The sequence below is a fragment of the Neomonachus schauinslandi genome, chromosome 1 (genome assembly GCF_002201575.2).
Source record: "Neomonachus schauinslandi chromosome 1, ASM220157v2, whole genome shotgun sequence".
Lineage (NCBI taxonomy): Eukaryota > Metazoa > Chordata > Mammalia > Carnivora > Phocidae > Neomonachus > Neomonachus schauinslandi.
The window spans coordinates 203,119,905-203,191,002 of NC_058403.1; the positions used below are offsets into that span (position 1 = coordinate 203,119,905).

Here is a 71,098-nt window from a genome sequence, read left to right on the forward strand (position 1 = left end):
CCTCCACATCACTTCTTTTCATTCCATGGCAAGCACTACCTGGGATAATGGAAGCATCCTCCTAACTGGCCTTACTGCCTCTAGTCTATTCCCATTCTAGTCCTTCCTGAAAATGACTAAGTGGATTTTCCTAATGTGTTTCTTTGTTGATTACTCTTCAGCAGCTCTCCACTCCTGACCAAATTAAGTTCAGGCTCTCATCAGTGTGGACACAGCTTACCTTCCAGCTTTCCTACTTCCTTCCTTTATATATGCAGTGCCTTGTGCTTTCCTGACTCAAGCAACAGAGACCATTTTCCCTGTTCCTGTCTCATCTATTAAAATCCTAGTTATTCTTCACAGCCTGGCTCAGGCAGGACTGGGTATAACAAAGGACAGGAGCTTTTGAATTAGAGGCAGAATGCTCTCACCTGAATATAGAGATCATAATCCTCACAGGAAGTCATGGTATAAAGCAAGTAACATTTGTTAATGATCTTGGCACAGTTATCTTTCCCTCCCATCCAATCAGTGTTCACTGAACCAGAGTACCTTCAAACACATTCTGAAGTTCACACAAATTATAGTTTATGTAAAAATTTATTTGACGAAAATGTAGAAAAAGTGATACTATTACATATGATACAGTTGCAAGAATCTAAATGAAAAGTGTGGGTTTTATTCAATTGCACAGTTTGCTAGTGTACCTTCTGGGTAGTGTGATGCTTAATAAATAGGAGTGAGGGGCAGAGGATTTGGATAAGCTAGAAGCAGGGTGATTTTGTCAGAATTGTAAACTTGAGTTGGCCCCCACACTGCTGGGGAATGTGGAATGTTTAGCTCTGAGATGTTAACCAAGAAAGCAGAAATATAACAAAGCCAAAATGTGCAGCCCTGCCTACAAAATACTCCATATCCAGTTTAATCAGGAGCTTCTTGGTCTTTTATTAACTTGGTCCTAAAGAGGAATTAAAGTCCTACACAAGTAAATCTTCAGTTTGCCATTCCCTGAAGTATAAAGGAGATGAAGCTAGGCTGATTACTTTATCTCTACTTTGCTGGCAGAGAGGCCCCTTCTGCCCAATATTTCTTAACAACTGCTCAGTTATTGATGGCTAGTGGTCTTCGTGATAGGACTTCTCTGAATAAGACTGAATTCTACCACATTCATTCCTGGTCATTATTGGAATAAGCTATCTGCTCCTCAGAGAACAATTTTAGAATGAAAGGAACATGTAGAAGAGCGTAACATCAAGGATCTATCCAGAAAATATCGGGGTGATTATTATGATTATTTCCCAAGCATTCTCAAGCCGACTGCTCAGAGGATGTTTGTTCTGCATGGTGGAGCGTGGGAAAGAGCCAAGATGATTAGGTTATTCTGTCTATGGTTTACGACTTCCCACAAAGCCAGCCCCCTCCCCCTGGCTTTTTTTTTTTTTTTTTTTTGCTCTCAATGGAAAATCCCTACCCATATTTTAATGTGATGGTCCCTGGCTACCTGTCGTGTGACCAACAGTGGCCAGAAGGTATATATTCTTCGGCCTTTTAAGTTGACCCATGACTAGATACTGGAGTTGTTTTTGAAAAGTGTAGGGTTGTCTATTCTCCCAGGAACCAAATGCCCTCAGTCTTAAGAGAGTATGCTCACTGTGAAATACCCTGCCTACCTTATGAATAAATGCAACTTAAGGATAAAAACAGAGCTGAAAAAGCTGGTGCCATTTGAAAAAAGGAAGGAATTAGATTTAACTGGTGCTCAAAGCTTCTCTGATACAAAATATTTGGTCATATATTCATAATTTGCTTGACATTTCCAGCAAAGCGAAGATTCAATAGCAAAAGAAACTTCTTACAAGAGAAGAGAAAGACACGGAGCTCTGGAGTTTCTGTTGGAACAAGACTCTTCTGTTTTGATTATATACAGTTAAGTTCGTTTAGTGTCTGATCCAGTGTCTGATGTAAGCCCACATTCTCTTCTTTGGCCTGGGCAAGTTTTTCTGGTGAGGATTAAGAGTGGGGGAAAAATAAATTAATAAGCATCTTTGTTAAGGAGAAAAAAGTTTCTAAACTCTATAGTCAGGGTGAAAGTCATAGCAGAGAAGGTACTTTACATTTTAATTATAGCAGAATACCATGGAATAATAGAGATCAAGTATCAAATCTGGGAGTCAGGGCTGCAAGATAAAATACAGAGTCTTCAATTAAATTTGAATTTCAAGTAAACAACAAATACTTTTTTAGGACAGGTATATCCCAAATGTTGCATGAGATATACTTATGCCAAAAAATTACTCACTGCCTATCTGAAATTCAAGTTTAACTGGGTGTCCTGTTTTCATTTGTTAAATCTGGCAATCTAGAGTTAGAACACCTGGACTTAAACCCCAGTTGTGCCACTGAAATACGCCATTTAACCTTGTTAAATCTCAGTTTCCCCACCTGTCAAGGATAACAACAGCAATATGGGGCATGGGGATTACCATAAGGAACAAACAAGAGGCGCTTCAGAACTTAGGAAGTGCTGCAAACATAAGACTTTAGTCCTAGATATGGGAAACAGCACATTTCCCCCTAGTGCTAGTTAATTAGTCTTTGCTAGGAAATCATAATCCTGAAACCCGTTCTTCCTTTGGGGGTTTTGGGAACGGCCACTGAAATTCCAGGCATAACTGTGTTGTTGTGTCTGTGTGTCCACAGCCATGTAGTCAAACCCTAGATAAATGCAGCATGACTGAAAATCTAAGTCAGACTACAGGTGAGTTATTAAGTGATAAAATAAATTTTCAAAACCTGGAAAAGTAAGATGCCATTTAGAGCTAGGCACAACAGCGACCAAGATGGAACTGGTTTGCAGTGAGTGATGGCCGATAAGAGACTAGGCCAAGAATCATTAAAATACTGCAGGAAAGCAAATGCCTCATAAACTGTGATAGGATCAGCTTGGAAATTTTCAGAAAGAAAAAAAAAAATGACTGCAAAGACGGCAGTCTTTCAACTAGAACTGCTGACCCTTTCATCTGAGGAGGCACTTAAAAACATCAAGTTGCTATGATCGGGGCGGATTCTGTCAGAGAAAAGAACAGTGAGTGACCTGGGCCTGACTAATGTGGATGGACAGTGCCCACCCCGTGTAAGCCAGTTTCTCCATGGTCTCACCTAATCCTCACTGACGGAGCCACCACTTTTGTTTTGCAGAAAAGCTAAGCAGCTTGTGCAAGGTCCCACAGGGCTAAGATTCAAACCCAGGTTTCCCCACTACAAATCCTGACCATACTCCACCTTGCCACTTAGATTCCCTGGCATCTACTTTGTATTAGAGCTGAGATTAAAAAAAAAAAAATCTTTCCCTTAATGTATCAATTGCCCTCAAGAAGTGTGACAGGCCCATAGACCATCACGGGTGGTAGTAGATCCTGATAGCCCAAATCTCTCCGTAAATGAAATTCCACTTAGGTGCTTAGTTAGGTAGAATGACTGGATAAGCAGGGCTGCAGTTATTTCAAAGGGTGGAGGCCACATACATCTGGAAAAATCCCAGGAACAAATATATAGAGTGAGCAAACAAGAAACACCCACCCCTTCATAGTCTAACCTTTCCAGAGTCATAAGTATGGCAGTGTGTGAGGGGAGTGGTTTATGCAAAAGTTCAGGGTGGATGATAGGAAACCCAGGGAGAGGCTGAGGGTGAAAGGGTGTGAATAGTTTTGTTTTTTTTTTAAAGATTTTATTTATTTGAGAGAGAGAGTGAGAGAGAGAGAGAGCACAAGAGAGGGGAGCGGGAGAGGGAGGAGCAGACTCCCCGCTGAGCAGGGAGCCCGATGCGGGACTCGATCCCAGGACTCCAGGATCATGACCTGAGCCGAAGGCAGTTGCTTAACCAACTGAGCCACCCAGGCGCCCAGGGTGTGAATAGTTTAAGGGAGATGGATTTTAGAGGGATGAACATAAAGAACTGGGACAGAAGTTCCCACCTGAATAAAATCATAGGATGAGGAATAATAAGCTATGGTGACACAAAAATTGTTAATCTAATTGGCGATCTTCATGCTGCTCCCAGGTTCAAGAGGCAGTCTAAAAGACATGCGTGGACATCAAAATGGCAGTGTTTCTGGAATGATTTATGGTGGTGGGGGGGGCGGTGCAGGGGAAAATGGATAAAATATTTAAAATTTGGATTCTTGTGGAAAAATCTATGAGCTTTCGGTCACTACAGGCATGATCTCTTAATACCCACAGGCTAGGGCGCCTGGGTGGCTCAGTTGGTTAAGCGACTGCCTTCGGCTCAGGTCATGATCCTGGAGTCCCGGGATCGAGTCCCACATCGGGCTCCCTGCTCAGCAGGGGGTCTGCTTCCCCCTCTGCCCTCTTCCCTCTCGTGCTCTCTGTCTCTCATTCTCTCTCTCAAATAAATAAATAAAATCTTAAAAAAAAAAAAAATACCCACAGGCTAACTTTAAGAGTTCTCACCAAACCAAAGCAAGGTTCCTGATTCGAGTTAAGTATGAGGAGACAGACGTTAGCATCTCAGGCAACTTTGGAACTCGGGAATGAACTCTCTCTGTCTGGCTTTCCAGCAGCTTCCACCCCCTTTCCCTGCTAATGGGATGTGCTTTCATCCCTTGTGTAGTTGTTTTCTAAAGGCAGGGGCTAGAGGTGAGGCTCACTGGTGAACTTCCTCCCAGGACCAAGGGCTGGGTAGATGTTCCATGAACAGTGAAGACACAGGGAACCCCGGACACCATTCTCAGGATGTAACACAGAGAAAACAAATGCGAAAAGAAAGAATAAGGAGACCAGAATGCCATTGCCGCTTTGTGAATCCGTAGGTCAAACCCCATTCAAGAGGAGCCTCTTTTTAGACACAAGCCTGCCGGTTTTTGCAAGTTCTGCTGACTCTATCAAGCTGCTTAAGAGGCTGGATAAGTCTCCATTCAAAAACAATTTCTATTTAAGGAAAAACTGCTATTGGCATGCAGATATAGTTAGCTAGCACATATTTGAGAGCTCCTGCCAAATTGGCTTTTGTTTCCATATAGGCAGAAACAATCACGTGGGCATCATTTTCCTTTTGAAATGAGCTCTTCATGTGAACCACCCACTCTCTGTTGTAGCCATGGTCAAGGGAACCAACAGCTACGGCTCAAAAGCGGCAAGGGAAGAAAATGAAAATGAGGGCCTGGGCACGAGGAGCGCCTGTCTTTATTTCAGTCACACAGTCACAGACACAGCAGAGGAAGGCTTGAAAGACCAAACCAGGAGGCAGGAAACGAGCTTCTAGAAGCCCATGGGAAGTGCAGGCACCACAGTGAGGAGGCCAACTTCGGTATTGCTAGGACAGAGGGCAGCACCCCAGCTCCCTCTCACAGAGAGGTCATGTCGTTGAGAGCATGGTCCAGTTCCTCGCTGATAGCTTTGTACTTGAGCTTCTGAGCGTATAGCTCGTCTAGAGGGCGGAGATCCCCAGGGAGAGAGTTCGGAAAAAGAGGTACAGGGAACAGAACGTGAGGGTCAGAATGGAGTGCCACAGATGAACAACGAGAGGAAGAAAACAAAAGTGAGAAAACAAAGCATGAACTAGAAGAAAGTTGTGTCCTATGTAAAAATGAGGAAGCAAAAGATCAATGGAGTGGTTTCTAAGTGGCTTGAGGCTCTGCAGGGGATTAGCCATGATGAATCTTTAAAAGAAAGGGGGACTAGACATGGACACAGCTTCTACCCCCAACCTCCCACCCCAAGTTATTTCTGACTTGCAGTGATGTCACCCAATCCAAAGGTTATACTTTGGAATGCGATATTTTCCCTTATATGGAAACCTCACCTCCCAAACCAAACACTGGGACACATGGTCTGAGGAACAAGTTTGGCACCCTTTCTGGGTGAGACAGATAATTTTAGAGGAGATTTTGTTTGAATCCCAAGATGCTAGAATTTCCCAGTTTATTTTATGACGAACACAGGACAGAATTCTTTTTCTTTTTTTTTTTTTTTAAGTGGGAACTCTTCAAGAGATTCTGGGATATGTGGGCACCAGACTTTCAGACTGGAGTCTTTATTCAGTCTCTACATTCTCTGTATTTTCATTTTTCTCATACTGTGATAAGCTCTGAGTTCTCTGGGAGAGAGCTTCTGTAAAAATGTAAGGCATTTTAAAAATGCAAGGCGTCTCTCAGGAATGAGCAAATTGAAGGACATTCTAAAGACTTTTAAAACAAAATCAACCATATTTGGGTCTCTGTATTCACACGTGGAGCCAATTAAGCAGAGAGCTTTTACTTCTGGAAAAATGGCAACCCAGGTCTACATTTGACTTGCACTGTCCTGTTCCAGTGCCCCAGACCTCCAGATGTGCCGTCACTCTGTACTTAACTTTCCTAGGATGAACAAAGCCCAACTCAGCCCCTCCAGAGACTCCTCCCAACTGTCAGCAGATTGTCACGAAGGGGGAGGCAGAGCAAACGTAATTAGATGGTAGTTTCGTACCTTCCAGGTCATCAATTGTCTTTTCCAGTTTTGCAACCGTTCTCTCTGCAAATTCTGCACGGGTCTCAGCCTAGAAGAAAAGAAAGGAGTCACTATGATTGCTTCAAGACCCAGCCGAGAGAGAAACCTGAACTAGCTGGGTGTGATCGCGCTCACCTCTTTCAGTTTGTCGGACAAAAGTTTGATTTCTTCTTCATATTTATCCTCCTTTTCAGAATACTGTGGGAGAAACCAAAACAGCACTTTAAAAAAAAGGGGGGCGGGGCAAAAAAAAAAAAGCATAGAAGAATGTAGGTTCTCTGCTCCTTGGAGAAAAGCATGTGCATGAAGCACTATGAACATTTCTAAGAAGCAAAGTGGAGGGAGCACCTTTCCAGATAGAAGCAATGTGCACACAACTCAAGAGAATCCGCAGAGGAGCCCTCTGGGGTGGGACTGAGCTGAAGGCCTGGGCTGGATTAACTTGAGATGGATCTGTGATCAAGACGGAGCAGATGGTTGAACGGAAATGATGCCACGTGGAGCCCTCCACAGTTGGCCTGATTGATGTTTCCCACCCCACTTCCCACCATCGTTCTCAAACGCGTTCTGTGCACTCTCCAATCTCCCAGCCTTAGCGCCCCCGCCCCCCCCCGCCCCCAGCAGCATGGGATGTTCCTTTCCCCATTGACTACCTGCCAGAAAGGATTTTTGTCTTGCAAGGTTCGACTCAGATTAGTATAAGCTAGCCTTTACAGCTGCTTGCTAGGTGCCAGATATCCTCAATCCCATTTTACAGATGAGTAGAAGCGTCAGAGAGATTAAGTAGTTTGTTTAGGGTCACATGGCTATGAAGTGACCACACCATGACTGACCAGAACCTCACTGTGGAGTTTGAGCTCCTGGCCTCCATCGTGCTTTACAGCCCTTTTAAACATCACGTCCTCATGACACATTCCCCAACTTTCCAAGGTCCCTCTGTTGAAGTCTCAAAGCACTTTATTACTGGGTCAGTCTCTTCTACTCAACTACACTCTGAGCCCTTGCAGAGCAGAAGCCATATTATCACTGTAACATCTACCCCTTGGCCTAGGACAGCATTTACCATGCCCACAGGAGCTAATTTGGCATGCACAGGTGATAAGCCACGTTCGCTCATCAAATATCCTCGATTCCCTGTTAATACTAATGACATAGCTCTAAACAAGACAGATACAGTCCCTGTCCTTAAAACTTACCATCGAGCAAGGAAGGCATGTAATTAATTATGACAAATGTGATCATGATAGGAAAAGAAGTAGGCGGGGCTATACAGCTGAGAAGCCCCTAACCTAGATGTTCAATGCAACTGGAGGGCAGTAGGAGGTGGGGAGAGTGAGGAATCGAGGAGGATGGCGAATTCACAGGGCAGGCTATGGAAGAGTGTGTGCATTGTTCCTAACATGGTTCTCTCTGGTAATGACTGCTTTGGGAAGTATTTCAACCTAAAAAGCCCAATTCCGCCTCTTCTATCTGCTGCTCGATCTTTTAGAGTGTATTTTATGGAGGATCCAGGGGATTCATCTGAGAGTGAGGCTCTGTATACAGTTAGGCTCAGATCTCCTTAAGAGGAGCCTGACCAGGTACAAATCTCATTCCCTCTCCGCCCTCCTCGAAGGCAGAGATAAAAGATGGTGTGAAGACCCCACTGAAGAAGGAACTCTAGCCGCTGGACCTCTTTTTTGGTGGGGGGAAAAACCTTGCTGCTGGGCACCAAAGCCACTGTTAACAAATATAGGTCAGATCCCCGACACCCTGGGCATATACTCCCATGCACCATGGGGAAGAAAAGTAAGTCCAGCAAATCACCAGCGCAAACCAACCACCAACCTTTTCAGATGCAGCCTCGAGTGACTTCAGATTGTTAGTGACATTCTTGAGCTCTTCTTCCAGGTCACCACATTTTCTGTGCAGAGACAAAGGAAATTTATGTCCTGTCCCCCCTTAGAGCAGGCAATTCCCCTGAAAGCTTTCAAAAAGAGGAATCCACGCTGCCTAGGGCCCCCGGAAGGAATGCGGGGGAAAAATGTTAACGGCTTCTTTCTGAGCTGTAGTGCTGTGCACTTATCCAAACCCTATCATGTCTGGCAAAGGCACAGCAGGCCGAGGAGTATTAGGAAGGTTCGTAAAGCACTCCTGGGCTCTCGCCAAGGGTGAGGCAACAGGGCCTTGTGAAATCTATGATTGATGAGGCTGCCTCCGGAAGGTGTAAGAATGAAACGGGGCGCAGGAGGTTGGGAGACAATCAGTTTGCACCCGACACTCCAGGAGGCAAACTCTGAACGGATTTGCGAAACTGGATCCTCTCTCTCAGCACCACGGGATGCTCCTCAGAGCTGGATTCCTCACCCGAGGCCAAGGGGGAGAGGCTTTTTGTGTGTTCGGAGCTTGCGGGACTGTGGTCAAGCTTCTCACCTCCCACCCCCCACAAACACCCAAGAATGAGTCACAGGCAAACAATGACATGAAGAACAAGGCAGAAACGCTGACAGAGAAGCCTGCCTTCCGCAGGTAAGTGTTCTCTTAAGAAGGCACAGCCTCCTGAGATATCCTCTCTGGGAGAACGGGACTTCCGGGCTTCTCTGCTATGGTCTGTCTCACGTCTACTTCCCAACACCTCTGTGGGAAGAGCGAACATGTAGGCAGCGCTTCCCAGGGCAGAAAGAACAAAGACTCTCAGCCATGGAGGCAAGGAGGAAGGGCTGAGCTATGAGTCCCAGATGCCCATTCCACTTGAGCAGAGGCCTTAAAGAGTCAGGGTCAATTCCCTACACGACCAACTCCCCCCAGCTTGGCCCCAGGAGCCGAGCTGGGCCCCCTCTCGGTCCCGCTCTGCCACTCACAGTTCAGACACCTCGGCACGCTCCTCGGCCCTCTCCAGCTCGCCTTCCAGGATGACCAATTTACGAGCCACCTGCAGACGGAAAGGATCTACTGAGACCCCAACAACCATGTCTAGTAGGATGCCTCCCCCCCCGACCCTTGTAGATGGCAAGGCCTTGCCCAGACCATCCGCGAGGACGTGGGCCCCAGGAATGAGGCAGACGGGAGGGGAAGCCGACCACTGAGGCCAGCAGAAGAGCAACTGACCTTTCATGGTCTGAAGACCCATGATTCCCAATTTTAGCCAAAACACCCAGCTACGGGACATAAAAGTGATCTGATCATTTGGTCTCCTAAGTTAGACAAGTGCCACAGAATTCCCCAGGCCTTCCTGGCATCATGGAAGATATGGTTTCCTAGCCAAGTGGCCGTCTCTGGAAGAACAGATGGGGACGCAGAAGGACAGCTGAACTAACCAAAAGCTTCCTTTAGGCAGCCCCAGGGCCCTCCCTATCACAGATCCATTTCCTCCCCACTTCCTGCTGCTGCCCTCCGCCAGCCCCACTGACCTCCTCATATTTGCGGTCGGCCTCCTCGGCGATGTGCTTGGCCTCTTTGAGCTGCATCTCCTGAATCTCCATCTTCTCCTCATCTTTCATGGCCCGGTTTTCTATCACCTTCATTCCTCTGCAAGGAGCAGCCTCGTCATTACCTCCACACACCAATTACGGCTCATCATACACCTCCACACGTCTGCTCATCCAAACTCCTCTCCAAGAACCATGCTCCAAAGAGGAAATTGTAGAGCGGTTCTCATTCACTTCCCCTTTGCCTCAAACTTCACAACTGCCCTATGAGGTACACCATCCCCACTTTACAGACGAAGAAATGGAAGCACAGAGAGGCCAAGTAACTTGCTCAAGGTTGTGTAGCTCGTAAGTGGCAGAGCTGGGGTTCAAACCCTGGTGATCTGGCTCCAGGGCCCATGCTCCCATCCTATACGGCCTCTCACTGACCAGTAACAAGTACTTGTATGCCAACAGTTACCACAGTGTGATGGAGGTCGGGGCCAGCCTGGCTGTGGGAATGATGACTTCTACTGCACTGGGGGCAGAGCTGTGTATGTGTCCTGGGAGGCTTTCCAGAAGAGAACACAGGGAACCACAGGAGGGTTTCAGAAACAGGAGGGAACAGAAACCAGAAAGACGAAGGGACTGCCGTGGGAAGACCAGGTAAGAGACAGGTACGCACAAGGTGAGGGGTGAGGAGGAGCTGAACTGGATAGGTCTAGTTTGGAAAGGACAAGTGTCCGGGGGGGGAGGGGGGGAAATGACTGGATATCTACAGCACAGCTGGCTCACCCTGGCCTGCACTGCTTGGAACGCCCTAGGTAAGACCAGATACCTCCCAAGAGGCCAACCCAGGATAACGTATTGATGTGTGTCATGTCTGCCCAGAGTGGAGGACCATACATGTCTTGTTGCTTAATAAATATGTCACTAGTGTTCGTAGCTCACTGTCAAGACACCTTCACATCTGTACAAAGCCTTAACCTCAGCACCCAAGCAAGCTTGGGAAATCTTCGCAGCACTGGAGAGATCCAAGTGACTTGCCCAACGTGAAGTAAGCGGCTGTGGAAGGACTTGAATCTAGATTCTCCAGTTCCCAAGTAGAGAATTCTTTCTACCAAAACTAGCAGTCTCCCAATAAGGGCGTCGCCAAAGGCCTCCGGTGATATGACACAAAGAAGTGAGGGGCCTTCCCAGGCTCTCTGGGTTTGGCGAGGTCCTGGAGGTGAGATGGGACGTCTGGCCAGCCCGGTCTGCCCGTGAACATGGGCAGCAGCTAATCCAGGCACAGCCATGAGCAACTTGTGACTGGGTCCCTCACACTTCCTGGTGGCTGAAGCAGAGCCTCTGCTGGGCTGTGGCCCCCCCATGGCACAGGCTGTTCTACACTGCACCAGAAGAAATTTCCCGAAGGGGCAACAGGCGAAGTCCATCTCCAGGGTTGGTTTTTAATCTCACAACAGCACAATCAGAAATTAATCCTTTGGAGGACTTCATACCAGGAAACCATGGCAGACGGGTGAAACAAGCGTCCTGGTGTGATCGTGGGGTAGATACACAATGACCACTGGCCTGGCCCACACGATCACCGCACAAGGAGCCCATTTACCACCACACAGAGACGGCTGCTTCTGTGAATGACACAATCTGACCTCAGTCCTCCAGAGCCTGCGCCAAAGCATGAATTATCCTGCGCCGGAGGACGGAGCATCCTGCTGGAGGCCCAAATGCGGAGTGCATGCCACCGAGGTGAGGAGCACTGTGTTTCAAGTCTGTTAATGGTGCTGGTTTGCACGTGTCCCTGACATACAGTTGTCACTGACCAGCAGGCTTAACAATCGTCTGTGCAAATGGTCCATTCCAAGTTTTCATCTCCCATCCTCCTCTCCCATCCCCCAGGAACTTGGTATCGTGAGAACACCAGTGAGATGCAGAGTGGCTCTCAGAGAACCTGCAAAGCAGCCTTCTGCAAACTGGTGGCCAGTGACAAGTCATACTCACAGGCTTACATCTACCCATTTTTACATTTTTCTCTGCCAGTTGGGAGTTCTCCTTCAGTCGCACCCCGGCTCTGGGAGGTCAGCTGCACAGCACCACCCCCACTTCTGAGAAGCACACGCTGATGCCGCCAGGTCATCCTTACCTCTCGCTCTCATCGGCAGCCTTTTCTGCTTCCTCCAGCTTCTGCAGGGCTGTGGCCAGTCGCTCCTGAGCCCTGTCCAGCTCCTCCTCCACAAGCTGGATGCGTCGATTGAGAGCTGCCACATCCCCTTCGGCCTGGGGAGGTCAGAGGTGCAGCCAGCTTAAGAAGTGAAAGGCCAGCCCAGCATCCCCAACTCACATGGCATTCTTCCATTAACACACTTTCCTCTCTCCCCCTGCCCGACAGAGCCCACCCAGAAATGCAGGCAGTAAGGAATTCACACTCTCATCTGGAGAATGTGAATTTTCCATATGTTCTTCCCCCGAAAATGTCCGAGAACATCCACCACTCAATGAGAAAGGTGTGTATCCCAGTACAGGACAGGCAGTCAAGTCAACACGGTCGAGTGCCAAGCACACCGCATGCTGGGAGAAGACAGTGCTGGCCTCTCTGGGATTCCTAGAGGGTAAGGCCACCAGTGCCCTGGCTCACCCTGGCATACAGAAAGCTCTGCTCCCAGTCACCTCAATGATAAGATAAATGTAAGAGTATGGAAGCCTCAGTTAAATGTTGGCCGCACAACGTGGGGAAGCGGGGGCAGCACCTGTCAGAACACAGCCCTGAACTAAGTCTGGCCCAGAGAGGATGGGACAGAAATATCTAAGTGAGGAAAGGAAAGAAAACGTGGTTACAGGCACGGAAGGGATGTCTGAATGGTGACATTCGCTTTTCAAGGTATTTGCACCTACAAGGAAGACAATATGGTGGTGTACATGAAAGCAGGAACTTTGGGCTCAAAAAGCACTCGGTCAGAATCCTTGTTTTGCCAATTTGTAGCCGCGTGGCACCGGGCAGGCTGCTTCACTGCTCTGGGCCTCCCCATCCCAGCCCCAGCACCGTGAAGACTGTAACTGAGGGTGTGGCATTGTACCTGGCATGCGGGAAGCCCCATGATTTCACCTCATTTAATCCTCCGGTATTTTATGACGGGGAAATGGAAAGGTCCAGCTAGGGGCAGTGGTTCTGTCCAGTGTCAACAGAACTGGCCTCAGGAAACCCAGCCCATGGCTCTTCCCTGGCTGAGTCTGTACCCGCTGAGTCTTGTGGAGGCTTTGAGAAATACTGAAGAGTTGGTGAAATTTGACTCAACCGAGGGAAGACGTATAAAGCTACACTGGCTTCTTCCTATCAAGTCAATCTCTGAATTGGGAAGGCCATAAAAATTAGTAGGAAACTGCTTCCTCCCCTCCCCCCAACCCCCTGAATTTATACAGCAAAAAAATGGAGTAGAAGAATGAGGCCAGAGATGCTGAAAAACAGAGACTCAGGAAACTGCTCAGCTCCAGAGTCTTAGCAGCAGATGGAGGGAAAACTCCCACAGGTGTTTCTGATCGCAACTTCCTCTGAAACACCAATTTGGAGACTACATTAAAACCACCGATGAACTATTTTAAGAAACTCACCCACTCCTTCTAATGAGTGGGTGCCTTTTATTCTTTTTAATAACGTGAATTTTAACTCCTTCAGCAACGGGGGAAGGAAGGGCCCCCCCCCCCCCAATAGTTAGTACATTAGCAAAACTGCATAACCAACACCATGACCTAATTCTGGAACATTTTCATCACCCCCCCCCCAAAGTAACCCCATCCCCATTAGCAGTCAAGGTATTGAGTTTTAAGATCATACAAAGGTGCTTTATTCATGAGTTGTCTTTAAAAAACGAAAGTGGACTTTCCTTCTGTGGGGAATTCTGAATCCTGATAACCATGCTTTGGGCACATTTTCAACTGTCTGGAATTGAAAGAACGCTTATATACACGACTATAGACGTGCATACATATATATGTATTTTTGAAAAACTGCTAGTCACTGCTAGTCATTTTGGGCTCCACCCCTTCCTGCAATCAAAGCTTCTACACTCTACAAAGGATTTCCCTTATAAGGTAAAAGAGGCTTGCTAGATACATGTGGCAAAGGAACAGGAAGATGTCGGTTAATCACACAAAAATCTAAACGAAACCAGCTGTCGGGAGGCAGACCCAGAAGTCTGCCACACGCCGGCTCTTGGCTTTCTCCACAAGAGACTTGAGAAAGCCCCCCCCCCCCCGCCCGCCCAGGGCTCAGTTCCTTTCTCCGAGTACTTTCTTCAGACTTCCCCATCCTGACCAAGAGGAGAATGCTTTGAAAAGCAAACTTTTTAAGAAATCCACAACTTTCCAAAAACATCTTTCCTCCCAACTGGATGGTCCTACTCCTAAGTCTTGGCTCGAAGCTGAGGGCCATATTTAAGCAGAAGTAATTGTCCTCCAGCGAGATGACTTGGGATGAGATCAGAGGGAGGGTTCTGCCGGTTCCTTGTGTGAAAGAAGCCAAACCAGCTACTGTTTGAGGCTTGCACCAGGTTTCTGAGGCCTCTTCACACCAGAGCAACCCTAGTGGAAGACTAAATGCTTCCACTCAGGCCAACACTGGGACAGTGTGGGGCTCTTCTCCAGACTTGTCAACACCTTGGGCATCTTTTCCATTTCTGGGGTCCCCACCCTCAGCCTCAACACTCCAGCTTTCCCAGGCCCTGGGCTTCCACCCTCTCCAACTTTCTTGCATACCTAGGGCTCTTCTCCCAGCAAACTCTTATTCTATAATAATGACTGCTCGACTTCCATTTTGAAGCCTACCCCACGGGGGTGGGGGGGTTGCTCCCCTGTCCTGCTCCCACAACAGAACACTGAACCCCTCTGCAATGCTATCCAGCCTTATTTGTACCCCTCACACCCATCAGACTGTGAGCTCTTCTGAGGTGACTGGGAGGGGAGGAAAAACAGCCCAGGAATTGAGCACCTACTATGTGCCCTTACTCCCCGGACCCTCCCAGCTATCCTAGGGGATCTGCATTATGGTCACGGCTGCTTTACAGATGGGGAGACACGCTGCTAGGGCGTTAAGTACCAAGTGGTAGGAGATGGCGTTAGAATCCGGATCTCTCCCCAGCCCCAGGGGTTGCCACCATCTGTCCTGCCTCGAGGGGCAGTCCGAGGACTGAGGGAGGGCGAAGAGGGCCCTCCTCCGTCGGCCCCATTATGTGTCTCAGGCCCCGCAGCATGGAGCGGAGGCACACCGAACCACCTTGGGTCGAGGGCCCTGAGCTAACATTCCTAAGTTCTTTTGGAGAAAGGCGGGGTCCCGCGGCCGTCGCTCGCCGGTCGCTCCCGAAGGGACCAGCTGGGGAGGGAAAGGCCGGCGGCTCCGGGCTGAACTTCCGCCCCCCGCCAGGGGCGGACACGTCGCCGCCGCGCCCCTGGGAACAGCTGGGAAAGTTCAGCTGGAGCCGGGAAGCCGCGTAAGAGGGGAGAAAGTGCGACGCCCCCCGCCCGGCCCCCAGAGTCCGAGTTGGCTAGTCCAACCCCAGACAATGGAAGCTCAATGTTTCCACTCTCACTTCCCGCTCCAAGGTCCAGTCGCCGGCCCCCACCCCACCCCCCGCCCAGCACCCCGGCGCCAGCCCAGAGTCAGATGGCAGTGCGGCGCCCCCCACAACCTCCTCCCCACTCCAGGATCGTGCGTCCTCCTCGGCCCCATCCCCCCATTACCCGCTCGGCCGACCACGCCCGATCCGGATGCGGCGCCCCCTCCCCCGTCCCAGGCTGGGGAAGGAGGATGACCGCGGAGAAAGGGGGGGTCTCAGTAGCCCGCCCGGGGGAGGGGGCTGCGGGTCCGCGATCCGGGAGCCGCCAGGCCAGAGGGCGCGAAGGCGGGCCAACCAGGGGGGGGGGGGGGGGGTGGAGAAGCGGGTAGCGGCCGCCGAGGGCGGGCGGGGAGCGCGGGAAGCGGGCGGCGCGGGGAGAAGGGGAGAAAGGAGCGCGCCCTGGGCCGGGGGATGCCGGGGCGCGGGGCCAGGGCGCGGGCTCTCACTTTCTCGCGCCGCTCGCGCTCGCCGTCCAGCTCCCGCTGCAGGCCCTGCGCGCGGTCCTCCGCCTCGTCCGCCTGCTGCTGCAGGGCCTGGATCTTGCGTTTCACCGCCTCCAGGGAGTTGAGGCCGGCCATGGCGCGGAGGCGCGGAGGCGCACGCAGCGGGCGGCGGGCAGCGGCTGGCACTCGGCTCGGCTCGGCTCCGGCGAAAGCTGCACCAGCCGCGCCCCAGCCCCCGAGCCTTTGCTTGCGCCGGGGCCGCCCCCGCCTCTCCCCGCCCCCGGCCCGGCCGCCGTCGGGGCGATGAGGTCACCGGGCCCGGCCGCCGACGTCAGCACCGCTGGGGGAGGGCCTGACGTCGGCACCGCTGGCCACAGCTGCTGGAAAGTGCCCCTTTTCGGGACTTATTTGGAGAAAGCGCCGGGAGGCACCGCCTTCTCCTCTTCCTCCTCCTCTTCCTCCGGCGCTGCCCGCCCCCCCGCCGGGCCCCGGGGCTCCCGCCTGGCCCAGCCGCGGGCGCCCCCATTACTGCGCACGTACGTCGGAGGCTTTCTTCTCCGTCAGCTCCAGCTTCTCCTGGGCGTCTTTCAGATTCTCGGAGTATTTATCCAGCTCATCCTCCGTCCCCTTCAGCTTCTTCTGGAGGTGTGTCAGCTCCTCTTCCACCTGGGGACAGATGGGGGGACCTGTCAGCCTGGGGACCACGTACCCGTGGCGGAGTGGCGTCTCCCACGTTCACAAGAGTCCTCTGTCTCTCCGGGCCTCAGTTGCCTCATCTGCAAAACAGGGATAACGATACTGTGCACCACTCAAATGCTACCTGTTAATATGATTTGCACCTTCTTCCCATCTCTTGGGACCAGCTGTGTGTGCTTATCTTTTGGGGGGTCCTGGATACTCTTTCAGAATCGATTACAGCTTTTGGGAAACAAGTCCCGACACATTTCCCAGAAACACACGTTCAGTCTTGCATCCCAGTTTCAGGGGTGCGGACTGCTGGTGATCCCGAGTTAAGCAGAAATAGGAGTCTCATACTCTGGGCCCAGATCTCCCCCAAACCCCAGGCTGTCCCTCTCTAGTCCTGCCTCCTGCACTGGCAGCTAGAAAAACTTTCTAAATGTATGTTTGCCCTCCTCCTGCCTAAAACTGCCCTGGCTCCCCATTGCCCAAGAGATTGGGTCTCCGACTTTCCCCACAAAATACTCTGAAAGGTTGGGGCACCTGGGGGGGCTCAGTAGGTTAAGCCTCAGATTCTTGATTTTGGCTCAGGTCATGACCTCAGGATGGTGAGATTGAGCCCCTGGTTCGGCTGGTGCTGGGTATAGAGCCTGCTTAAGATTCTCTCTCTCCCTGTACCTCTGTCCCTTGCCCCCACCCCCACCCCATGCTCTCTCTCTCTCAAAAAATAAAATGAAATACTCTGAAGGCCCACCCCATTCCTGTACTTGGGGGGCTTGGCTAGAAGAGAGATACCCCTCAAAGACCACTTTCTTTGAAGGCTAAGGTTAAATCTTTAAAATTACTGCACATCTGGCTTATGTTCACTTTAATAAAAATGTCCCCCACGTTCCCAAGTTTTCAGTTCTCTTTGTTTATCCTGGGAGCCTTGCCCCTCTCTTGGCCCTCCCAGCTTGAAAAGCTCAGATCTATGGGATACAAACCACAAACCCCTTCACCTGTCCATCTCCATTGCGCTCCACCACACCAGTCAAGAGTCAGTTCAGGAAGCCTTCTCTGTCACCTCCAGGCTGCACCTCCCTCCCCTGTCCTGAACTCTGGTCCTCTGGTCAGTCCAGCTCATGCTTTGATCTGACTTCTGTCTCTGGTAGTTTGACGCTGTGGTCCAGTCCGTGTTCCCAGGGTGGGCAAGCAGCCCTCCCTGGGCCCTGCTTCATCTTCCTGCTTCCTCTTCCCAGTAGGAAGCCCAGAGAGGTGGAGTGACTTTCTCCAGGTCACCCAGCACAGGGTTTGAACCCACTTCTGAACAGGCCCTTATGCCAGGCCTGCTACGTCCCTTTCTGACTTCCTTCTTTTCTTTAACATCCGGAAGAAGGTATGTTATTAGAGCTGATGTGGCTTCTAGGTCAAGCTCTGAGTCTGATCTGGGTTACACACTCACCCCTGAGATGATGTGTAAAATGTGCCAGATGCTTTGTGTGTGTGTGTGTGTGCGCGTGTCTGTGCGAATTTTTTTTTTTTTAAGATCTATTTATTTATTTGAGAGAGAGAGCGCGTGCACAAGCGGGAGGGGTAGAGGGAGAAGGAGAGAGAATTCAAAGCAGATTCCACACTGAGTGCAGAGCCCGACATGGGGCTCGATCTCAGGACCCTGAGAACACAACCTGAGCCAAAACCAAGAGTCTGACGCTTAACCAACTGTACGCCACCCCCCGTCCCCCGTGCAAATTCTTAAAAGGTCTCCTGTCCCATCTTCAAGGCCACTGAGTGTCCTACTGCTGAGCTAGGGAATGGGGAGGGGAGTGGGGCTCAGAGGAGGAGGAGGGTGACAGAAGCTCAGGCCTATGTCAGGCTCCACAGGGCCTGATCTTGACCTTCAGGCAATAAGCCTAGATGCCTGGCTCCAAATCCCAGCTGTATGACCCCTGTCCCCTTTTGTGGCTTCAGTCTTCTCATCTGCAAAATGGAAGCCTTGTCGTGGTGGTCTCTGAGTGCCCCAGCAGCTGCTGTGAAACTTCTGCCTTGACTGAGAAAATGATCCAGTTTCCTTAAAGACAGGTCAGCGTGACCCAGCATTCACCTGACTTCCTTCTGGAAGGATCTGTGGGGTGCAGCATTTACTAGGTGCCAACTATATGCCCAGCACAGCGCTCTCTTAACATGACAGAGTGAGAGCAAGTTCTGCAGCTTTGGGCTCATCCAGGTGTGAAGATGGTTAGGTTTTTCATGACATCTTCCAGCAAGGTTTGGACAACAATTGGTCGGGACGGGGGTCGGGGGCTATGAAGCATTTAGAAAGTGCCAGGCACACGACACGTACTGTCTCACTGAAGCTGCATGTCAGAAGGGTAAACTGAGTCCTAGCAGGAGGAAGGGACTTGCCCTGGGCCATACAGATAGGGGGTTTGAACCCTCGTCAGACTGATTCCAAAGCTGGTTCGGTTGACTTCTAGGTTATGCATGCCCACTGCCCACCCGCTTCCCACTGACCTTCCACACCCAGCACCAGTACCCCTCCCCTTGGGAAACCCACCCTGCTGCCCCGGGCAGAGCCTCACCACCCCCTTGGGCCCTCCCAGTCCCTGTCCCCGCCTCCAGCCCAGCCCTCTCCATGTCTGGCTCTGTCTCTCCAAGCCTGACTCCTCTGGAGTTGGGCCGGGCTGACGTCACCCTGAGCCAAGCCCCAGCATCACTCAGCATGGGGTTAGGCCCAGTCCTCACCAAGGAAGTCCAGGGGAGGTTTGCAGAATGAATCAATGACACACCCAACGCTTCAGTGGTTGGAGCCAGGTAGGAAAAATCAGTAAGACTGACACAAATCGGGTTCCTTTCCCTCTGCCCAATTTCTAAGCACAAAGTGTGTGCTGGTGTGTATGACACCTTGCTGAGGAGGGTAGCCTTGCCCTGGCTCTGTATGGTCTCTGACAAGTCACTTCCTTCTCTGGGCCTCAGTTTCCCTGTGGTAAAACGGCTGGGAAGGTCAGGGAGTGCACACCTTAGTCCCTGTAAATGGGGCCTTAGGACAGGGCTGAGGCAGGATGTGGGGTCAAAGTCCAGTTGTGGCGGATATCACTGCCCTGGGAGGGGAGTGGGCAGGAAGCTGGGAGGGCAGGGCCTCCCGATCCTGTTCCCACACTGGACAAACAGGGCCTAGAACTGAGACTTTGCTGCAGGGTCCCCGAGGGGCAGGCTGGCCCCGGGACCCACACTCTGGCCTCATGAAGTGTAAGGCACTCCAGGTAAGTCAAGTCCCTCATTGCCTCCTGCCTCTGTTCCTAGGTGGGACAGGCCATCGGCCCCTTGAGAATGTGGCCTCTGCTTTGGGCCTCTGGAATCTTGGGTTCCACACCTGGCCATTAGGAGGGGGGCCCGTGCCCCCATGTCACAGATAAGAACACTAAGGGTTCAGAAAGGGGCAGCAATGTGTCCTGAGTCAAAGTTAGAAGAAGATCCAGCCTGGATTCAAGCACAAGTCCACCCAGTGGGTGGCTTCATGGAAAACCAAGAACAGAATGAAAATCCAGCTGGAGGCCAGAAAACCTGTCCCTGCCTTTTTGGCCATACCGATGGCTGAAGGCTTTGAGCAGCCTTCCCTTTTGAATGTGTGTCGCCTTGGGAGAGCATGCTGTATCAGTCACTCACACCTTAGTGAAAATTAGAGCCATAAACTTGCTTTGCTCTGAATCCCTAGCCGAGCCTCTCATGGCAAGGGCTAAATAATGGATGGAAGTGGGCAGCTCAGGGCCAGCACAAGATGGGTGTCTGTGTTTGCCAGGGAGGAAGGAGGAAGGGAATGTGGCAGGGAGTGCTGGGGTGGGGCTGGCCTCTGAGAATGTGTCACAGGTTCTTAGGGAAGCCCCGGGATACTGGGGGATGGGGAGGCCCACAAAGGAAGTAGGGCGTAGGGCAGGGCAGGAAATAATCCTGCATTTATTGAGTGCTTACTCCATGCCAGGCACCAGGACAAGGGCTCCACCTGCAGTCACCTCTAATCCTTCCATGGTGTCACTTTCCTATCTCAAACCTGGGGCCACTGAGGCACAGGCCTTTGTTCCATGGCGCTCAGTGACCCAGCTGTGGACAGAGCCAGTCTGAGCTCAGAGCCTGTCCTTTTTACCTTCCAAGCTGGCCTGGTGTATGGGCTGAGCAGGGCTCGGCATGGAGTGTTGCTGTCCTGGGCGGCTCCCGGGGCTTATCTGAGACCCTGATGCTTCTGAGGGCTGGGTGGTCAACCCCAGCGGTGCAGCTGAGTCCTGTGGGGGGCAGGGTGCTACGGAGAGAGCAGCACCCCCTTCCCTCATCCCACTGGCTGATCTGGCCACCCAGACCCAGACAGCTGACTTCTGCTCTGCTCCAAAGCATGGCCTTGGGACTGCCCAGCCTGGGCCTCTGCCCACCAGCTGCATTAGCCCCCTGGTGTACCCTAGTGCTGGAGCCTTCTGCGAAACTTGTCTCCAGAGCTCTAGGTCCAAGGCCTCTGCCTGCCACTGGCACCCCCACCGCTCCCCTCTGGGCTCCCAGCAGGGACGGCGGGGGAACCTGAGACATGCAGAGATGCACTGAGATCCTCAGGTTCACCCCCAAATCTCCAGCTGCCCCAGGCCTGACTCTCACCCAGCTGCCCCGGCACACACCCACACTCGGCCACCCTTCCTGCACAGTCCCACCTGGGTGTGTCCTGGCATGGGGACAGGGTGACCCTCACACACAGCTCGGCACTGCCACCCACACCACTACACACGCGCGTGTGCACACACACGCACGTGCACACGTAGCCGAACGCCGCCACCTCACCTGGACACTAATACACACACACACACACACACACTCCGACAGGAACAATCACCCCAACGAGCACACACACAGTCCCCTCGACACACACACGCTCAGCCTGACACACAAACATTCCACTGCTGTCATGTCAGCTTTGGCACGAGCACACACGCACACAGCCTTCCCCCCCACACACACAAGCCCACAGTGACACCACCACCGACGCCCCCGCAGACTCACGGACACATGCAGACCCTTTTCATCCCCACTTTCCAACAACTGCATGCTCGTGCCTCGGTCTGCACATACTCATTGTCACAGACACTTTTACCTTCCACACTCTCTGCGGCCCAAACGCGCGCACACACACACACACACACACACACACACACACACACACCACCTGTGCGCACACAGAAATGCCCAAACACACAAATACACTCTCACACACGTTATCCACCAACCACCCCATCTAGTACACACCCCCCACGCTCATCCCCTCATCCCAACACCCCTACACACACTCCAGCTTGCACACACATCCAGTGCACACAAACACCCCTCCCTTGCCCAAGCGCGCATGCTTGCGTGCTCTTGCTCTCTCTCTCTCTCTCTCTCTCTGTCTCGCTTTGCTCACCCTGGCCCTGCTGGGGTATAGTCACCTCTCTCTCCCAGCTCAGGGGCCCTGGAAAGACAATGGTCCCCTCACTCTCAGCCATCACCCCCTGTCCCTTGCCCTGACTCCAGGCACTGAGGTTGCTGAAACTCCCGCCTTGGGTCCCAGAGCCTGGCCTCCCGGCCAGGAGCACCCCACAGAGGGCACTGGGCACCTCACCTGCTTGCACTTCTCCTCAGCGGCTTTCTTATCCGACTCGGCCTGCTCCGCCCGGTCAATGGCGTTCTCCTTGTCCAGCTTCAGCATCTGCATCTTCTTCTTGATGGCCTCCATGACTGAGCGGTGGGGCGCGGGCACAGAGGACTCTGTGGAGGGGGCTGCGCTGCGGGCTCGGGCCGAGTGAGCAGCCAGGCGGGGGCGAGGCCCTTATAGGCTCCCAGGCGCACCGCCCCGCTGCCGGGCGAGACCTGGAGGAGGCCCAAGCCCAGGCCGCCGGGCCAGCCGCCACTCGCTTGCTCAGGAGGACTTGGCCAGCTCACCGGCCGCCCCACAGCCCTCGCCTTATTTGGGCCTAGGATTTTCTCAAAGGAAAAAAAAAAAGGAAAGAAAAAGCCCGACCCGTTTCCATTTTTAACCTGGTGACACAGGTCCCTTGTGGGTGTGCGGGCACAGCGCTGGCTCAGCAGGACCCTGGTGGGCCGTCGGCCAGCCTCAATTTCCCTGTCTGTGCTGGGGAGCACAGAGAGGGCTTGCATGTGGGTGCAGAGTAGGGGCGAGGTGGGGTGGGGAGGCACCTGTCCTCCCTTCTCCTCCCCTCTGGTCCTGCCTCCAGGTATTGGGAGTCAGGACTCCATCCCATCTCCTGCTCTGCCCCAGGGGCTCCCTGGGTTACCCCCCTCTTTCTGGCAAATCTTTGACTCATCATCTTCTCCCTCTGTCTCCTTTCTGATGAGTGTCTCTGTGTCTCTCTCTGTCTGTGTCTCTCTCCATCTCTCTGTGTCTTCCCACCTCTCAGTTGGTGTGTTCATTTCCCTGTCTCCCTGTCTCTTTTGGTCTTGTTCTCTTGGACTCTCTCTCTATTGCTTTGTCTCTCTCTCTCTCTCTATCCCTTCAGGTTCCCCCTGTCCTTCTTTCTATCTGTCTCCTCCTATGTCTGTCTCTCTGTCATCTCCCCTGCCCCCGTGGGCCGGCATCACCAGGGCAAGATTGACCTGGATCATCTCTTGGAAATTCTTGGCAGGCCCAGACCAGGCCCTGATGCCCTCCTGAGATGGCATACCCTCTCTTCCCCACTCAGCATCCGTCTGTGGCTCCCCAGCACCACTGGAATAGGAGGTGGCCTTAGCTCAGCTTGTCATTCAGACTCCTGCCTGTTGCTCACTCCCCAACTCTCCACAGCAGTGTTTCCCAGGCAGGGCTGTGGTCTCCCCACCTCCAGGCCTTTCCAGGTAGGGTACCTCCAGCCTCCCCATTACGCTTCCCCTCTGTCCTCCAGCAATCTGCCTTCAGAAACTCATTCTTTCGTGTGATGAACACGGAGAGCCTTTCACGTGCTGAGCCCCAGCAGCACATGCTCAGAACGTGGTACCTTTTACTATTACTGTTATTTGGTCATCAGTTTTGGACCATGAGCTGCTTTGGGGCAGGCCTGTGCCTCAGTCTTATCTGTGGCCCCTCAGTACCTGGCCTCCAGAAGATCAGAGAACCCTTATTAAAGTGAACCATTACCCCTATACATCCACATGCTCTCTCACACACATTCGCACACCACCCCTCACCACCACCCCCCCCACACACACACACTTCTCCAACTGGGAAACTCTATTCATCCTTTAAAGTCCAGATCAGATGGCTCCTCCTCCAGAAAGCCCTCCTGGATTCCTAGACAGAGCCCTGGCCCCCCAGCCCCAGCACCAAAGCTTCTATGTGGGATGAAGTAGAAGGAGTGAAGCTTCTGTGTTTCCTACCCAAGGCCACAGAAGGAGTCTGGGCAGTGGCCAGCACCGCTGGGGAGCACGGGGGTCAGGCCCAGATATAGAGTCCCTGCTTCCCTCTGACCCCCTTAAACCAGCTTCCTTTGCTTTGTCACATTGAGAAGTCCTGTCCCTCCCCCATCAGCATGGGAGCCCAAACAGTAGCAACGGAACATTCTGGAAACTTTCTCATGCTCCAAGGATATTGGCTTCTCCCCATGTTCAGGAATCAAGGGGACTCGGCCCAGATCCCTCCCCAACTCTGTCTCCATCTTTCTCTCTCTTATCCCACCCCTCCCCAAGTCCTGGCTGCGAAGACCCGGTTTCCTCTTAGGACACAAGCAGACCATCATGCATCTCGAAGACTGTCAGTGATGATTGAAAGACTGGGTATAGATAATGAAGTGCTGTGCCTGGTGCCATGCTGAGCACTCCACTCAAAGCATCTCACTTCAGCCTCCCTGAACCCTAAGAGGTAGAAGACTGGATTTGTTCCCATTTATAGAGAAGGAAGCAGAGGCCCAGAGTCACCCACCCAGGGTCACCCAGGTTGTGAATGGCAGAACTGGAACCTGACCCAGCTGCCTCTAGACAGAGCTGGAGAGAGGTCCTAAGACACCCTGCCATGTCTTTCTGCCTTCTTTCTCCCATCCTCTGTCTCAGGCTGAGTCATCAGAGGTCATCTCCCTCCACCCCCTGCCCTCCCCCCGCCACCGCCTCCTGGGAGTCCCTGGGACCAGCCTTACCGCAGGTGGTGTGGCTAATTCCAGACCTGACACCACCGGCTCAGGAAAGGGATCCCTCCCCCAGGAGCTGCCGGCTAGCTCGGTGGCCTTGTAAGGTAGACCCTTGTCACTGGAATGTCCTCTCCCTCAGGGAGCTCCCGGAGGTGGAATCTGATGCTGGGAGGGGAGAAGGAGGCTAGGAATGGCGTTAGAGTCCAGCTGTGCCCCCTGCCCTGCAGCCTCGGGACTGGTGCCCTCTCTGTGTATCTGCCCCAGGGACACAGCTGACCAGGGCTGGAAGGGTCATCCAGGGCTCCTGGGGACCCTGTCCCAGCTGTCCAGGCTGTGGGGCATGATGGGGGTGGAAGTTGCCATTTATAGCTCAGAAGGAGTGAACTCCCGTCCCAACAGTGGGTTTGGAGGATGGTGGTGAGCCTAGAGTGACCACTGCCATCCTGGCCACCTCACGGCCATGAGACTTGGGGTCATTATTGAGCATCTACTACATACCAAGCACCATATGGGCTTTGAAGACATGGTGGTGGACCTGACTCAGCCCAGGGAGAGAGATGACCAATAATTGCAAACAGGGAATTCATTATAATAGGGCAAACTGCTGTCTTAGGTTGGGCTCCTCCAGAAGGAGATGCTGAGGCAAGAATTTGAGGGCAAGTTATTTATTTGGGAGGCCACCCAAGGAGACATAAATAGAGGGTGAGAAAGTTAGACGGGGAAGGGAAGGAGGCCAGTAAAGGAAGTCTGCCATACTGAAGCCAGTTACCTCTCCTGACAACTGGGGCGCAGTCCCACTGGGGACCTGTGGGGGTGCAGCAGAGAACACACTCCTCAGAGTTGTAAGGGCCGAGGGGCGAGGAAGTTGGGGTATTTATCCACCAATCCCTATCCTCCTCGGTTGAAGGCTGCTTGTGTGTGGGGGGCGGTGCTCCAGTGTGGGGCACCCTTCCCACCCCACCCCCATGCGGGTTCAGGAAGAAGGAAGCCCTTCATGCCGGGGGGGAAGAGTGGGAGCCGAGGGCCCCTGGGTAGGCAGTGAGCATTTCAGATAAAATGTTAATGGAATATACAGAGTCCTCGAGGTGTCAGTGCTCTGTGGTGTTGGAATCTTGTTGCTTGCCGGCCTGTGCACGTGTGCGTGGACGCGGCCTCAACCGACTATACCCAACAAGCAACCCAAAGCTATGGGGCCTACCCCACCCAGCCTGGGCAGGGCTATTCCCAGCAGAGCAATCAGCCCTATGGACAGCAGAGTTACAGTGGTTACGGACAGTCAGCAGACACTTCAGGCTATGGCCAGAGCAGCTATGGTTCTTCCTATGGACAGACCCAGAACAGCCATGGCACTCGGTCAGCTCCCCAGGGATATGGCTCAACCGGTGGCTATGGTGGTAGCCAGAGTTCTCAGTCATCTTATGGGCAACAGTCCTCTTACCCTGGCTATGGCCAGCAGCCAGCTCCGAGCAGCACCTCGGGAAGTTATGGTAGTGGTTCTCAGAGCAGCGGCTATGGGCAGCCCCAGAGTGGGGCTATGGCCAGCAGTCTGGCTATCGTGGACAGCAGCAAGGCTATGGACAGCAGCAAAGCTCCCATAACCCCCCTCAAGGCTATGGCCAGCAGGACCGTGGGGGCCGCGGCCGGGGCGGTGGCGGTGGTTACAACCGCAGCAGCGGTGGCTATGAGCCCAGAGGTCATGGAGGTGGCTGTGGAGGCAGAGGCGGCATGGGCGGAAGTGACCATGGTGGCTTCAGTAAATTTGGTGGCCCTCGGGACCAGGGATCACCTCATGACTCTGAACAGGATAATTCAGACAACACCACCATCTTCATGCAAGGCTTGGGTGAAAATGTTACAATTGAGTCTGTGGCTGATTACTTCAAGCAGATTGGTATTATTAAGACAAATAAGAAAACAGGACAGCCCATGATTAATCTGTACACAGACAGGGAAACGGGCAAGCTGAAGGGAGAGGCAACAGTGTCGTTTGATGACCCACCTTCTGCTAAAGCAGCTATTGACTGGTTTGATGGTAAAGAATTCTCTGGGAATCCCATCAAGGTCTCATTTCTACTCGGCGAGCAGACTTCAATCGGGGCGGTGGCAATGGTCATGGAGGCTGAGGGCGAGGAGGACCCATTGGCCGTGGATGCTATGGAGGTGGTGGCAGTGGTGGTGGTGGCTGGGGAGGATTCCCTAGTGGAGGGGGTGGTGGTGGCAGCCAGCAGCGAGCTGGTGACTGGAAGTGTCCTAATCCTATATGTGAGAACATGAACTTCTCTTGGAGGAATGAATGCAACCAATGTAAGGCCCCTAAACCAGATGGCCCAGGAAGGGGGACTAGGAGGCTCTCATATGGGGGTAACTATGGAGATGATCGTTGTGGTGGCAGAGGAGGCTATGATCGGGGCGGCTACCGAGGCCGAGGCGGGGACCGTGGGGGCTTCCGAGGGGGCCAGGGTGGTGGGGACAGAGGTGGCTTTGGCCCTGGCAAGATGGACTCCAGGGGTGAGCGCAGACAGGATCGCAGGGAGAGGCCATATTAGCTTGGCTCCTGAGGTTCTGCAACAGCTTTTCTTCTTGTACCCAGTGTTACCCTCATTATTTTGTAATCTTTCAACTCCTGATCACTCATGGGTTTTTTGTGTCGGACTATGTAATTGTAACCATACCTCTGGTTCCCATTAAAAACCATCGTTTTAGTTAAAAAAAAAGTTAATGGAATATACAATATGGGGACCTGGTTGGACTTGGATGGAAGTCAGGAAAGCCTTCCCTGAGGAGGTGGCATTTGAAGTGAGGTCAGAAGGAGGACCGAAAGGTGGGCTGGTAGATACAGGTATTGCATATATGGAGACCACAGGTGAGAGGGTCTGAGAAGGGGTGAGTATGCCTTGACTGTGAGAGACAGGTGGGAAGAGCATGGTTGGTGGGAGATGAGCCCACAAGAGTCAGGTGACAGAGGAGAGAATGGGGGCCCCTGATGTATCTTCTGGAGTTTGAGGCATGCAGAGAGAGCGAGGAGGCCAGAATGAACTTAATATTGGTGGGAAAGAGCAAAGATCTCATCTTGCATCCTGTGGAGACTTGCTTGTTGAATAATAATATGACAACAATGATAATCAAAGTGGCACTGGCTAAGGATGACCCAGAGTATGTGCTGGGTGGGTCACATGCAGTGTGTGTGTGTGTATGTGTGTGTAGTATTCGTGTGAGGGGAGATTCACTGACCCTTCACCCAGATCCTTGTGTAGTAAGAACCTGGAGGCCCCCCCCACAAGGAAGCTGCTCACCATGGTCACACAGCCGGCACATGGCAAAGCCAGGATTTGAACCTAAGTCTGTCTGATTCCCTGGGACCTAAAACCACCACCGCTCCAGCCCTCCTGCCCTGTTTATTAAGTCAGTGTGGGAAGAAGGGAGCAAAGAGCCTTGTGTCCTCCCAGAAATCTCTGAGACATACTCCAAGGGAACTGTGTGGGTTACAGGGCTTGCCCACAAATGCCGAAAAACAGGCATGACCACAAGCTCTGCAACATTGTCATGATAATAATAATTATAGTTAACACCGACATGGCTATCAATCTGCTCACTCTCTTCTAAGTGCCTTGCATATATATATAAGCTCATATATTAATTTTCACATAACCCCATGAGATAGGGGCTTTTACCATTTCCATTATATAGCAGGAGAAACTGGAGCACAGAGAGGTCAAGTACTTGCTCAAGGCCACCCAGCTAAAAAGTAACAGAATCCAGGCTGTCTGGCTCTAGAGTCTATCCATTGAACCACTAAACTGTATCCTGAGCAGCCTTCTGTGCTTGACCTCCAGCCCAAATTACCCTTACATACGATGGCCACCACCCATTGAGTGTCAATGCTACTGCTATTGAGAAACCAACTCTCTGAGACTTTGGCATTTCTGTACAACTCACAGGCAGTGGCGTAGGCAGTGTTTTTTTCTGGCTATCTTTTCAAGGATGTTTGTATAGCAAACAGCCATGGAAGACAGAGTTTCTTCCTGCAGAGCAAAGGGCAGGATTGTTTGCTGTCCATATAATAAAGATAATGCCTCCCTCTGAGATAAACGTAGAGCAGGTTTGTTTGTAATCTACTAGAAAAGACTGGGATTTCTCAGCTTGGAATTCCTCGGCTGTAGCACAAACACAGTTTTCACCCAATGCCTATCTGCGTTCACCTGCATGGTCTCTGTGGGACTTAGGAGGAACTGGCACAAACAGGAAGTTTATGCTGCCTGCACCACAAGTAATAAAGTCTTTTGTCTCTGACCCTGGAGTCTCGTGTCTTCTGCCAGCATCCATAACGGTGGCAGGTTAAATTGTCAGCTTGCAAGTATGGTGAAATCCCAGACCCTTCATAGTTCTTGATACCTATTTGCTCTCTCTGATGCCACCTGTCACCAAGGTGTCTCTCATGGGATCCTGGAATAACCTGTTGAAGTCTCACCTCTGCTGCTGCCTTTCTGAGCTGGTGCAGAATGGGGTAGTGATGAGTTAAAGAATGCCATCCTTTTAAGGCTTATTTCTCATCCTTGGCACTATTGACATTTGGGACCAGATCATTCTTCATATTACAAGGCTGTCCTGTGCAGTGGATGTTGAGCAGGATCCCTGGCCTCTACCCATTAGATGCCATTAACATCCCACCCCCAGTCATGACAACCCAAAAATGTTCCCATACATTACCAAATATCTCCTGTGGGGCAGTCTAAATTGTCCTCCTTGTTGAGAACCACTCCTTCTAGGAAGAACCAACATCTTGGGCATCCAGCAAAGCTGCCTTCTTTGACTTAGGAAGTCTGTTTTTTTGAGGAATCCCTCTATACTCCCACATTATATGGAAATGATTCCTGAAATACCCTCAGTTTGAACATTGGCATATCAGAATTCCTGGGACTTTGAATGAATGGATTAACGATAAAAAGAACCAACAGCATTGTGTACCCATGTACATAGCAACATCATTCACAATAGCCAACAGCTGGAAGCAACCCTTGAGTGTCCATTGACAGATGAATGGATAAACAAACATGGCATATCTATGGATTATTCAATCTTCAAAAGGAAGGAAATTCACACGCTACAATGTGGATGAACCTTGAAAACATCATGCTGAGTGAAAGAAGCCAGTCACAAAAGCATAAATACTGTTTGACCCCACTTATAGGAGGTCTCCCTAGAAGAGTCAGATTCACAGAGACAGGAAGTAGGATGGTGGGCACCAGGGTCTGGAGGACAGGGTGAGGAGTCAGCGTTTAGTGGGGACAGAGTTTCAGTTTTGCAAAATGAACAAGCTCTGGGGATGGCTGGTGGAGATGGTTGCACACCATGTGAATGTGCTAATGTCACTGAACTGAACACTTAAAAATGGTAAAGATGGTAAATTTCATGTTTTGTATATTTTACTACAATTTTTAAAAGTAATGACAACAACAATTAATAACATCTGTTGAGTACTTACTGTGTGCCGGGCACTGAGTGTTTTAGATACACTATCTCAGGGTTTACAAACTTCAGTCATTCCTATATCAGCTCTACCTTTTTGTGCATGTCTTACTTTGGGTTTCCCAAAAAGTAGATCCCAAAAAGGATTTGTGGGAGATGGTCGTAGGAGCCCAGTGAGAGAATGGAGAAAGGAGACAGGGAGGGGAGTTTCATTCATGAGTAGGCTACTGCTACAGGCAACTGGGTGTTGGTTCCTCTTGGGATATTCTCAGCGACTTCTGACTTCCACTCCACAGACAGTTTAGAGTTATCTAACGGAAGGTCAGGAAGCTAGAGGCAGTTGCCTACCAACAGTTGACCATCACTGGTTGATGGTTCCCCTCTAGGCATTAATGCCCTGGTGCTTCTGGTCTGCCCCATGCAGGGCCATGAACACTCCATGTTGGAAATCCTAGGCATGTAATGGGAACCGTCTGCAGGTGAACTATGCATGGGTTGAATACAGGGAAGGAGCCATCACCAGTCTGCTAAGGGCATGTCTGTGTACCAAAGGTACTACAATTTGCTTGATTTTTTTTTTCTTTAAGTCTATCATTTAAAAAAGTCTCAGGCAGATTAGTGTGGTCTTTGTGAGCCAAAAATGCCGAAGGTGACAGTGCAGCCCATCACCTTCAGATATTTGTGAAAGAGATCTCAGATTCAGGAGTGGCTTTATAAGCCAGTGAATATGCTGTATCATTGGTTTTGATGAGTATAGGGACCTTGTATTAGATGGTGCAAAGAGATTCATTCTGAAGCACAGTCAAGAGAACAACTGGGTCGGATGATGCTAAAAGAAGATGATATTATTCTGCTCCAGATGAAATGATCAGAGGCACCTGGCTGGCTTGGTAGGTGGAACATGAGACTCTTGATCTCAGGGTCATGAGTTCGAGCCCCACATTGTGTGTAGAGATAACTTAAATAAATAAAACTGAAAAAAACAAAAGAAATGACCAATGAAGTGAGACATTGTTGAGAAGACAACACAGTTTGGTTTTTAGATATCCCTTCTTGGGAGCATAGTTCTAAAACATTTGTTCACATTGTTTTGATTACCCTTACGTTATTACTAGATGACAATAAATGCTGTAGGATTGTTTTTATTAAAAAAAACTCAAATAACTTCTTTGGCCTCATCTTAGTGCAAACTTGAGGTACTAATTGGTTTTAGAAGTAGGATGCTGCCATGACAGTAGATGGCATTATCTTAGTGGCTGGGTTGTGAGGACACAGTATTTCAGGCTAGAAAGCTGGATATCCTCTTTAGGTCAAAGCCAAGGTGCAACTATAATCGTTGAGAACGTGGAAGATGGCTCAAGTGGTTATGAAGCCCAATCTCTAGAGGAAGTGATCAGAAGGAGCAAGAAATCATTGTGAGTTGGTGGCTCCTTCCCAATTTGTGCAAAGTATTACAAGAAAGATGTGGACTCAGGGGGTGGGGGGCGGTGGGACAAGAGTTGGCCTACAGAGATAGAAAAGTCAACAGCTGAGAATCCTCAAAGGGCTGGAGAAGCCCCACGATCCTGATTTCTGGAAACAGCAGTAAGGAGGGCATTGCCTTCTGCAGGGTAAGTGCTGACCCTAAGCTTTCAAGCACTGAGGCATCCATTTCAAAAGATGTCCATTTTTTAAATGTATTTCAATCCAACTTTATTTACCAAACAGATGTTGGGCCAAATTTGGCCCATAGGCTGTAGCCTCCTGACTCTTGTCCTAACTCAGATTGTAGGGTTTGCTTGCTTGTTTGTTTGTTTGTAGTTTCAGGTGTACAATATAATGATTCAGTATTTGTATATGTTGTGAAAACCACAGTAAGTCCAGATAACCAGATAACATCTATCACCATATATAGGTATATTCTCCTTTCTCTTGTGAAGAGAATTTTTAAGATCTACTCTCTCAGCGACTTTCAGATATACAATATAGTTAACTACAGTCACCACGTTGAAAACTACACCCTGATGATTTATTTAACTTATAGCTGGAAGTTTGTAGCTTCTGACCCCCTTCACCCACTTTCCCTATCACTCACCATCCGCCTCTGGCAACCATCCATCAGTCCTCTGAATCTAGGAATTTGTTCCTTTTGTGTTTGTTTTGTTTCAGATTCCGCTTACAAGTGAGATCAAACACTATTTGTCTTTCTCTGCCTGACTTACTTCACTTAGCATAATGCCCACGGGCCATCCATGTTGTCCCAAATGGCAAGAGTTCCTTCTTTTTCAGGGCCAAATAATTCAATAAACCTATTGCCATCTGCAGCTACTAGCAGAATAACCAGATAAGGAATTAGGCCACCCTTACCATGAAGCTCCCCTTTTAGAAAGCTCTGGATAATCTAGGTATTGACCTCTTGAGTGACACCGCCTTACCCTTCCCACTCCCAAATTCCTGCTCTTATGCTTCATTTAAAAAAAAAAATCTTAAGTTTATTTTTTTAGTAATCTCTGCACCCAACATGGGGCCGAATTCACAACCCCGAGATCAAGAGTTGCATGCTCCACTGACTGAGCCAGCCAGGCAGCCCTGCTCTTATGCTTTAAATTAGTCAACACAGAGTGAACCCCTGAAACCCTAGACACCTCATCCACTGCAGAGCCCAAGGTCTGTGTTCTCTCTGTCTCCCCACAGCCTTGCTGCGTGGCCCCCAGGATAAGCACCAGGAGAGCTGGTCCCGCCACAATATTGACTTGGTCTGGAAATGTCTTTGGGGGCTCCCACAAATACCCAAGGGCCTCAGGCCTTCACAGCCAGAGAAGCACTATCAGTAGGTGAGACCAGCACCCCATTCCACCCAAGACCTTTGTTTCAAATGACCTCAAGTAGCGACCATTAACATGATAGAGAGACCTGAGGAAATCAAGGAATGCAAAAATTCTCTCTGGGAAAGAGCTTTGGGTGTGGCTTCCTGACTCAAAGGAAAGAGCCTCCTAAATGTTCTAGAGAATTCCTTTGAAATCCAGAGCCCAGCCTATGCCTGCTTGAGCCTTAAAACAATACCCATTTGCACTAATTTGCACCAGAGGAATCAATCTATGATGGCTGCAGAGTGCCTAAGGAGGGCATCTCCTTCTATGTTCACTCTACATGTGGCCACGGAGGGGGCATGACAAGGAAGAACACCCCAGGGGGCAAAACGAGAGACCACAGTGAACAACAGACAATAGAGTCTCCCCCAGCCAGCCAAAAAACGTATTCCACTTCACAAGCAGGGCATTCTTAAATAAATCCTGCCGCATGAGATTTGATCATTATTATGCAGTAGCAGCTGGTCTCCCATTGCACACTGGGTGAGGGGAGGGCCAGATCAATGGACTTTGAGTTTACAAATTATTGGGTCAGGAGGAAACATTCCACCATGATGAAGAAGGCTGTGTATCAGCCAGAGATTTTGAACTGAGTTGACTGCATCAACGAGATGTCTTCAGGGTGGGGTGTTGGGTGGATTCTCTGAGTGGGGCAGAAGCATGCTTTCATGTAATTGGTGGCTAGAGGGATGGAAGGTGGATTGCTAGCTCTCTGCAAAACTCTACCCTCTCCCTCTTCTGTAGCAACAGAATCAGAGCCTGGCAACACAGCTGGCCAGCTATACCACGTGTCCTGGCCTCTCTTGCAGCTACGTGTAGCCTGGAGTGGGGTGGGAGATGTATGTGGTGCTTTGAGAGCAGGCACTTGCCTCCCCTGTGCTCTCTGATTAGATGTTTTGGTAATAATATTATGATAGCAATATCTGGGAAATGGGGCAGAAATAAGACATGGGGAACTTGGGTCTGTGAATGATTTAAAGCAGAGTCACCCACTGACCTAGAACACCAACTGTCACATGAGAGAAAAATAAACTTTTACCTTACTCAAGCCATATTTTTTTTGAGTCCTTTTTTTTTTTCTTAAGCAAATGTTAAGGGTTGGATTACATCCCCTCCTCAGATTCGTATCTTAAGTCCTAATCCCCAGTATTTCTGAATTTGAGCTTATTTAGAAATAGGATTCTTGCAGATATAATGGTTATGATGATGTCATACTGGAGTTGGGTGGGCTCCGAATCCAAGAGAACTGGTGTCCTTCTAAAAAAGGAACATTTGGAGATAGACATGCACACAAGGAGGATGCCATGTAGAGATGAGGCATGATCTGCAAGTAATGGGATGGCCAGCAAAGCACCAGCTCCCACCAGCTAGGAGAGAGGCTTGGGATGGATTCTCCCTCACAGCCTTAGAAGGAACCCACCTGCCAACACCTTGATGTTCTACTTCTGGCCTCCAGAACCGTGAGACAACAAATTTCTGTGTAAGTCACCTCTTTTGTGGTTTTGTTTTGTTTTGTTTTGTTTTTACAGAATCCCCAGGAAACTAATACAGAAACTGGTACCAGAAATGAGATGCTGACATCACAAAAATGAAAATTTACTTGCCATGAGCTGAGTGGTCTGGTAGTGAGGACACAAAAAAACGCAGGATGAAAAGCTGGAGAACCTTGTTATGCCAAAGAACATCATCTGGTAATACCGTCACTGGTGATAACCTGGAAGGTGGATCATATGTTCACTGAGCCTGTGTTTCTAGAAGTGATTGGGAAGAGCTATGATGTCACTGTGAGTTGGCTGCTTCTCGCTGCCTGGCAGCAAGGAATCACAAGAAAGAGATGGTCCCAGACAAGAATTGGCCAGTTTTCAAGGCCAGAAACATCATGAGGTTAGAAGAGCCAACAGCTTCCTGTTCTTCAAAACAGTATAAATAAGGATCTTGCCTCCTACCCAAGGTTATTGTTTCAGATGACCATTAACTGAGAGTGACCAAACGTAGGTAGTTCAAGGAAACAAATATTACAAAATCAATAAACATAAGAATTCTGGCTAGGAAAGCACATCGGATCTGGTGCCTCGCAATGGAACTTACTAGAAACAACTAGACCAGTTGTCTACTCTAAGGTTTTGTTCTTTTTTTAAGATTTTATTTATTTATTTGACAGAGAGAGAGACAGCGAGAGAGGGAACACAAGCAGGGGGAGTGGGAGAGGGAGAAGCAGGTTTCCCGAGTAGCAGGGAGCCCGATGCGGGGCTCGATCCCAGGACCCTGGGATCATGACCTGAGCCGAAGGCAGACGCTTAACGACTGAGCCACCCGGGCGCCCCTCTCTAAGGTTTTAGAAGGAACTATGTTGTCACAGAAACAGCAAGATCTTATGACTTTTGAGCCTCTGCATTTGCATCTTTTTATTATACAGATTAACCTGAACCTTAAGCAAAGTGGGCTTGTGTCCTGGTCTCTCTAGTTTCCCGAGCATTTCCTTTTAACCACGATGTGTTCTTCAGGCTGCAGTGTGAGCGCCACGTGGCCAGGGATTTTGTTTGTTCCCTGCTAGAACTTCAGCCCTTCAAAGAGTATCTACAATATAATAGATGTTCAAGAAATAGTTGCTGGAAGAATAAAGTAATACACAGAGAACCAAGAGCGATACGAAGGAAACGTGGAACATTGGGAGCGTACAAGGACATTTCGTACAGATGGGCACTGGATTTGAGCACTCAAACATCCCAGTGCTATGGTCACTGAATAAAAACTGGCTTCCTATTGATGAGGGCCCCCAAGGCCCCCTTCATGTCACTGTTGCGTAGGCTGTAGATGAAAGGGTTCAGCATGGGAGTGACCACGGTGTACATCACCGCAGCGGCTGTGTCCTTCTGGGCTGTGTGGGAGGATGTGGGGCTAAAATAAACCTCAATGAGTGTCCCATAGAACAGGGACACCACAGACAGATGAGAGCCACAGGTGGAGAAAGCCTTCTGCTTGCCTCTGGTGGAGGGGATCCTCAGCACCGTGGCAAAGATGCGTGTGTAGGAGACCAAGATGCCCACAAAGGCGGTGACAGTGGGCAGGGCGCCCACAGTGTACACCATTGCATTATTGAGAAAGGTGTCAGAGCAGGCCAGCTTCAGCAGAGGGCTGAGGTCACAAAAGAAATGGGGCACGCGGTTGTGGGTGCAGAAGGAGAGGCGAGTCAATAATACGGTGTGGGTCAGGGCATTCCCGAAGGCTGCAGACCAGGATGCAGCCACCAGAGGCCGCAGAGCTGTGGTGTTTTACAGAGCTGGCATAGTGCAGAGGGTGACAGATGGCCACATAGCGGTCATAGGCCATGGCAGTCAGCGGGAAGCTATTGACGCCAGCAAACCAGATGAAGAAGAACATCTGGGTCAGGCAGCCCGCGTAAGGGATCCCTTTGTGCCCTGACACGTGGTTGGCCAGCATCTTGGGAATGGTGGTAGAGGTGAAGCAAATGTCCACAAAGGCCAAGTTAGCCAGGAAGAAGTACATGGGAGTGTGGAGTCGGGGGTCAGTGGCGATAGCCAGGAAGATGAGCAGGTTCCCCAGTCCCGTGACCAGGTACATAGTCAGGAAGAGGATGAACAGCGGTTGCTGTTGCTTGGGGTTCTCTGAGAGGCCCAGGAGCAGGAACTCAGAGACCGAGGTGACATTTGCCTTTTCCATGGCCATCCTGGATCAATCAGAAAGGACATCCAAGAGTTGTCCAGGGTCCTGATACGGCCAGCCCTTCTACTGCACCCTGACCTCATCTCCCCTCGTTGGTTCAGTCATTCATCACTTCTGCCCACTCTCTCCTGCAACAGGACCCCCCCACACCCACCTGTTTGCTGCATCCTTTCCATCAGTGACACACCATCCATTCCCCACAACCCACCTGCAGGATGGGTGGGCAGCTGCCAAGCACGTGGACCATTTCTCACCTCACCCCCTACACCTCCGTGCCCCAGGGCGTCATCTGGGTTCAGTAGTGAGCTCAGCCTGCACTCGGGGTACCGTGGAAATCTGGGCATTAACACCCCCAGGAGTGACTCTCAGCCGGCAGAGGACCTGTCCTTGTTGGGTGACTCCCCTGGCTTCATCACTCCTGAGTGAGGCAGTTCTGAGGTGTGTTCTCTTGGGGATCCCTAGAAGGACCGCCCCTCAGCTGCCCCAAGTGGGAATCTGCTCATCCGTGCCTCCCTTCCCCAAATGCTCATTGGATCTCCTGGGATTACCTCTTAAACATAGGATTTGCACTCAAGTCCTTGACTCAGAACCTGCCTCCGGGAGAGTCCAAAGTAAGACTCGAGGATTTGAGAATTTCTTCCATCTTCGCGAGAATCACGATTAGTTCATTTGGGGCTCAATAAAGAAAATTTATTAGTTAATGACAAAAGATGAAAAGAACGTCGTTATTAAGTGTCACACTAAAGAACACTGGAATAATAAAAAGTTCCGGGAAAAAATTGTTTTATGTCAAAGTAGTTGGTAAAGCAGACAGAAAGCATTTAGAAAGCAATATGCCTTTTAAAATACTCTGGTGTATGGTTAAAAGTCACTGAGCCTTTTCAGATACAAAATAATTAATAAAACATCCAAAACCGTAATATCGATATGGGCATGAGAACTGCCATTCAGACTTGGGGATTCGTCTGTGGCAAAACCCATTTCCTGGAAAGAGAAAACAGCATTGTGAAAAATCACTCAAGTAAGGAAAACCTCAACCATGATCGGTGTCACTAAAGTTGTTTCCGTAATTTATTTTAAAAGCAAAATTCACAGATGTAAGTCCAGAGTTTTGGGCAAAACTTGCAGAACTTTCCAGATGTTTTAATTTGGTATCATTCAAGTCTCTTGGTTCAGCTTGTGCTGGATGATTCAAAAAAGATACAACAAAAATGGAGCACTTGAAATATGCCTCTTAAAACCTTACATATGCCACCATGCGTCCAATAAACACAGAGATAATAAATCAATGTTCTGAAGAGCTGGGGATCGAAATAGAGAAAATTGGAAGTGTATTTGGACGCAAACCGATAAACCGAGGAGCTGAGGCTGCAAAGAACAGCCTGGAAATCCTGTCAGGTCTTGTAAATTTTTCTCAGTAATAATTGTGGGAAAGGAGTCAGCATTTAGAAAATAAGTGTGTATTTTTTGGTTTGTTTTTAGATTTTAAGAGTTGGCCTTAATAAGTGCAATTCTAGGGGCACCTGGGTGGTTCAGTCAGTAGGCATCTGACTTGGGTTCAGGTCGTGATCTCAGGGTCCTGGGGATCCAACCCCATGTGGGGCTCCTGGCTCTGCTGGAAGTCTGCTTCTCCCTCTCCCTCTGCCCCTCTCTCAATTAAATTAAATTAAATTAAATTAAATTAAATTAAATTAAATTAATAAAAGCAATTCTAACAGGGACATCAACACTTTATCGGGTTTTACAAGAAAAGAATAGTTGGGTTACTAAACCTGATGACAATTTGATATAAAAAAAGAACTGAACACATGAAAATAAGTGAAAAGAACCCGACTGAAACAGAAGTGTGAGATATTAGAGGGATGGAGAAACGTGGGATGCTACCTGAAATCCAACAAAATAAGTATCGATCCCCAGGTGAGGGGGCTGGGAGACTATTTGGGGGTCCACGACTAAATTTCATGAACATGAAATTGTTGTTTGATGACAAGAGTAAAAAGAAATCCATTTATTGAATCCTATGAGTTGATCAAAGTATATCCGTGAAGCTCTGTGGGACAAATATTAATAAAATCAAGCTCTTCAAATAAATAGGACAATTAAACCATTGCTAGAGCTTCATCGAGTGGAAAGGTATCCAATATATAAAAATCTCAGACGGGACTGCAAGAGCTGGGACGTTGCTTTCAATTTAAATTGTTTGTTCAAAAAAAAGAGTTTGTTCAGGAGAAGGTGAGAGAGGACTTTAGCACCTTGAACAACAGTATTGATGTTAAGAGGAAATCTTGCCTTTTTGAAGCTGCAAGTGACCTAAAGGACATCACCTTGAACTGTCCCTCTCTCCATCTTTCCCTCCTCATCTCTGATCTCACCTCCTACTCTCCATTGCGCTCATTCTGGTGTCACTGATGGTCCTTGAACAAGCCAGGCATGCTCCTGCCTCAGGGCCTTTGTACTGTCTGTCCCTCTGCTTAGAACATTCTTCTCCCCAGATAGCCACGTGGCTCTGTTTTCCACCTTAAGCCCCTAAAATAACATCTTCATGAAGCAGGCAAGAGGAGCTTTTTACAGAAGTTAACTAGATCTTGTCCTTCACATAGCACCCTTCTCTCCATTACATGTAGAGGATAATTCCAAAGCCTGGTGCGGCCACTATGGAAAACAACATGGAGATTCTCAAAAAAACAAAAAGGAAATGAAAACAGAATGTCTGAGAGCTATCTGCAATCCCACGCTCCTCGCTGCATTATTCGCAGTAGCTGAGCATGGAAACAACCCAAGTGTTTGTCAAGAAAATGGGGTGTATACACGATTAGAATATCGTTCAGCCATGGAAAAGAAGGAAATCCTGCCATTTGCGGCAACACAGATGGACCTTGAGGGCCTGGGGCTAAGTGAGATAAGCCAGATGGAAAAAGACAAATACTGCATGCTTATCACTTATGTGTGGACTCTAAAACCAAACAAACAAAAAACAAATCTTACAGAGTCTACTAGCCCCTGCTGACCTCCCCGGTGTCTACTCATGTCACGGTCCTCCAGCCACACAGATGGTCCAAGACTGGCCCTTCCTCAAGGACTTGCTCTTTCCTCTGCCTCGAGCGCTCTGCCTTTAGGACCCCTTTGCAGATTTCAAGACCCACCCCAGATCCTTCCTTCTCCCCCAAAGCTCAGCCCACAGCGGCTGCTGTGTCCTCTGTCCTCCCGGGACTGTGTTCTCTGGACCTGAAGAGGAGCCTCCTCCCTGGGACCCTGTGCCCGCTGCCCCATCTCTCTCCTCCCCTGCCCAGGAAGTGAACATGCCGTGTTCCACTTGCTTGTCGAGTCGTTGACCACCGACGGAGCATCTTCCGTGTGGCATTCCCCAAGCTGTGGATGGGAATTCTGAGATGAGGGCAAACACAGGGAGCCCCTCCCGACCCTGCAATTCACCACCGAGGAATTCTCTAGAAGGAGCGTGGTGAGATGCGTTCAAGGACGTTTGGAACGAGTAGTGCTCATCCACAGTGTGGGTGCATACATCCATCGGGGCACTCTTACTCGGGGGACATTTCTGTGTCCCAGGAATGGTCGAAACGGGAAACTGCTCTCACCAACCTGGATGAATCTCAAAAGCAGGGGCAGAAGAAAACCACAGAAGGATGTGCACAGAATCACGTTGCTCAGGGAAAGTTTAAAAACACGCAACAGGGTTCTATGAATCGTTCGTGGATACGTCCCAGCTAGTAAAGGTGCAAACATGTGTGGGAGTGATCGATAACTAGTGGTAGGATGTCGGTTATCTCAGAGCCAGGGGAGGGAGGGAGAGGGAGGGAGGGGTGCTACACACGCATATGGGAGTATGGGAACGGAGGGGGACTGTACAGGGACGTTTTACTTCTTAATCTGGAAGATGAATACAAGCCGGACTCCAGCTTGAAGCATGATCTACGCTTTTTTTTTTTTTTTTAAGATTTTATTTATTTATTTGAGAGAGAGCTCAAAGCAAGAGAGAGCACAAGCAGGGGGAGGGGCAGAGGGAAAAGGACAATCAGACTCTGTGCCAAGCCTGGAGCCTGACACGGGGCTCAGTCCCAGGACCCTAGGATCATGACCTGAGCTGAAGGCAGACGCTTAACCAACTGAGCCACCCGGGTGCCCCGATCTATGCTTTTTTGAATGCCTGCAATATCACACACACACACACACCATCTCCCCTCAAGGAACTCATAGGAGACAGAGACCCGGGTGGGTGGGTAAGAAAATGATGGATTCCATCTCATCCTCTGGCCAGGGTCACTGTGTCCCCTGAGGCCCCATCCCAGGTTCCAGACGCCCCACCTTTGCTGAACTTGCCCTGGGTCCCACAGACCGTGTGTGAAGCCCAGCTCAGCGTCCACCCCCAATCCCATTCTTCCTCTGTGCCCAGGCTGAGCGCTGGCCCCGCCGACCACCCAGGCACCTGGGTCAGAGATGCGGGCGGCAGCCCGGTCTCCTCCCACCCCCTCACTGCATCCTGATGCTTCTACCTGAGCTTCCTCTTCTTCCTCTCCTCCCAGTGCCCCACCGGGTTCTCGTCTTGTCACTCTTCAACTTCAACCCTGGCCCTTCTCTGGGCTCTTTGGGGCCAGGCTTCTTCTTCTGGTTGAGCCTCCATAATGGCCACCACCACAGTGAAATGACCTCTCCCTTACTTCGAAGGCTGCACTGGCTCCCCATGGCCCCGCTGCTAACAGTGAATGTGTCTTCCACACCTCCTGAGCACCTGACACCCGGCAAGGAGTTTGACGTGCTGCGTCTGACTCAACCCTCTAAGAGGGGCACTCTTACCTCCGTTTCTAGGATGAAGAAGCTTGGGGACGACACCCAGGTACTCACCCCGTCTGCGTCCCTCTCCCCCACTCAGCTGTGGAAGGTGTCCCCTCTGCTGCCGAAATGCCTGGTCAGCGGAGAGCCGGCTTTTGCCGGGAGAGCACTGCGGGCCGCAGGTGACGTAGAGGCAAGTCTTGGCCTCTTTGCCTCCCAGGAGGGAGCTGGAGGACCTGCTGGAGCCAAACTTACCCTCCATCCCACTCCTCGGGCCCAGTCCCTCGTGTCTTGTTAAGGCACCTGCTAATTGTCCACTGCACTCTCTGTCCCTGCTGGCCTGCCTCTTTGGGGAGGAGGCCGCCCGCAGCCTGCACCGGGCTTTCCCCTCTACCCCTGAGCTGGGAGGGGAGGGTGGTGCAGGGGCTCTGGGCCTGTTCGGGGGACCTTCCCCGTGGGGCCTGCGCCCAGCACATTCCCCAGCTCGGCTGGGGCTGCCTCACCGCTGGGCCAGGTCCATGGCTTCCCATCAGTGGGAGCAACAGCCTACTGACCTTTATTTCTTCATTAAGGTGAAATTCACACGACACAGGATTAACCGTTTGAAAGTGGACGCTTCCACGGCCTGCAGCATATTCATGACTTCGTGCAACCACCACCTCTATCTCGTTCCAGAACATTTGTATCCCCCCAGAAGGAAACCCCGTCCCCGTGAGCAGTCACTCCCCACCCCCCTCCCCCAGCCCCTGGCAACCACCAGGCTGCTCTCTGTCTCTGTGGATTTACTCATTCTGGACACTCCCTAAACATGGGATCCTACAGTGTGTGGCCTTTTGTGTCTGGCTCCTTTCCCTTAGCGTGGTATGTTCACCGTTCGCCTGAGGTATAGCGTGAGTCAGAGCTTCATTCCTTTTTATGGCTGAGTAGTGTTCCGCTAACGGATGTCCCTCGAATGTTAAGGGAGTACTATTCCGTCGTAAGAATGAACCACGATCTGTTTATCCATTCGCCATGGACATTTGGGATGTAGCCCCCTTTGGGCTGTTGTGAATAGTGCTTCTGTGAACATCTGTGCACTGGCCTCTCTTCGGGTCCCTCTTTTCAGTTCTGTGGGGATTATCCCTCCGTGCAGAATGGCTGAGTCATGTAGCAGTTCTAGGTTTAACCTTCTGAGGAACCGCCAAACTGTTTTCCACAGCGGCTCCCCCATTTTGTGTCCCCCCCCGCCCCCCGCAGTGCACAAGGGCTCCGATTTCTCCACATCTCACCAACCCTCGTCCAACCTTCTTATGAGCGCCACTAAGCGGCGTGAAGCCTTATCTCATTATGGCTCTGACTTGCATTTCCTTGCATGAGTAATCAAGTTGAGCATCTTTTCATGTTCTAAATACTCTTGAGCTTGCACATCTACTGGTAAAATATATTTGGGCACATACTCTTGCTATAGGAATATTTATTTAAAAACTAAGTATTGTACCACCATGGAATGCCATGAGCGTTGTGAAACACTCCTCCCAAATTGAAGTTAAAAAGAGAAGCTCTTAGAATGAAATAAACTCTTGGTTACTTCTAATCACCCTGACAGTAACCCTGACAAGAGCTAGCACTTCAGGTACGCTGGGGCCAAGTTCATGGCTAAGGTTATGGTAGAAACTCTTATCAGGAGATACCTGGGTGGCTCAGTTGGTTGAGCACCAGCTCTTGGTGTTGGCTCAGGTCATGATCGCAGGGTCCTGTGATCGAGGCCTGCACTGGGGTCTGCCACTCAGTGGGGAGTCTGCTTGAAGAGTGTCTCTCCCTCTGCCCCTCCCCCAACCCGTACTCGCTCTCTCTCTTTCTCTCCCTCTCTCCAAAATAATTAAATAAATCTTTTAAAAAAAGAAACCATTTCATGTGGGCTTTTTGACCACTGAAAAATGTTTGACTTTTTTTAAAATTTTTTATTTATTTATTTGAGAGAGAGAGTACAATCTGGGGAGAGAGGCAGAGGGAGAGGGAGAAGCAGGCTCCCCACTGAGCAGGGAGCCCGACGTGGGCCTCGATCCCAGGACCCTGAGATCATGACCTGAGCTGAAGGCAGACGCTTAACCGACTGAGCCACCCAGGCGCCCCAGGAATGGACTATTGATACAAGTGACGACCAGGATGGTTCTCAACGGTATTGTGCTGTGTAAAAGAAGCCAATCTCAAAAGGTCACATATTCTATGATATTATATACATGACTTTCTTGAGACGTCAGACTTAGGGGAGTTATATTGACCAGACTATGGTTGCCAAGGGTTAGGGAGGAGAGTGTTGACTACAAAAGGGAGGCATGGGGGTGTCTTTGGGATGATAAAACAGTTCTGTTTCCTGACTGTCGTGGTAATTACATGAATCTATGCAATTTCATAAAGCGTTTCAAAGCAACTGAGTGCATATAAAAAGTGATGAATTCAAAAAAAAAGATATTTAGTTAATAGTATTGTGCTACTGTCAGTGTCCTGGTTTTTATAAATGTACCATAATTATATACTAATAAATATATACAAATCTATAATTATATATATATTTCATGTAATACATAATTATTTTTAATATGTTTTTATATATAATCACATAATTATAAAATGCTTTCTTTGGGGGAAGCTGAGTGAACGCTATACAGGATCACTTCATCTATGTTTGCAAATTTTATGTAAGTCTAAGATTATTTAGAAATAAAAAGGGTTTGGGATGCCTGGGTGGCTCAGTCCGTTAAGTTTCTGCCTTCGGCTCAGGTCATGATTCCATGGTCCTGGGATCAGTCCCACATCAGCAGGGAGCCTGCTCCTCCCTTTGCCTGCCACTCCCCCTGCTTGTGTTCTCTCTCTCTATCTATCTAACAAATAAATAAGTTAAAAAAAAAAGAAATAAAAAGTGTTTAACAGTAAAAGGGAAGTGTACTTTGCTCATATTTTCTATTTCACCAGATTGACTCTTTAGCTCTCAGACTATTTTGATGGCTTGAATGCAACTTCCGTGCGATGAGTAGATTTACGGGTTGTATTAACCATTTTTATATCAACCAATTGTCAAAAATGAGCTTACGACATTAAAGAGTGCACGTGGACCCCAATGCCAACCAGAGAATGCTGCTGGTATCACTTCCACCCCTAAAATGAACTCCTTGTCAGCCCCATTGTGACCGGGAAAGGCAATGACAAAGAAATCAGTTACGATTGGAAATAGTCAAACATTTTTCAGTGGTCAAAAAGCCCACATGAAATGGTTTCTTTTGGAGAGAGGGAGAGAAAGAGAGAGAGCGAGTACGGGTTGGGGGAGGGGCAGAGGGAGAGACACTCTTCAAGCAGACTCCCCACTGAGTGGCAGACCCCAGTGCAGGCCTCGATCACAGGACCCTGCGATCATGACCTGAGCCAACACCAAGAGCTGGTGCTCAACCAACTGAGCCACCCAGGTATCTCCTGATAAGAGTTTCTACCATAACCTTAGCCATGAACTTGGCCCCAGCGTACCTGAAGTGCTAGCTCTTGTCAGGGTTACTGTCAGGGTGATTAGAAGTAACCAAGAGTTTATTTCATTCTAAGAGCTTCTCTTTTTAACTTCAATTTGGGAGGAGTGTTTCACAACGCTCATGGCATTCCATGGTGGTACAATACTTAGTTTTTAAATAAATATTCCTATAGCAAGAGTATGTGCCCAAATATATTTTACCAGTAGATGTGCAAGCTCAAGAGTATTTAGAACATGAAAAGATGCTCAACTTGATTACTCATGCAAGGAAATGCAAGTCAGAGCCATAATGAGATAAGGCTTCACGCCGCTTAGTGGCGCTCATAAGAAGGTTGGACGAGGGTTGGTGAGATGTGGAGAAATCGGAGCCCTTGTGCACTGCGGGGGGCGGGGGGGGACACAAAATGGGGGAGCCGCTGTGGAAAACAGTTTGGCGGTTCCTCAGAAGGTTAAACCTAGAACTGCTACATGACTCAGCCATTCTGCACGGAGGGATAATCCCCACAGAACTGAAAAGAGGGACCCGAAGAGAGGCCAGTGCACAGATGTTCACAGAAGCACTATTCACAACAGCCCAAAGGGGGCTACATCCCAAATGTCCATGGCGAATGGATAAACAGATCGTGGTTCATTCTTACGACGGAATAGTACTCCCTTAACATTCGAGGGACATCCGTTAGCGGAACACTACTCAGCCATAAAAAGGAATGAAGCTCTGACTCACGCTATACCTCAGGCGAACGGTGAACATACCACGCTAAGGGAAAGGAGCCAGACACAAAAGGCCACACACTGTAGGATCCCATGTTTAGGGAGTGTCCAGAATGAGTAAATCCACAGAGACAGAGAGCAGCCTGGTGGTTGCCAGGGGCTGGGGGAGGGGGGTGGGGAGTGACTGCTCACGGGGACGGGGTTTCCTTCTGGGGGGATACAAATGTTCTGGAACGAGATAGAGGTGGTGGTTGCACGAAGTCATGAATATGCTGCAGGCCGTGGAAGCGTCCACTTTCAAACGGTTAATCCTGTGTCGTGTGAATTTCACCTTAATGAAGAAATAAAGGTCAGTAGGCTGTTGCTCCCACTGATGGGAAGCCATGGACCTGGCCCAGCGGTGAGGCAGCCCCAGCCGAGCTGGGGAATGTGCTGGGCGCAGGCCCCACGGGGAAGGTCCCCCGAACAGGCCCAGAGCCCCTGCACCACCCTCCCCTCCCAGCTCAGGGGTAGAGGGGAAAGCCCGGTGCAGGCTGCGGGCGGCCTCCTCCCCAAAGAGGCAGGCCAGCAGGGACAGAGAGTGCAGTGGACAATTAGCAGGTGCCTTAACAAGACACGAGGGACTGGGCCCGAGGAGTGGGATGGAGGGTAAGTTTGGCTCCAGCAGGTCCTCCAGCTCCCTCCTGGGAGGCAAAGAGGCCAAGACTTGCCTCTACGTCACCTGCGGCCCGCAGTGCTCTCCCGGCAAAAGCCGGCTCTCCGCTGACCAGGCATTTCGGCAGCAGAGGGGACACCTTCCACAGCTGAGTGGGGGAGAGGGACGCAGACGGGGTGAGTACCTGGGTGTCGTCCCCAAGCTTCTTCATCCTAGAAACGGAGGTAAGAGTGCCCCTCTTAGAGGGTTGAGTCAGACGCAGCACGTCAAACTCCTTGCCGGGTGTCAGGTGCTCAGGAGGTGTGGAAGACACATTCACTGTTAGCAGCGGGGCCATGGGGAGCCAGTGCAGCCTTCGAAGTAAGGGAGAGGTCATTTCACTGTGGTGGTGGCCATTATGGAGGCTCAACCAGAAGAAGAAGCCTGGCCCCAAAGAGCCCAGAGAAGGGCCAGGGTTGAAGTTGAAGAGTGACAAGACGAGAACCCGGTGGGGCACTGGGAGGAGAGGAAGAAGAGGAAGCTCAGGTAGAAGCATCAGGATGCAGTGAGGGGGTGGGAGGAGACCGGGCTGCCGCCCGCATCTCTGACCCAGGTGCCTGGGTGGTCGGCGGGGCCAGCGCTCAGCCTGGGCACAGAGGAAGAATGGGATTGGGGGTGGACGCTGAGCTGGGCTTCACACACGGTCTGTGGGACCCAGGGCAAGTTCAGCAAAGGTGGGGCGTCTGGAACCTGGGATGGGGCCTCAGGGGACACAGTGACCCTGGCCAGAGGATGAGATGGAATCCATCATTTTCTTACCCACCCACCCGGGTCTCTGTCTCCTATGAGTTCCTTGAGGGGAGATGGTGTGTGTGTGTGTGTGATATTGCAGGCATTCAAAAAAGCATAGATCGGGGCACCCGGGTGGCTCAGTTGGTTAAGCGTCTGCCTTCAGCTCAGGTCATGATCCTAGGGTCCTGGGACTGAGCCCCGTGTCAGGCTCCAGGCTTGGCACAGAGTCTGATTGTCCTTTTCCCTCTGCCCCTCCCCCTGCTTGTGCTCTCTCTTGCTTTGAGCTCTCTCTCAAATAAATAAATAAAATCTTAAAAAAAAAAAAAAAAGCGTAGATCATGCTTCAAGCTGGAGTCCGGCTTGTATTCATCTTCCAGATTAAGAAGTAAAACGTCCCTGTACAGTCCCCCTCCGTTCCCATACTCCCATATGCGTGTGTAGCACCCCTCCCTCCCTCTCCCTCCCTCCCCTGGCTCTGAGATAACCGACATCCTACCACTAGTTATCGATCACTCCCACACATGTTTGCACCTTTACTAGCTGGGACGTATCCACGAACGATTCATAGAACCCTGTTGCGTGTTTTTAAACTTTCCCTGAGCAACGTGATTCTGTGCACATCCTTCTGTGGTTTTCTTCTGCCCCTGCTTTTGAGATTCATCCAGGTTGGTGAGAGCAGTTTCCCGTTTCGACCATTCCTGGGACACAGAAATGTCCCCCGAGTAAGAGTGCCCCGATGGATGTATGCACCCACACTGTGGATGAGCACTACTCGTTCCAAACGTCCTTGAACGCATCTCACCACGCTCCTTCTAGAGAATTCCTCGGTGGTGAATTGCAGGGTCGGGAGGGGCTCCCTGTGTTTGCCCTCATCTCAGAATTCCCATCCACAGCTTGGGGAATGCCACACGGAAGATGCTCCGTCGGTGGTCAACGACTCGACAAGCAAGTGGAACACGGCATGTTCACTTCCTGGGCAGGGGAGGAGAGAGATGGGGCAGCGGGCACAGGGTCCCAGGGAGGAGGCTCCTCTTCAGGTCCAGAGAACACAGTCCCGGGAGGACAGAGGACACAGCAGCCGCTGTGGGCTGAGCTTTGGGGGAGAAGGAAGGATCTGGGGTGGGTCTTGAAATCTGCAAAGGGGTCCTAAAGGCAGAGCGCTCGAGGCAGAGGAAAGAGCAAGTCCTTGAGGAAGGGCCAGTCTTGGACCATCTGTGTGGCTGGAGGACCGTGACATGAGTAGACACCGGGGAGGTCAGCAGGGGCTAGTAGACTCTGTAAGATTTGTTTTTTGTTTGTTTGGTTTTAGAGTCCACACATAAGTGATAAGCATGCAGTATTTGTCTTTTTCCATCTGGCTTATCTCACTTAGCCCCAGGCCCTCAAGGTCCATCTGTGTTGCCGCAAATGGCAGGATTTCCTTCTTTTCCATGGCTGAACGATATTCTAATCGTGTATACACCCCATTTTCTTGACAAACACTTGGGTTGTTTCCATGCTCAGCTACTGCGAATAATGCAGCGAGGAGCGTGGGATTGCAGATAGCTCTCAGACATTCTGTTTTCATTTCCTTTTTGTTTTTTTGAGAATCTCCATGTTGTTTTCCATAGTGGCCGCACCAGGCTTTGGAATTATCCTCTACATGTAATGGAGAGAAGGGTGCTATGTGAAGGACAAGATCTAGTTAACTTCTGTAAAAAGCTCCTCTTGCCTGCTTCATGAAGATGTTATTTTAGGGGCTTAAGGTGGAAAACAGAGCCACGTGGCTATCTGGGGAGAAGAATGTTCTAAGCAGAGGGACAGACAGTACAAAGGCCCTGAGGCAGGAGCATGCCTGGCTTGTTCAAGGACCATCAGTGACACCAGAATGAGCGCAATGGAGAGTAGGAGGTGAGATCAGAGATGAGGAGGGAAAGATGGAGAGAGGGACAGTTCAAGGTGATGTCCTTTAGGTCACTTGCAGCTTCAAAAAGGCAAGATTTCCTCTTAACATCAATACTGTTGTTCAAGGTGCTAAAGTCCTCTCTCACCTTCTCCTGAACAAACTCTTTTTTTTGAACAAACAATTTCAATTGAAAGCAACGTCCCAGCTCTTGCAGTCCCGTCTGAGATTTTTATATATTGGATACCTTTCCACTCGATGAAGCTCTAGCAATGGTTTAATTGTCCTATTTATTTGAAGAGCTTGATTTTATTAATATTTGTCCCACAGAGCTTCACGGATATACTTTGATCAACTCATAGGATTCAATAAATGGATTTCTTTTTACTCTTGTCATCAAACAACAATTTCATGTTCATGAAATTTAGTCGTGGACCCCCAAATAGTCTCCCAGCCCCCTCACCTGGGGATCGATACTTATTTTGTTGGATTTCAGGTAGCATCCCACGTTTCTCCATCCCTCTAATATCTCACACTTCTGTTTCAGTCGGGTTCTTTTCACTTATTTTCATGTGTTCAGTTCTTTTTTTATATCAAATTGTCATCAGGTTTAGTAACCCAACTATTCTTTTCTTGTAAAACCCGATAAAGTGTTGATGTCCCTGTTAGAATTGCTTTTATTAATTTAATTTAATTTAATTTAATTTAATTTAATTTAATTTAATTGAGAGAGGGGCAGAGGGAGAGGGAGAAGCAGACTTCCAGCAGAGCCAGGAGCCCCACATGGGGTTGGATCCCCAGGACCCTGAGATCACGACCTGAACCCAAGTCAGATGCCTACTGACTGAACCACCCAGGTGCCCCTAGAATTGCACTTATTAAGGCCAACTCTTAAAATCTAAAAACAAACCAAAAAATACACACTTATTTTCTAAATGCTGACTCCTTTCCCACAATTATTACTGAGAAAAATTTACAAGACCTGACAGGATTTCCAGGCTGTTCTTTGCAGCCTCAGCTCCTCGGTTTATCGGTTTGCGTCCAAATACACTTCCAATTTTCTCTATTTCGATCCCCAGCTCTTCAGAACATTGATTTATTATCTCTGTGTTTATTGGACGCATGGTGGCATATGTAAGGTTTTAAGAGGCATATTTCAAGTGCTCCATTTTTGTTGTATCTTTTTTGAATCATCCAGCACAAGCTGAACCAAGAGACTTGAATGATACCAAATTAAAACATCTGGAAAGTTCTGCAAGTTTTGCCCAAAACTCTGGACTTACATCTGTGAATTTTGCTTTTAAAATAAATTACGGAAACAACTTTAGTGACACCGATCATGGTTGAGGTTTTCCTTACTTGAGTGATTTTTCACAATGCTGTTTTCTCTTTCCAGGAAATGGGTTTTGCCACAGACGAATCCCCAGGTCTGAATGGCAGTTCTCATGCCCATATCGATATTACGGTTTTGGATGTTTTATTAATTATTTTGTATCTGAAAAGGCTCAGTGACTTTTAACCATACACCAGAGTATTTTAAAAGGCATATTGCTTTCTAAATGCTTTCTGTCTGCTTTACCAACTACTTTGACATAAAACAATTTTTTCCCGGAACTTTTTATTATTCCAGTGTTCTTTAGTGTGACACTTAATAACGACGTTCTTTTCATCTTTTGTCATTAACTAATAAATTTTCTTTATTGAGCCCCAAATGAACTAATCGTGATTCTCGCGAAGATGGAAGAAATTCTCAAATCCTCGAGTCTTACTTTGGACTCTCCCGGAGGCAGGTTCTGAGTCAAGGACTTGAGTGCAAATCCTATGTTTAAGAGGTAATCCCAGGAGATCCAATGAGCATTTGGGGAAGGGAGGCACGGATGAGCAGATTCCCACTTGGGGCAGCTGAGGGGCGGTCCTTCTAGGGATCCCCAAGAGAACACACCTCAGAACTGCCTCACTCAGGAGTGATGAAGCCAGGGGAGTCACCCAACAAGGACAGGTCCTCTGCCGGCTGAGAGTCACTCCTGGGGGTGTTAATGCCCAGATTTCCACGGTACCCCGAGTGCAGGCTGAGCTCACTACTGAACCCAGATGACGCCCTGGGGCACGGAGGTGTAGGGGGTGAGGTGAGAAATGGTCCACGTGCTTGGCAGCTGCCCACCCATCCTGCAGGTGGGTTGTGGGGAATGGATGGTGTGTCACTGATGGAAAGGATGCAGCAAACAGGTGGGTGTGGGGGGGTCCTGTTGCAGGAGAGAGTGGGCAGAAGTGATGAATGACTGAACCAACGAGGGGAGATGAGGTCAGGGTGCAGTAGAAGGGCTGGCCGTATCAGGACCCTGGACAACTCTTGGATGTCCTTTCTGATTGATCCAGGATGGCCATGGAAAAGGCAAATGTCACCTCGGTCTCTGAGTTCCTGCTCCTGGGCCTCTCAGAGAACCCCAAGCAACAGCAACCGCTGTTCATCCTCTTCCTGACTATGTACCTGGTCACGGGACTGGGGAACCTGCTCATCTTCCTGGCTATCGCCACTGACCCCCGACTCCACACTCCCATGTACTTCTTCCTGGCTAACTTGGCCTTTGTGGACATTTGCTTCACCTCTACCACCATTCCCAAGATGCTGGCCAACCACGTGTCAGGGCACAAAGGGATCCCTTACGCGGGCTGCCTGACCCAGATGTTCTTCTTCATCTGGTTTGCTGGCGTCAATAGCTTCCCGCTGACTGCCATGGCCTATGACCGCTATGTGGCCATCTGTCACCCTCTGCACTATGCCAGCTCTGTAAAACACCACAGCTCTGCGGCCTCTGGTGGCTGCATCCTGGTCTGCAGCCTTCGGGAATGCCCTGACCCACACCGTATTATTGACTCGCCTCTCCTTCTGCACCCACAACCGCGTGCCCCATTTCTTTTGTGACCTCAGCCCTCTGCTGAAGCTGGCCTGCTCTGACACCTTTCTCAATAATGCAATGGTGTACACTGTGGGCGCCCTGCCCACTGTCACCGCCTTTGTGGGCATCTTGGTCTCCTACACACGCATCTTTGCCACGGTGCTGAGGATCCCCTCCACCAGAGGCAAGCAGAAGGCTTTCTCCACCTGTGGCTCTCATCTGTCTGTGGTGTCCCTGTTCTATGGGACACTCATTGAGGTTTATTTTAGCCCCACATCCTCCCACACAGCCCAGAAGGACACAGCCGCTGCGGTGATGTACACCGTGGTCACTCCCATGCTGAACCCTTTCATCTACAGCCTACGCAACAGTGACATGAAGGGGGCCTTGGGGGCCCTCATCAATAGGAAGCCAGTTTTTATTCAGTGACCATAGCACTGGGATGTTTGAGTGCTCAAATCCAGTGCCCATCTGTACGAAATGTCCTTGTACGCTCCCAATGTTCCACGTTTCCTTCGTATCGCTCTTGGTTCTCTGTGTATTACTTTATTCTTCCAGCAACTATTTCTTGAACATCTATTATATTGTAGATACTCTTTGAAGGGCTGAAGTTCTAGCAGGGAACAAACAAAATCCCTGGCCACGTGGCGCTCACACTGCAGCCTGAAGAACACATCGTGGTTAAAAGGAAATGCTCGGGAAACTAGAGAGACCAGGACACAAGCCCACTTTGCTTAAGGTTCAGGTTAATCTGTATAATAAAAAGATGCAAATGCAGAGGCTCAAAAGTCATAAGATCTTGCTGTTTCTGTGACAACATAGTTCCTTCTAAAACCTTAGAGAGGGGCGCCCGGGTGGCTCAGTCGTTAAGCGTCTGCCTTCGGCTCAGGTCATGATCCCAGGGTCCTGGGATCGAGCCCCGCATCGGGCTCCCTGCTACTCGGGAAACCTGCTTCTCCCTCTCCCACTCCCCCTGCTTGTGTTCCCTCTCTCGCTGTCTCTCTCTCTGTCAAATAAATAAATAAAATCTTAAAAAAAGAACAAAACCTTAGAGTAGACAACTGGTCTAGTTGTTTCTAGTAAGTTCCATTGCGAGGCACCAGATCCGATGTGCTTTCCTAGCCAGAATTCTTATGTTTATTGATTTTGTAATATTTGTTTCCTTGAACTACCTACGTTTGGTCACTCTCAGTTAATGGTCATCTGAAACAATAACCTTGGGTAGGAGGCAAGATCCTTATTTATACTGTTTTGAAGAACAGGAAGCTGTTGGCTCTTCTAACCTCATGATGTTTCTGGCCTTGAAAACTGGCCAATTCTTGTCTGGGACCATCTCTTTCTTGTGATTCCTTGCTGCCAGGCAGCGAGAAGCAGCCAACTCACAGTGACATCATAGCTCTTCCCAATCACTTCTAGAAACACAGGCTCAGTGAACATATGATCCACCTTCCAGGTTATCACCAGTGACGGTATTACCAGATGATGTTCTTTGGCATAACAAGGTTCTCCAGCTTTTCATCCTGCGTTTTTTTGTGTCCTCACTACCAGACCACTCAGCTCATGGCAAGTAAATTTTCATTTTTGTGATGTCAGCATCTCATTTCTGGTACCAGTTTCTGTATTAGTTTCCTGGGGATTCTGTAAAAACAAAACAAAACAAAACAAAACCACAAAAGAGGTGACTTACACAGAAATTTGTTGTCTCACGGTTCTGGAGGCCAGAAGTAGAACATCAAGGTGTTGGCAGGTGGGTTCCTTCTAAGGCTGTGAGGGAGAATCCATCCCAAGCCTCTCTCCTAGCTGGTGGGAGCTGGTGCTTTGCTGGCCATCCCATTACTTGCAGATCATGCCTCATCTCTACATGGCATCCTCCTTGTGTGCATGTCTATCTCCAAATGTTCCTTTTTTAGAAGGACACCAGTTCTCTTGGATTCGGAGCCCACCCAACTCCAGTATGACATCATCATAACCATTATATCTGCAAGAATCCTATTTCTAAATAAGCTCAAATTCAGAAATACTGGGGATTAGGACTTAAGATACGAATCTGAGGAGGGGATGTAATCCAACCCTTAACATTTGCTTAAGAAAAAAAAAAAGGACTCAAAAAAAATATGGCTTGAGTAAGGTAAAAGTTTATTTTTCTCTCATGTGACAGTTGGTGTTCTAGGTCAGTGGGTGACTCTGCTTTAAATCATTCACAGACCCAAGTTCCCCATGTCTTATTTCTGCCCCATTTCCCAGATATTGCTATCATAATATTATTACCAAAACATCTAATCAGAGAGCACAGGGGAGGCAAGTGCCTGCTCTCAAAGCACCACATACATCTCCCACCCCACTCCAGGCTACACGTAGCTGCAAGAGAGGCCAGGACACGTGGTATAGCTGGCCAGCTGTGTTGCCAGGCTCTGATTCTGTTGCTACAGAAGAGGGAGAGGGTAGAGTTTTGCAGAGAGCTAGCAATCCACCTTCCATCCCTCTAGCCACCAATTACATGAAAGCATGCTTCTGCCCCACTCAGAGAATCCACCCAACACCCCACCCTGAAGACATCTCGTTGATGCAGTCAACTCAGTTCAAAATCTCTGGCTGATACACAGCCTTCTTCATCATGGTGGAATGTTTCCTCCTGACCCAATAATTTGTAAACTCAAAGTCCATTGATCTGGCCCTCCCCTCACCCAGTGTGCAATGGGAGACCAGCTGCTACTGCATAATAATGATCAAATCTCATGCGGCAGGATTTATTTAAGAATGCCCTGCTTGTGAAGTGGAATACGTTTTTTGGCTGGCTGGGGGAGACTCTATTGTCTGTTGTTCACTGTGGTCTCTCGTTTTGCCCCCTGGGGTGTTCTTCCTTGTCATGCCCCCTCCGTGGCCACATGTAGAGTGAACATAGAAGGAGATGCCCTCCTTAGGCACTCTGCAGCCATCATAGATTGATTCCTCTGGTGCAAATTAGTGCAAATGGGTATTGTTTTAAGGCTCAAGCAGGCATAGGCTGGGCTCTGGATTTCAAAGGAATTCTCTAGAACATTTAGGAGGCTCTTTCCTTTGAGTCAGGAAGCCACACCCAAAGCTCTTTCCCAGAGAGAATTTTTGCATTCCTTGATTTCCTCAGGTCTCTCTATCATGTTAATGGTCGCTACTTGAGGTCATTTGAAACAAAGGTCTTGGGTGGAATGGGGTGCTGGTCTCACCTACTGATAGTGCTTCTCTGGCTGTGAAGGCCTGAGGCCCTTGGGTATTTGTGGGAGCCCCCAAAGACATTTCCAGACCAAGTCAATATTGTGGCGGGACCAGCTCTCCTGGTGCTTATCCTGGGGGCCACGCAGCAAGGCTGTGGGGAGACAGAGAGAACACAGACCTTGGGCTCTGCAGTGGATGAGGTGTCTAGGGTTTCAGGGGTTCACTCTGTGTTGACTAATTTAAAGCATAAGAGCAGGGCTGCCTGGCTGGCTCAGTCAGTGGAGCATGCAACTCTTGATCTCGGGGTTGTGAATTCGGCCCCATGTTGGGTGCAGAGATTACTAAAAAAATAAACTTAAGATTTTTTTTTTTAAATGAAGCATAAGAGCAGGAATTTGGGAGTGGGAAGGGTAAGGCGGTGTCACTCAAGAGGTCAATACCTAGATTATCCAGAGCTTTCTAAAAGGGGAGCTTCATGGTAAGGGTGGCCTAATTCCTTATCTGGTTATTCTGCTAGTAGCTGCAGATGGCAATAGGTTTATTGAATTATTTGGCCCTGAAAAAGAAGGAACTCTTGCCATTTGGGACAACATGGATGGCCCGTGGGCATTATGCTAAGTGAAGTAAGTCAGGCAGAGAAAGACAAATAGTGTTTGATCTCACTTGTAAGCGGAATCTGAAACAAAACAAACACAAAAGGAACAAATTCCTAGATTCAGAGGACTGATGGATGGTTGCCAGAGGCGGATGGTGAGTGATAGGGAAAGTGGGTGAAGGGGGTCAGAAGCTACAAACTTCCAGCTATAAGTTAAATAAATCATCAGGGTGTAGTTTTCAACGTGGTGACTGTAGTTAACTATATTGTATATCTGAAAGTCGCTGAGAGAGTAGATCTTAAAAATTCTCTTCACAAGAGAAAGGAGAATATACCTATATATGGTGATAGATGTTATCTGGTTATCTGGACTTACTGTGGTTTTCACAACATATACAAATACTGAATCATTATATTGTACACCTGAAACTACAAACAAACAAGGAAACACCCACTACAATCTGAGTTAGGACAAGCGACAGCAAGCCACAGACTATGGGCCAAATCGGGCCCACCACCTGTTTGGTAAATAAAGTTGGATTGAAATACATTTATTTTTTTAAAAATGGACGTATTTTGAAATGGATGCTCCATGCTTAAAAGCTTAGGGTCAGCACTTACCCTGCAGAAGGCAATGCCCTCCTTACTGCTGTTTCCAGAAATCAGGATCGTGGGGCTTCTCCAGCCCTTTAAGGACTCTCAGCTGTGGACTCTTCTATCTCTGTGGGTCGACTCTTGTCCCTCCAAGTCCACATCTTCCTTGTGATACTTTGCACAAATTGGCAAGGAGCCACCAACTCACAATGATTTCTTGCTCCTTCTGATCACTTCCTCTAGAGATTGGGCTACATAACCACTTGAGCCATCTTCCACGTTCTCAACGATTATAGTTGCACCTTGGCTTTGACCTAAAGAGGATATCCAGCTTTCTAGCCTGAAATACTGTGTCCTCACAACCCAGCCACTAAGATAATGCCATCTACTGTCATGGCAGCATCCTACTTCTAAAACCAATTAGTACCTCAAGTTTGCACTAAGATGAGGCCAAAGAAGTTATTTGAGTTTTTTTTAATAAAAACAATCCTACAGCATTTATTGTCATCTAGTAATAACGTAAGGGTAATCAAAACAATGTGAACAAATGTTTTAGAACTATGCTCCCAAGAAGGGATATCTAAAAAACCAAACTGTATTGTCTTCTCAACAATGTCTCACTTCATTGTTCATTTCTTTTGTTTTTTTTTCAGTTTATTTATCTAAGTTATCTCACACACAGTGTGGGGCTCAAACTCATGACCCCGAGATCAAGAGTCTCATTTTCCACCTACCAAGCCAGCCAGGTGCCTCTGATCATTTTATTTGGAGCAGAATAATATCATCTCCTTTTAGCATGATCCGACCCAGTTGTTCTCTTGACTTTGCTTTGGAATGAATTTCTTTGCACCATCTAATACAAGGTCCCTATACTCATCAAAACCAATGATACAGCCCTCTGTCCCAGGGTCCTGGTCTTGAGCCCACCGCGGGCTCCCTGCTCAGTGGGGAGCCTGCTTCTCCCTCTCCCTCTGACTTTCCCCCTGCTTGTGCTCTCACTCGGTCTTTCTCTCGCTCTCTCAAATGAATAAATAAAAAAATCTTTTACAAAAATTAGTCCATTCCCTTTCATTGCTGAGTCATATTGCATCGTATGGATGGACCACTGTTTGGTTAGACAGTCACCAGTGGAAGGACACTTAGGTTGTTTCTAGCTTCTGGCTATTGCAAATAAAATTGCTATGAATATTCATGTATATAAGTCTTCGTTTTTTCGAGGGTAGGTACCCAGGGGTGAGATTGCTGGATTATATGGTAAGTGTAAATTTAACTTTATAAGAAACTGTCAAACCATTTTCCAGAGTGGGCCACACCATTTTGGATCCCCACCAGTAATGTATGGAGGTCCCGGTTGGAGGCACTTGGTATGGGCAGGATTTTTATTGTAGCCATTCTGATAGGTGTGTTGTGGTATCTTCTTCATGGCTTTAATTTGCATTTCCCTGACGATGTTGAACATCCATTCAAGTACGTCTTTATCACCCGTATATCCACTTTGGTGCAGTGTTCGTGTATGCAAGCCTGCTGTCCATTCTCTAATTACTATTAATTTAAAAGTTCTTGGGAGATAAAAATTAATGTGCATGAAAGTTCTGTTTTCTCCCTGCATTCAGGGGCACTCTACAGCATAACTCCCCAGTGTGGAGCGTGTGCGTGAGCATCATTCCCATTGTTGTCTGAGTGAATGGTGCCCCCTGAGGTTTGTGTAGCGCATATAACCTGTGGTACTATTCCTAGCAGCTCAGCCTGATTCTCACCAGAGCACTTTGCGGGCCCCACGTTGACAGTAGCTGATGCTGATCTATTGTGGTGGGATGCCAACCCTCACTTGCTTGGTAACAGGACCCCTTACAGTGGACCTTGCCGGTCTCCTCTATACAGTTCCTATCTCCACTCTATCCTAAAATCATGCTTTCTCAAGCCTTAGGGCCTTCACATACACGGTCCCTCAGGTAGAAAAGCCACCATGGACTAATGATTCTTTATACTCTGCTCTCCATGCCAAGTTCAAGCCTCTTTCCTGGACATTTTTCCTTCACTGCTCATCAGCTCCCAGGACCCTTGCTGTGATCGAGCTCTAAATATTTAAGCTGGAGGTGTCTGTGTCCAGTTCTGTGCTCCCAACTCAGACTGGAACTTCTCAAGGGCAGAGTCTGGGACTGAGCTTTCTCTGCTACCTCAACACTACTCAGCACAAGACTGGGCAGAGAGAGCCAGCAGAAGAGGGGACTCTTGTTGAAATAAGAAGCATGAGTTTAAAGAGAATTTTGACAGCGTTCAGAGTTTTGCAATGGAATCATAGGAATTTTGATTTGGATTAAAAGACAGGACAAGAACAGGTTTATCATTCTCATGCACCTGTTTGGTCCGTTCTTCCTTCTTCCTTCCCTTTCTTCCTTCCCTCCCTCATTCATTCATTCGATTATTATTGAGCACCTACTATGTGCCAAGCCCTGGGCCAGGGGAGGAAAGACAGCATCTTTGCCCCTCATCCAGTTCGCATTTGAATGGAGAAGACAGACAGAAACCCAATAATTGCACAAATAATAAATTTATGGTTACAACATGACATGGGCTCTGAAGCATCTGATGCTAAGAGCGAGGGTAATGGGAGCCTGAGTTGGGGTCAGAGAAAGCTCCCTGAGGAGGTGGCCTTCAGCTGAGATAGGAAGGATGAAAGGGAGTGGAGGTGGCCAAAGTAGGGAAGGAGGAGTGAGTCAGGCCAAAGAACAGCAGGTGTGAAGGCAAAAGGCTGGACAGGACATCCCTGGGCACCTCCACTCTCAGAGGTCCCCTCCTGCCTTGTAGCAAACATTGTAACAAGCCATTCACAGTAAATGTATTTCTTCCTTTGCTTAAAAAAAAAGTAGAGAAGATCAGTATGTTTTTGAAATTATTTAGGTGCCGTGAAAATTATTGCACCATTTGCTGATTGTGCACCTATGGGGATTCTTGCAAACGGAGAACATCTAACCCACAGATAACTTTCCAAATCTGATGACATTTTGGGGGAATGCCGGGGTTAACAATGAATGAAGTCGACATCATGCCAGTTTAAGAAGACATTTCCTCCAAGCTTTATTGATTTTGGTTTTTTCAGCCTTGCTTTTATGTTTTCAAACAACAGAGTGTGCGGTTTTCAATGTTTTCTTCCAGGTCTTGAACATTCTCAGACTTCTAGAAAACCTTCTGGCATGGCGATGTACTGGCGCCCCCCAGCGTCCATATTTGGAAACTCACTCTGCGAGGATGCAAGGTCTTGCCCATCCCAGGGCTGCAGAGAAGTCAACACACAAACCACTGATGGCCTCCCAGCTCCTCCACCCTTCTCTCGTAGTTGTCCCCACCCCATGAAACCCAAACTCCAACAGAAGGAAGTGTCCTCCCGACACAAGATTCCGGTCATGCCTCCTCTGCCTTTGCAAATGAAGTTCCTTCTCCATTCTTTTACTTATTTATTTTATCTCTAAACTAGTTTGATTGAGGTATCATTGCTATACGACAAATGGCACATATTTAGAGTGTATGATTTGATAAGTTCTGGCGTGCGTGTACACGTACACTTTTAAAATAATAATTATTTATAATAATAATTTTAAATATATAAAATACAAATAACATAAAATTAAAATAATAATTTCAAATTTACAGAAGAATTGCAAGAATATTATAAAGAATTCTTATGTGTCCTTCTCCTACTTTGAGATTGTTCACCCTTTTTTTTTTTTTAAAGATTTTATTTGTTTGACAGAGAGAGACAGCGAGAGCAGGAACACAAGCAGGGGGAGTGGGAAAGGGAGAAGCAAGCCTCCCGCCGAGCAGGGATCCCGGGACCCCAGGATCATGACCTGAGCCGAAGGCAGACGCTTAACGACTGAGCCACCCAGGCGCCCGAGATTGTTCACCCTTTTAATCACATTTGTTTTATAGCTCCATCTCTGTATATAAACATGTTTTTTTTCATGAGCCACTTGAGGGTAACTTGCAGACATAGTGTCCCTCTACCCCGAAATACTTTGTGTGCATTTCCTAAGAACAAGAGCATTCTCTCAGGTACCACAGCAAATTTATAAAATTCAAGAAATTCATTACTGACACATTTTATTATGTGTAAGAGCTAGTCTGGATTCCAATGTCTCCAATTGTCCCTGAATGGCTACGATTTATAGCGGTTTTCTTCTCGGTAGAAGGTAGAAGCGGGATCAGGTGCACGTCTAGATCCAGTCCAGGATCAAGCATCCATTTCCAGTTATCATGTTTCTTTTGTTCTTTTGTCTCCTTTCATAAAGGCCAGCCTCTCAGCTTTTCTTGCTCTTTCATGACATTTAAAAATATATTTCATTTTTTAATATATATTTTCCTAATGGGTATAAACATTGAGAGAACTTTGCAACAAACTCTGATATGCCAGGCACCCAGGTTCAATGGTTCCCAAAGTCACAACATTGACACGTTTAAAGAATCCAGGTGGATTTTCATATAGAATGTCTCTTGATGTGGGTTTATCGGATGTTTCCTCATGATTAGGCTCAAGTTGTATAGTTTGGCAGGAACCACAGACATGGTGTTGGGTCCTTCTCGGTGCATCGTTTCAGGAAGTGCCCGATGCTATTTCTTTCTCCGTCTCTGGGGACCCGGAAGTCTCACGTTCAGATGTTTCTGGGGAGACCAAGGGATGGGGTGTCTTGAGGAAGAGCCAGCAAAGGCTGCTTGGGCAGGTGGTTGTGTGGGCAGAATGTGTGTGGGCTGCGATGTGCTGGGGCCAGAGAGGATGTGGTGCTTCCCAGAGTGTGCAGAGGGACATAGTCCCATTCACTTCTCATATTCACCTCTCTGCTTCTCTGGTGCCTTTTCACTTTCCAGCTGGCTTCTGATGAGTTTCTGCCACTCTGAGTGCCCCAGGAAGGCTCAGACGGTTAGAGGGAGGTAGAATCAGAGACAGGTGTCTGTCATAATGCCAGAAGCTCTCTTGGTAGTATCAGCAGGCGGCTAGAGCTCCGCCAGCAGTAGGGGCAGAACTTTGGTTGGTATTTTCCAGACTTGGAAGAAACCCTCTCTGGCCCCACCAGCCCCTCTGCCTGCCACCAGTTTCTTCCCTTCCCAGTGAGTCTATATGCACAGCCTCTACTTCCTCATTCATTCATCAAACACTTACTGAGCATCTCATTTTGGGGTACTCCTAAACTGTGACCAGACACTCTGATGACCAGTGTAAGCCCCCCACCCCCTTACCTGCAGCAGAGATGTGAAGAAACAATATCACAGACAGGGGAACCCAGATGCCATGTGAAAAAAATACAAGGATGCTCAACCTCACCAATAATGAGGAGCTAGAAGCCACTATGAGAGTCTGTTTCACCCTCATCACTCAAGGTGACTGACAATGTCTGGAAAGGTTGAAAATGCACATATTTTATGTGTATATGGTGGGTAAGCAAATGTGGTGCATCCATACAATGGAATATTACATGACCCTGCAAAGGAAGGGCATTCTGACTCAGGCTACAACATGAAACTTGAGGACATTATGCTAAATGCAAGAAGCCAGACACAAAAGGACAGATACTGTATGATTTCACTTATGTGAGGTCCTTAGAGGAGTCAGATTCATAGAGACAGGAAGTAGATGGTGGGAGTCAGGAGCTGGGGGAGGGGATGGGGAGTCAGTGTTTAATGATCAGTGTTTAATGATCACAAGATGAAGAGTTCTGGAGATGGTTGGTGGTGAAGGTCAAACAACAATGTGAATGTATTTAATGCCACTGAACTGGGCATATAAAAATGATAAAGATGGTAAATTTTATGTCATGTGTACTTGACCACAATAAGAAATTTGGAAAACAAATCATGAATGACACTTCTCATAATAATGGAAAATCGGAAAATACTTAGATTTCCATCACCAGCAAAGTGGACAAATACATGAGGGTATATTTCCACAATAGAATATTATATCACTCTGAAAGCAAATTAACTAGAGTCATGTGTATTGATATGAATCTTAAAATATGAATATTTTTATGAATCTTAAAAATATAATTCTAAGCAAAATCCAGCAAGTTGCAGAAAGATGTGTAGAGTGATCCTGTTTACATAAAAATTGTAAAACCCATAGGGGTATGACAAAAGCTGTATTTAGAATAATGGTCACGTTGGAGGAGGGAAATAATGGGACAGAGGAAGTGGGTGAGTTACACACAGGATTTTCAATCGTATCTGTGATGCTTTATTTCTCAAGGTGGGTGATATTTTTTATATTATAAACAATACTTTTAAATCTTTTCTTTTGACCTGCATTACTACTTTTTTGAGGTATACCTTGTGTAATAAATGGCATATATGTGAACACAGAAATTGATGAGTTCTGACATTATGTATAGAAAACTATTACCACAATCAAGATACTGAACATTTTTGGAATGCCTGAAATCCAAATGCTTTTTTTTGTTATTTTTCTCTCTCTCTCTGTGTCTCTGTCTCTGTTTCTGTCTCTCACTATCTCTGTGTCTCTCTGTATCTCTGTCTCAGTCTCTCTATGTCTCTGCATCTGTGTCTTTCTGTCTCTGTTTCTCTCCCTGTCTCTGTCTCTGTGTCTGTACTGCTCTCTGTCTCTGTTGTCTCTCTCATACATTCTTGACGAGGTTCCTGGTTCCTGTCCTCTGTTCTCGAAGAATGTGGGAACAAGTAGAGTGGACCCACTGGCCTGTATCTGGGTTCTGTCTGCAATACTCAGGCTGATGTCACCCTCCTGGGCATCCCCTGGTGGATATCTTCCAAGACTTCCAGCCTCCTTGATATTCCTCCCACCTCGAAGCAGAGCCTCAGTGTTGTCCACCCCTTCCCCTACCTCCTCACTTCTATGGCCAATAGATCACCACTTCCTGCTGCTCTTTCCTCCTAAAATGTCCCTCCTTCTTGTCCCCTCCTATCCTCTCCAGCCCCCTGCCTCTCCTCTATCTCCTGGACACCCAGTCTGTGCCCTCAGCAGTCACTCTCATGTCTCCTCTTTCTCCCCTGCCCCCCAGGACAATCCTAAAGTAACCTTATAACCAAGTCCAAGCTCTCTGCAGGACAAGGCAGTAAGTGGAGAGGCAAGACGTTGGGGTAGGAAACTGACTTTATTCGTCAAACCGGGAAACTGAGAATGGCGGACTACTGTCTCAAAGAGCCATCTCTCTGGATATGAAATTCAAGCTGCTTTGATGTTAGCAAAAGGGAGAAACGGGAGGACATTGGAGTCAAAAGGTGACTGATATCCCAGGAAGGTCGTGAAACTTCTTTCCTCTTGGTCAGTTGATACTTGGGTGTAGGAATCTGGTCATGTCATTCCTGAAAATCTCAAACGTAGCACAGCCATTTCTGTACATCCTTTCTTATCTCCTCAAGTGAGGTAGGTTTTTGCAAATCTCAGCTGCAAACAAAATTCCTCTGATGATTAACACGCCTACAGGGTCATCAGAAGTTTCTCAGCTACGGGTCACAGCAGCAAGGGAAATAGAAGCAATGTGGAGACAGACATTCTAAGTTTCTCCCTGTTACAACCTCGCTTGCTTCCCTGCGGGCAACCCTGCAATAACTCTTCCTATTGACAGCTCATCTGTACTGAGGGCTCACTACATGACTCACTCTATGCGTATGACTGTATCTGATTCTCCAAGGTAGCTACTGTTACTCCTGCTCTCTAGAGGAAGACTTTGAGGTGCGAGGAGGTCGAACGGCTCGGGTCTATTTGCTTCCGAAGCCCACTCCTATAAAACAGCACAACATAGGCGTTGGCATGGCTTACACACACAAAGACTTTCTGGTCCCATTCATACAGTATGAGGACTAACTAGTCAAGACTCAGAGAGGCAGAGTCACTAGTCCAAGGTCACACAGTGGGTCTGACTATCTCCAGAACTCCTGCTCTTTCTTTCCACACTCACCTGGCAGGTGAGCTATGACATCAGGCACTAAGCCCAGGGTGGTCCATACACCTCTGCCTTCTGGATCTGAAGTTGAGTGGTGAGCTGGGTTGCATGGAGAATGGGGCCTGGGGCTTTGAGTGATGGAGAGATGGGTCTGTGGTCCCTCGGGAAGAAGGTTTAGTGCTCATGCCCTGATCCCATTGTCCTGGGCTGAGCCCCTGAATGCTTTGTTAGGGATCCAGATGCCAAATAACTGTCTGCCCTAAATGGAAACCCTGCTAGATGTGGCCTCTTGGGGAAAGTGAGCAACACTCATTTTTTTCTTTTTTTTTTCTTCCACTTCTACGGAAGCCTTGATCTCTGATGCATTTTTTCTTGGGGAGAACTTTCTTCAATGGCCCTAGAAGTGGAAGAATTCCCTTGGCACCTTTGGGTCCTTGTGACAAATTCATAGTGCTCTTCTCCCGCTCAAAATCCTACCATGGCTCCCACCCACAGGCAGGACCTCCACAATTTTTTTTACATAACATTTTATTTTTAAAAAAGCATTTGAGCCATATATTAATTTATAAATTAGGTACATCTACTACAGAGAGAAGATACAATAATTTATAAACCACATCCTGTAAATATTAATTTACAAAAAGTAAGAATAAAATAAATCCTATTTAAATGGATTTATAATTATGGGAGCTTCATAGTATTCTTAGCTTGCACTTCAAGGCACATATAATGGTTAACATTAGTGCATATGAATCTGTATATATGATAGTCTTCTTGATGTTTTCAAATTTTTTGTGGGGAGGCTTACTTCTATCCTCGCTGTTGCAGTTATCAATCACTTTGTAACAAATAACCCCCAAAGTTAGTGGATTAAAACAGCAACAACGGGACGCCTGGGTGGCTCAGTTGGTTAAGCAACTGCCTTCGGCTCAGGTCATGATCCTGGAGTCACGGGATCGAGTCCCACATCAGGGTCCCTGCTCGGCGGGGAGTCTGCTTCTCTCTCTGACCCTCCCCCCCTCATGCTCTCTCTATCTCATTCTCTCTCTCAAATAAATAAATAAAATCTTAAAAAAAGGCAACAGCAATAGCAGCATTTATTTTGCTTATGAATATCTTTCTTTTTTTGTAGATTGAATTTTCCCCCCAGCTTTATTGAATTATAATTGAGTATATATTTAAGGCATACAATGTGATGATTTGGTATGTGTATGTGTTGTGAAATGATTACCCCAACTGAGTTCATCCATTTCCTCTCACAGTTACCAAAGTTCTGTGTGTGATGAGAACACTTAAGACCTGCTGTCTCAGGGTGCGTGGGTGGCTCAGTTGGTTAAGCAACTGACTCTTGACCTCAGCTCAGGTCTTGATCTCCAGGTTGTGAGTTCAAGCCCCCATGTTGGGCTTCACATTGAGCGTGGAACCTACTTAAAAAAACAAAAAAAAGACCTACTGTCTTAGCAAATGTCAAGTGTATGATTCAGAAGTATTAACTATAGTCCTGGGGCGCCCGGGTGGCTCAGTCATTAAGCGTCTGCCTTTGGCTCAGGTCATGATCCCAGAGTCCTGGGATTGAGCCCCGCATCGAGCTCCCTGCTCCGCAGGAGTCTTACTTCTCCCCCTCTCACTCCCCCTGCTTGTGTTCCCTCTCTTGCTATAGCTCTTTCTGTTAAATAAATGAATAAAATCTTTAAAAAAAAAACTATAGTCCTCTCCATTGTACATTAGATCCTTAGGACTTAGTCATCTTATAACTAAAATTTAGTACCTTTTTAAAATTCTTAAAATTTTTATTTATTTTATTATTTTTTAAAGATTTTATTTATTTATTTGACAGAGAGGGACACAGTGAGAGAAGGAACACAAGCGGGGGGAGTGGGAGAGGGAGAAGCAGGTTTCCTGCTGAGCAGGGAGCCTGATGCGGGGCTCCATCCCAGGACCCATGATCTGAGCTGAAGGCAGACGCTTAACAACTGAGCCACGCAGGCACCCCTGGTACCTTTTTTTTAAAAGTAGGCACCACACCAAACGCAGAGCCCAATGTGGGGCTTGAACTCATGACCCTGAGATCAAGAACTGAGCTGAGATCAAGGGTCAGTTGCTTAACTGACTGAGCCACCCAGACACCCCGAAAGTTTGTACTTTTCGAATATCTCCCCATTCCTCTTCCTTCCAATCCTGGAATCCACCATTCTGCTCTGTTTCTATAAGTTTGACTCCCCCCCACCCCGCCCCAGATCCTGCATGTAAGAGAGAGTACTTGTCTTTCTCTGCCTGGCTTATTCTGCTTAACGTAATGCCCTCCAGCTTCATCCATATTGTCACAAATGGTATTATTTCCCTCTTATCTGTATCTATAGATCTATATCTGTATATCACATTTCTTTATCCATTCCTCCATTGATGGACACTTAAGTTGTTCCCATATCTTGGCTATTGTGAATAAAATGGGATTCCCAATGAACACGGGAATGCATATATCTCTTTGAAACACAGGGCAATATCCCTGATCAACACGGATGCAAAAATCTTCAACAAAATACTAGCAAAACAAATTCAATAGCACATTAAAAGGATCATACACCATGATCAAGTGGGATTTATCTCTGGGATGCAAGGAAAGTTCAACATATATCAATAAGTAAATGTGATATAGAACACTAACAGAATGAAGGGTAAAAATCATATGATCATATTATTAAATACAGAAGAAGCATCTGACAAAGCTCAACATCCTTTCCTGATAAAAACTTTTGGTATAGAAGGGTATAGAAGGAATGTACCTCAACATAATAAAGGCCATATATGACAAGCTTACAGCTAACATCATAGTCAACAGTGAAAGGTGGAAAGCTTTTCCTCTAAGATCAAGAACAGGACAAGGATGTCCACTCTCACTCTCCTATTCAACACGGTACTGGAAGTCCTACCCAGAGCAATTAGGCAAGAAAAAGAAATAAAGGGCATCCAAAGTGGAAAAGAAGTAGTAAAATTGTCTTTGTTTGCTTATGAATTTTAACTTGAGCAGGGCTTGGCAAGGCCAGCTCATCTCTTCCATTTGAAGGCTGAGGGCTGGAATCACAGAAGACAGTATATTCTGGTTGTTGGCTGCACTTCAGCCAACTAGGCTGGGACTGGGCTGTAACACCTATAGGTGGCGCCTCCATGTGACAGCTTGGCTTCTTCACTACATGTGGTTGGGTTCCAAGAGTGAGCATCCCAACAAGACCAGGTGAAAACTGTATGACCTTTAATGATTCAGCTTTGGCAGTCACATGGGGCCACTCTGCCACCGTCACGGTGTCCTCGAGATTTAAGGGGAGAGGGGATTTATGCCTAACTTTTTGATGGAAGAGTATCAACATCACATTGCAAGAACAGTATGTGGGATGGCAGACATTACTATGGTCATCCTTGGAAAATGCAATCTACCAACATCACTGATTACCATCTTTTCCTCTCACATTTACCCAGTGAAGGATTCTAGCCTTAATCATTTTCTTAGGTATGGTGTTTACATTGTTAAAATTAATTTTGTCCTGTGGATTCTTTTCAAGAAGCTTTTTTATGCCATTTGCCCATTATACGAATGGTGGGTTAGTGAAATCTGGATAACTCAAGACATTCATACACTTTACCAAGCATGTGAACTCCTATAACACAAATTAAGTAAGCTAAGTAAATAAATAAGTAAATAAATAAATACTTTAAAAAATATCTATTTATATATAAGTATATCTGTATTTTTCTCTATAAAAAAGAGGAAATGATCTCTTGAAGAAAAAGTGGACATTTCTCTCTTAAAATCATCTTGTTACCATGAATATATTGCTTATTTAACCCTTAGCTGGATACTTTGAGCATCAGTAGACTTTCCCATTAAGTTAAAAAGCAAAAATATAAATGACTTCCACTGGAATTTTTTTTAACCCGAAAATGAGTCTTTTTTTTTATTAAAGATTTCTATTTATTTATTTGACAGAGAGACACAGTGAGAGAGAGAACACAAGCAGGGGGAGTGGGAGAGGGAGAAGCAGGCTTTCCGCTGAGCAGGGAGTCCCATGTGGGGCTCGATCCCAGGACCCTGGGATCATGACCCGAGCCGAAGGCAGACGGTTAACAACTGAGCCACCCAGGCACCCCGAGAATGAGTCTTTATTACCAAAGTGAATTTTTTGTTTTTTCAACTTATTTTGAAATAGTTACAGATGCACAAGAAGTTTCAAAAATAATACATAGAATTCCGCATACCTTCCACTGAATTTCATCTAGCAGTTACATTGTATAGAAGTATAGTACAATATCAGAATCAAGGATTTCATATTAGTACAATGTGTCTATATAGTTGTATGCAATTTTATCACAGGCGTGGATAAAATTGTCATTTTGAGGGTATCATAGACATGGAATCACACGGTATATAACCTTTGGTGATTGGCTTTGTTTTTGTTTTTGTTTTTGCACTCAGCATAATGCCCTGGAGATCCACTCAAGTTGTTCTATGTATCATGGCATTTTGTTCCTTTTTTATTACTGGGTATATCATGGGCTGAATTATGCCCCCCGCTCCAAATTCATATGTCAGTGTTCTAACCCCTAGTACCTCAGACTATGACCTTATTTGGAGATAGGGTCTTTACAGAGATAGCAAGTTTAAAATGAGTTCATTAGGCTGGACCTTAATCCCATATGACTGGTGTTCTTATAAGAAGAGGACATTTGCACACAGAGATAACCACAGAGAAAAGATGATATGAAGATACAAGGAGAAGACATCTATGAACCAAGGAGGAAGGTCTGGGACAGACCTTTCTCTCATGGCCCTTGGAGGGAGCCAACCCTGCCAACACTTTGATCTCAGACTTCTGGCTTCCAGAGCTGCAAGAAAATAAATTTCTGTTGTTTAAATGACCCAGTCTATGGTACTTTATTCAGTTAGCCTTAGCAAACTAGTACAGAGTAGAATATCATTGTATGGGTGTACTGGTGTTTGTTCAACCATTCACGTATTGAACAACATTTGGGTCATTTCCAGTTTTTGGCTATTACAAATAAAGTTGCTCTGAATATTTGTGTGCAGGTTTTTTTTGTGGACTGTATTATCATTTTTATAAACATTAAAGTCAACAATTAGTGAAATTGATGTAACATTTCATTTGGTAGTTATTTCTTTAAACATTTATTGATTTCAATTTTGTGGTTTTACTTTTGTGCTTTGGAGCAAAACTCTGCTTTGCTCTGGGATGCTGCAGAGTGCCAGTGGGCAGTGCCTGGCTTTGAAGCTTGAGGAAAGAAATAAGGGCCTGGTTAGACCCCCAGTGGTGAAATATGCCTCTGGAGAATCTTGGGAATGATCCACTTGATTTTGAAACATTAGCATCTGCTAGTGCTTGGGTTGGATTAAACATCATGAAAGAGGGTGGGTGTCACTGTGAGTGGGGTTGAGGAATGAATTCCTCTATGTTTATATTTATTATCTTCTTGATGAATTGACCCTTTTATCGTTATGAAATGTCCTTCTTTATCTCCGATAATTCTCCTTGCTTTCAAGTCTGCTTTTTCTGATATTGAGGTAGACATGCCAACTTTCTTATGATTAGTATTTTCATCACTTGCTTTTCATATTTTTGTAAGAAATCCATAGCCAAGAAACTTGAATGGTCAATAAACTTATGAAAAGATGCTCATCCTCACTAGAAATTGCGGATATTGAGAGTAAAACAATCAATAAATATACTTTTCCTTCAGGAAATTGGCTAATTTTGAAGTTTTATCATTCAAAATGTTGGTGAGATAGTTGGGAAAATGACCACTCTCCTCCGTGGGTGGCAATCTTTTCAGGATACTTTGGCAAATCTATTCAAGCAAAAATGTGTGCACTTTATGGTGGAGCAACTCATCTTTTATTTTATTTTATTTTTTTGAGAGAAAGAGAGTGTGGGTGGGAACGGGTGGGGAGGGACAGAGGAAGAGGGAAAGAGAGATTTTTTTGGTAAAGATTTTATTTATTTATTTGTCAGAGAGAAAGAGAGAGAGAGCACAAGCAGAGGGAGCGGCAGACTCCACCCTGAGCAAGAGCCCGATGAGGGACTCCGATCCTGTTGGCTGATTGAATTTAAATAAAAAATTTAAAAAACCTAATCAGCCCCACTGAACCTTACTCTTTTTTATGTTCCCTTCACTGTATCCACCATAGTGAAATGTTTCTTTAAAAGTATCTCAAGTTTGGGGAGAAATATACACACATCCAGTCTATTTTTTGTAACTTCAGGGAAGCTTTACTGGATCTGGGAGGAGCACGGGTAGAAATGAAAAAAGAAGGGCCACAGGGAAGATTCAGGTCCTCTGGTTTGTTCTTACTGGTTTGTAAAACATGCCCTCCCCACCACACTCACTTGCCTAGTCCTGAGAGCAGCAAGACCACGAAAAGGGTCTGACCTTCATTTCACCTATGACCTCAGAGTGATCTGCCCAAGAATGACTGTGGCCAGGAGGAGACAAGAGAATTCTCACTACCATGCTATATCTCCTTACCTTGATTTTTACAATTTCCTTTCTAGTCTTCAGGAGCATTTGCCAGTTGGAAGCATTGTGATATACTGAACATGGATACAGATCCTGAATTAGAATCCCAGCTCCCCTACTTCCTAGTTGGGGGACCTTGGATATGTTGCCTAAACTCCCTGTGCTTCAGTTTCTTCATCTGTAAATAAGACAATAACAGGAAGTACTCACAGGGTTGTTGAGGGTGTATGCTGTGATAATAGAAACCCTGTTGGATTTATAGATAAAAGTTTATTTATCGCCCATATAAATTCCAGTGTAGGTCATCTCTGATACCATACTATACTATCCTGATACTCTTCTGTAGTCAAGTTCTGATACTTTATTGTATTATTGTTACCATAAGTAA

The 71,098-nt window shown here is 48.1% G+C and overlaps 3 protein-coding genes and 1 pseudogene across 8 annotated transcripts; 2 read left to right on the top strand and 2 right to left on the bottom strand.

Annotated features, from left to right (window-relative positions):
• Positions 1-563: 563 nt before the first annotated feature.
• Positions 564-22,389, bottom strand: TPM4 (tropomyosin 4). 5 transcript variants are annotated; one of them, XM_021683286.1, is made up of 9 exons: positions 22,208-22,389; positions 16,462-16,587; positions 12,016-12,149; positions 9,873-9,990; positions 9,324-9,394; positions 8,311-8,386; positions 6,619-6,681; positions 6,463-6,532; positions 564-1,979 (listed from the first exon to the last, which is right to left on the bottom strand). In XM_021683286.1, the coding sequence occupies exons 1-9, from the start codon at positions 22,319-22,321 to the stop codon at positions 1,897-1,899; spliced, it is 855 nt and encodes a 284-aa protein (XP_021538961.1). In that variant the 5' UTR covers positions 22,322-22,389; the 3' UTR covers positions 564-1,896. The 5 variants fall into 5 exon arrangements, with proteins under 5 accessions (XP_021538961.1, XP_021538962.1, XP_044767201.1 ...); XM_021683288.2 differs by lacking the exon at positions 564-1,979 and adding an exon at positions 5,164-5,425; XM_021683287.1 differs by lacking the exons at positions 16,462-16,587; positions 22,208-22,389 and adding an exon at positions 15,925-16,363.
• A 2,720-nt stretch (positions 22,390-25,109) lies between these two features.
• Positions 25,110-27,301, top strand: LOC110574507 (annotated as a pseudogene). Its single transcript, XR_006539603.1, has 2 exons — positions 25,110-25,115; positions 25,774-27,301. The product of XR_006539603.1 is annotated as an RNA-binding protein FUS-like (transcript).
• An 8,450-nt stretch (positions 27,302-35,751) lies between these two features.
• Positions 35,752-36,700, bottom strand: LOC110574508 (olfactory receptor 1361-like). The gene is given in 3 exon segments (XM_021683206.2): positions 35,752-36,266; positions 36,269-36,284; positions 36,287-36,700. Coding segments are annotated over 3 exon segments (945 nt in total).
• Positions 36,701-51,374: 14,674 nt separating this feature from the next.
• LOC123325523 (olfactory receptor 1361-like) lies at positions 51,375-52,323 on the top strand. Its single transcript, XM_044917625.1, is given in 3 exon segments — positions 51,375-51,788; positions 51,791-51,806; positions 51,809-52,323. Coding segments are annotated over 3 exon segments (945 nt in total).
• The last annotated feature ends 18,775 nt before the right edge of the window (positions 52,324-71,098 follow it).

Coding starts and splice junctions, on each gene's coding strand:
- TPM4 (XM_021683286.1), bottom strand. CDS start 22,321: ATGGAGGCCATCAAGAAGAAGATGCAGATGCTGAAGCTGGACAAGGAG. Junction 12,150..16,461: donor CGGAGAAGAAAGCCTCCGAC/GTACGTGCGCAG, acceptor TGACCTCCCCAG/GCCGAAGGGGATGTGGCAGC. Junction 6,682..8,310: donor TCGAGGCTGCATCTGAAAAG/GTTGGTGGTTGG, acceptor TTTCTCCCACAG/TATTCTGAAAAGGAGGATAA.